Here is a 72,089-nt window from a genome sequence, read left to right as displayed (position 1 = left end):
ACATCATCCCGTGATCAACTCCTTGATCACATTGTGCACATTATGATGATGTCCTACCGAGTGGGCCCAGAGATACCTCTCCGTTTACACGGAGTGACAAATCCCAGTCTCGATTCGTGCCAACCCAACAGACACTTTCAGAGATACCCGTAGTGCACCTTTTAGCCACCTAGTTACGTTGTGACATTTGGCACACCCAAAGTATTCCTACGGTATCCGGGAGTTGCACAATCTCATGGTCTAAGGAAATGATACTTGACATTAGAAAAGCTTTAGCATGCGAACTACACGATCTTGTGCTATGCTTAGGATCGGGTCTTGTCCATCACATCATTCTTCTAATGATGTGATCCCGTTATCAATGACATCCAATGTCCATGGTCAGGAAACCGTAACCATCTATTGATCAATGAGCTAGTCAACTAGAGGCTTACTAGGGACATGGTGTTGTCTATGTATCCACACATGTATCTGAGTTTCCTATCAATACAATTCTAGCATGGATAATAAACGATTATCATGAATAAGGAAATATAATAATAACCAATTTATTATTGCCTCTAGGGCATATTTCCAACAGTCTCCCACTTGCACTAGAGTCAATAATCCAGTTCACATCGATATGTGATTAACACTCAAGGTCACATCCCCATGTGACTAACACCCAAAGAGTTATGGGTTTGATCATGTTATGCTTGAGAGAGAGGTTTCAGTCAACGGGTCTGCAACATTCAGATCCGTATGTACTTCGCAAATTTCTATGTCATCTTGTAGATGCAACTAACGCTACATTTGGAGCCATTTCAAATAACTGTTCTACTTGGAGCTATTCTAAATTGTTGCTCCATTATACGTATCCGATATCTCTACTCAGAGCTATCCGGATAGGTGTTAAGCTTGCATCGACGTAACTCTTTACGTCGAACTCTTTATCACCTCCATAACCGAGAAACATATCCTTATTCCTCTAAGGATAATTTAGACCGCTATCTGGTGATCTACTCCTAGATTACCTTTGTACCCTCTTGCCAGATATGTGGCAAGGCACACATCAGGTGCGGTACTCAGCATGGCATACCGTATAGAGCCTATGACAAAAGCATAGGGGACGACCTTCGTCCTTCCTCTTTCTTCTGCCGTGGTCATGCTTTAAGTCTTAACTTCATACCTTACAACTCATGCAAGAACTCCTTCTTTGACTGATCCATCTTGAACACCTTCAAGATCATGTCAAGGTATGTGCTCATTTGAAAGTACCATTAAGCGTTTTGATCTATCCTTATAGATCTTGATGCTCAATGTTCAAGTAGCTTAATCCAGGCTTTCCATTGAAAAACACTTTCCAAATAACCCTATATGCTTTCCAGAAATTCTACGTCATTTCTGATCAACAACATATACTCATCAGAAATTCTATAGTGCTCCCACTCACTTCTTTGGAAATACAAGTTTCTCATAAACTTTGTATACACCTAAAAACTTTGATCATCTCATCAAAGCATACATTCCAGCTCCGAGATGCTTACTCCAGTCCTCAGAAGGATTGTTGGAGCTTTGCATACTTGTTAGCATCTGTCAGGATTGACAAAACCTTCTGGTTGTATCACATACAACCTTTCCTCAAAAAAACGTGAGGAAACATTGTTTTTGACATCCTATCTGCAAGATTTCATAAATAATGCAGTGACTGCTAATATAATTCCAACGGACTCTTAGCATCGCTACGAGTGAGAAAGTCTCACCGCACTCAACTCCTTGAACTTGTCGGGAAACATCTTAACGACAAGTCGAGCTTTCTTAATGGTGACATTTACCATCATTGTCCGTCTTCCTTTTAAAATCCATCTGTACTCAACAGCCTTACGACCATCGAGACATTCTGCCAAAGTCTACACTTTGTTTTCATACATGGATCCTCTCTCGGATTTTATGGCCTCGAGCCATTTATCGGAATCCAGGCCCACCATCGCTTCTCCATAGCTCGTAGGTTCATTGTTGTCTAGCAACATGACTTCCAAGATAGGATTACGTACCAGTCTGAAGTAGTACACATCCTTGTCGTCCTACGAGGTTTGGTAGTGACTTGATCCGAAGTTTCATGATCACTATCATAAGTTTCCACTTCAATTGGTGTAGGTGCCACATGAACAACTCCCTGTGCCCTGCTATACACTGGTTGAGTGACGGTTCAATAACCTCGTCAAGTCTCCACCATCCTCCCACTCAATTATTTCGAGAGAAACTTTTCCTCGAGAAAGGACCCGATTCTAGAAACAATCCCTATTGCTTTCGGATCTAAGACAGGAGGTATACCCAACTGTTTTGGGTACTCTATGAAGATGCATTTATCCGCTTTGGGTTCGAGCTTATCAGCCTGAAACTTTTTCACATAAGCGTTGCAGCCCCAAACTTTTAAGAAATGACAGCTTAGGTTTCTCTAAACCATAGTTCATACGGTGTCATCTCATTGGAATTACGTAGTGCCCTATTTAAAGTAAATGTGGTTGTCTCTAATGCCTAACCCATAAACTATCGTGGTAATTCGATAAGAGACATCATGGTATGCATCATATCCAATAGGGTGCAGTTATGATGTTCGGACACACCATCACACTATGGTGTTCCAGGCTGTATTAGTTGTGAAACAATTTCCACAATGTCTTAATTCTGTGCCAAACTCGTAATTCAGATATTCATCTCTATGATCATATCATAGATATTTTATCCTCTTGTCACGATGATCTTCAACTTCACCCTGAAATTACTTGAACCTTTCAATAATTCAGACTCATGATTCATCAAGTAAATATACTTAGCATCTACTCAAATCATCTGTGAAGTAAGAATATAACGATATCCACTACATGCCTCAGCACTCATTGGACTGCACACATCAAGATGTATTACTTCCAACAAGTTGCTTTCTTGTTCCATCTTACTGAAAACGAGGCCTTTCAGTCATCTTGCTCATGTGGTATGATTTGCATGTCTCAAGTGATTCAAAATCAAGCGAGTCCAAAGGTCCATCAACATGGAGCTTCTTCATGCGTTTTATACCATTGTGACTAAAATTGTAGTGCCACAAGTATGTGGTACTATCATTACTATCTTATATCTTTTGGCATGAACATGTGTATCACTACGATCGGGATTCGATAAACCATTCATTTTAGGTGCAAGACCATTGAAGGTATTATTCAAATAAACAGAGTAACCATTATTCTCCTTAAATGAATAACCGTATTGCGATAAACATAATCCAATCATGTCTATGCTCAACGCAAACACCAAATAACAATTATTTAGGTTTAACACCAATCCCGATGGTAAACGGAGTGTGCGATGCTTGATCACATCAACCTTGGAAACACTTCCAACACATATCATCGTCTCACCTTTGACTAGTCTCCGTTTATTCCATAGCCTTTCATTTCGAGTTACCAACACTTAGTAACCAAACCGGTATCTAATACCCTGCTGCTACTAGGAGTACTAGTAAAGTACACATTTAGTATAATGTATGTCCAATACATACTTCTTTCAACCTTGCCAGCCTTCTCATCTACCAAGTATCTAGGGTGGTTCTGCTTTAGTGACCGTTCCCCTTATTACAGAAGCACTTAGTCTCGGGCTTGGATTCAACTTTGGGTTTCTTCACTAGAGCAGCAACTGATTTGTTGTTTCATGAAGTATCCCTTTCTTGCCCTTGCCCTTCTTGAAACTAGTGGTTTTACTAACCATCAACAATTGATGCTCCTATTTGATTTCTAATTTCGCGATGTCGCGAATAGCTCAAGGATTATCATATCTATACCTGATATGTTATAGTTCATCACGAAGCTCTAGTAGCTTGGTGGCAGTGACTTTGCAGAACCATCACTATCTCATCTGGAAGATCAACTCCCACTCGATTCAAGCGATTGTAGTACTCATATAATCTGAGCACCTGCTCAATGATTGAGCTTTTCTCCTTAGTGTGCAGGCTTAAGAAAGTTGTTAAAGGTCTCATACCTCTTGACGTGGGCACTAGCCTGAAATCCCAATTTCAGTCCTTGGAACATCTCATATGTTCTGTGATGTTTCAAAAATGTCTTTGCTGCCTCAATTCTAAACCATTTAGCATTACGCACTGAACTATCATGTAGTCATCAAAACGTGTATGTCAGATGTTCGCAACATCCACAACCGACGTTCGAGGGTCAGCTCACTGAGCGGTGCATTAAGGACATAATCCTTCTGCGCAGCAATGAGGACAATCCTCTGTTTACGGACCCAGTCCGCATAATTGCTACTATCAACTTTCAACTAAATTTTCTCTAGGAACATATCTAAAACAGTAGAACTAAAGCGTAAGCTACGACATAATTTGCAAAGTCCTTTTGACTATGTTCATGATAATTAAGTTCATCTGATTATTTAATGAACTCCCACTTAGATAGACATACCTCTAGTCATCTAAGTGATACATGATCCGAGTCAACTAGGCCGTGTCCGATCATCACGTGAGACGGACTAGTCATCATCGGTGAACATCTTCATGTTGATCGTATCTTCTATACGACTCATGTTCGACCTTTCGGTCTTCTGCATTCTGAGGCCATGTCTGTACATGCTAGGCTCGTCAAGTCAACCTAAGTGTATTGCGTGTGTAAATCTGGCTTACACCCGTTGTATTCGAACGTTAGAATCTATCACACCCGATCATCACGTGGTGCTTCGAAACAACGAACCTTCGCAACGGTGCACAATTAGGGGGAACACTTTTCTTGAAATTATTGCGAGGGATCATCTTATTTTAGCTACCGTCGTTCTAAGCAAATAAGATGTAAAACATGATAAACATCACATGCAATCAAATAGTGACATGATATGGCCAATATCATTTTGCTCCTTTTGATCTCCATCTTTGGGGCGCCATGATCATCATCGTCACCGACATGACACCATGATCTCCATCATCGTGTCTTCATGAAGTTGTCTCGTCATCTATTACTTCTACTACTATGGCTAACGGTTTAGCAATAAAGTAAAGTAAATACATGACGTTTATGTTGACACGCAGGTCATAAATAAATTAAGACAACTCCTATGGCTCCTGCCGGTTGTCATACTCATCGACATGCAAGTCGTGATTCCTATTACAAGAACATGATCAATCTCATACATCACATATATCATTCATCACATCCTTTTGGCCATATCACATCACACGGCATATGCTGCAAAAACAAGTTAGACGTCCTCTAATTGTTGTTGCAAATTTTTACGTGGCTGCTATAGGTTTCTTAGCAAGAACGTTTCTTACCTGCGCAAAAACCACAACGTGATATGCCAATTTATATTTACCCTTCATAAGGACCCTTTTCATCGAATCCGATCTGACTAAAGTGGGAGAGACAGACACCCGCTAGCCACCTTATGCAACTAGTGCATGTCAGTCGGTGGAACCTGTCTCACGTAAGTGTACGTGTAAGGTCGGTCCGGGACGCTTCATCCCACGATGCCGCCGAATCAAGATAAGACTAGTAACGGCAAGTAAATTGACAAAATCGACGCCCACAACTACTTTGTGTTCTACTCGTGCATAGAAACTACGCATAGACCTAGCTCATGATGCCACTATTGGGGAACGTAGCAGAATTTTAAAATTTTCTACGCATCACCAAGATCAATCTATGGAGTCATCTAGCAACGAGAGAGAGGAGAGTGCATCTACATACCCTTGTAGATCGCTAAGCGGAAGCGTTCAAGAGAACGGGGTTGAAGGAGTCGTACTCGTCGTGATCCAAATCACCGGAGATCCTAGTGCCGAACGGACGGCACCTCCGCGTTCAACACACGTACAGCCCGGTGACGTCTCCCATGCCTTGATCCAGCAAGGAGAGAGGGAGAGGTTGAGGAAGACTCCATCCAGCAGCAGCACAATGGCGTGGTGGTGGTGGAGGAGCGTGGTGATCTAGCAGGGCTTCGCCAAGCACCGCGAGATATGAGGAGAAAGAGAGGTAGGGCTGCGCCAGGGAGAGGTCAGAAACTCATCTGTTGGCAGCCCCAAAGACCTCAACTATATATAGGGGAGAGGGAGGGGGCTGCGCCCCCACCTAGGGTTCCACCCTAGGGGCGGCGGCCAGCCCAGATCCCATCTGGTGGGGCGGCCAAGGGGGGGAGAGGGGAAACTTGCCCCCAAGCTAGGTGGGGCGCCCCCTCCCCAAACCCTAGGCGCCTTAGGCCCTTGTGGGGGGGCGCACCAGCCCACCTAGGGCTGGTCCCCTCCCACACTTGGCCCATGCAGCCCTCCAGGGCCGGTGGCCCCACTCGGTGGACCCCCGGGACCGTCCTGGTGGTCCCGGTACGTTACCGATAAAACCCGAAACTTTTCCGGTGACCAAAACAGGACTTCCCATATATAAATCTTTACCTCCGGACCATTTCGGAACTCCTCGTGATGTCCGGGATATCATCCGGGACTCCGAACAACATTCGGTAACCACGTATATATATTCCTTATAACCCTAGCGTCATCGAACATTAAGTGTGTAGACCCTACGGGTTCGGGAACCATGCAGACATGACCGAGATGTTCTCCGGTCAATAACCAACAGCGGGATCTGGATACCCATGTTGGTTCCCACATGTTCCACGATGATCTCATCGGATGAACCACGATGTCGAGGATTCGATCAATCCCGTATAAAATTCCCTTTGTCTAGCGGTATTGTACTTGCCCGAGATTCGATCGTCGGTATCCCGATACCTTGTTCAATCTCGTTACCGGCAAGTCTCTTTACTCATTCCGTAACACATCATCCCGTGATCAACTCCTTGATCACATTGTGCACATTATGTTGATGTCCTACCGAGTGGGCCCAGAGATACCTCTCCGTTTACACGGAGTGACAAATCCCAGTCTCGATTCGTGCCAACCCAACAGACACTTTCGGAGATACCCGTAGTGCACCTTTATAGCCACCCAGTTACGTTGTGACGTTTGGCACACCCAAAGTATTCCTACGGTATCCGGGAGTTGCACAATCTCATGGTCTAAGGAAATGATACTTGACATTAGAAAAGCTTTAGCATACGAACTACACGATCTTGTGCTATGCTTAGGATTGGGTCTTGTCCATCACATCATTCTTCCTAATGATGTGATCCCGTTATCAATGACATCCAATGTCCATGGTCAGGAAACCGTAACCATCTATTGATCAACGAGCTAGTCAACTAGAGGCTTACTAGGGACATGGTGTTGTCTATGTATCCACACATGTATCTGAGTTTCCTATCAATACAATTCTAGCATGGATAATAAACTATTATCATGAACAAGGAAATATAATAATAACCAATTTATTATTGCCTCTAGGGCATATTTCCAACATTAATTATATTGATGTTGTAATATGAAAGGATATTGGTTTATGATCATTGGTTAGTAGAAATATCGGTATTAAAGCTTGTTATTAACTTCTCGTCTAAGTGTTGGTCATGCGAGTAATTGGATATTTGAGCATTTTTTTGATTGAAATCCCTGAGTGTTGTTATAATTGGATGCATGCGATGGTTAACTCCTACCAACAAATTCCCTAGGGGTATGCGAGTAATAATTTTCTTCGGGGGCTAATAAACTTTCACAATAAGTATATGAGTTCTTTATGACTAATGTGAGTCCATGGATTATACGCACTCCTACCTTTCCGCTATTTGCTATAGCCTCTTCGGTACCGTGCATTTCCCTTTCTCACCTTGAGAGTTGGTGCAAACTTCGCTAGTGCATCCAAATCCCGTGATATGATACGCTCTATCACACATAAGCCTCCTTATATCTTCCTCAAAACAGCCACCATACCTACCTACCACTGCATTTCCATAGCCATTTCGAGATATATTGCCATGCAACTTCCACTGTTCTGTCACATGACTTGTGTGTTCATCATCATATTGCTTTGCATGATCATATAGAGCTGACATTATATTTGTAGCACAACCACAATTCATCATTATTATACATGTTGCACTTGATCATTACACATCCCGGTACACTGCCAGAGGCATTCATATAGAGTCATATTATTTTAGTTTTATCGAGTTGTAATATTGAGTTGTAAGTAAATAAAAGTGTGATGATCATCGTTCTTAGAGCATTGTCCTAGTGAGGAAAGGATGGTGGAGACCATGATTCCCCCATAAGTCGGGATCAGACTTCGGACAATTTTTTTAAAAGAGAAAAAATAAAATAAAATAAATGAGGTAAAGAGAGAATGGGCAATGTTACTATTCTTTTACCACACTTGTGTTTCAAGGTAGCACCAAGTTCTTCATATGGAGAGTCGCCTGAGTTATCATTTTCATACACTAGTGGGAATTTTTTGTTATAGAACTTGACTTGTATATTCCGATGATGGGCTTGCTCAAATGCCTGAGGTCTTCATGAGCAAGCAAGTTGGATGCACACCCACTTAGTTTTCGTTGAGCTTTCCATACACGTATAGCTCTTAGTGCATACGTTGCATGGCAATCCCTACTCCTCGCATTGGTATCGATTAATGGGGCTCTCCATTGCTAGTTGATTAGCCTCGTTGATGTGAGACTTTCTTCCTTTTTGACTTCTCCTATTGATCTCTATCACCGCATTCTATTTCACCTATAGTGTTATATCCATGGCTCATACTCATGTATTGCATGGGGTTGAAAATGCTGAAGCGCGTTAGAAGTATGATCCAATTGCCTGGTTTGACACCGGGGTGCTCATGATTATATTTATGCGATGAAGGCGGAGTCATACCATGCTAACATGATAAAATGAGTAGGGATAACATTCATTAAGGATCGTATATTTTGAAAAAGTAATGATTATGTTTCTTATATTCATGGATATTATTATGTTGATATTATTACTTCATCGTTTCTCAATATTTATACCGTAAAGAGATTACATGATAAACATACTAGGTAGCATTCAACATGAAAAATTCTGTTTTTGTCATTTACCTACTCGAGTACGAGCATAAATTAAGCTTGGGGATGTTGATACGTCTCCAATGTATCTAGAATTTTTTATTATTTCATGCTATTAGATTATCAATATTGGATGTTTTATATGCCTTCATATGCTATATATTTTATATCATTTTTAAGACTAACCTATTAATCTAGTGCCCGGTGCCAGTTCATGTTTTTTGCTTGTTTTTGGCTTTTCAGAAAATCAGTACCAAACAAAGTTCAAACACGATGAAACTTTACGATGATTTTTTCAATACCAAAAGGGACCCTAGAAGGTTCGGGAGGAGGCCAAAAGCCTTATAGAAGACCAGCGAGCTCACCAGGCGCGTCGCAGGGGGCGCCCCCTAAGCTCGTGACTCCCACGCAACTCCGTTTGGCCTAATTCCACATCTATAATTCCCAAATATTCCCAAACCAATGGAGAGCCACACAAAACACTTTTTTTGCCACAGCAAGCTGCTGTTCTTCCATGATCCCATCAGGAGGCCTTTTTCGGTACTCTGTCAGAGGGGGAATCGATCACCGAGGGCTTCTACATCATCCTTACTGCCTTACGATGATGCGTGACTAGTTCACCACAGACCTACATATCCATCACTAGCAGCTAGATGGCTTCTTCTCTCTCTTTGATCTTTAATAGCACGTTCTCCTCGATATTCTTGGAGTTCTATCCGATATAACCTTCTTTGGCTGCCTTCTGATGATGCGTGAGTAGTTCACCACAGACCTACATATCCATCACTAGTAGCTAGATGTCTTCGTCTCTCTCTTTGATCTTTAATAGCATGTTCTCCTCGATATTCTTGGAGTTCTATCCGATGTAATCTTCTTTTTGCAGTGTGTTTGCTGGGATCCGATGAATTGTGGGTTTATGATCATATTATTCATTAAAAGTAATTGAGTCCGTTCTGAACTTTATTATGCATGATTGTTATACATTTGTATTTCTCTCCGATGTGTCCGTTTGATTTGGCCGACTAGATTTATTTATCTTCAATGGGGAGGTGCTTTGTGATGGATTCAATCTTGCGGTGTCCTCATCCAGTGACAGAAAGGGTAGCGAGGCACGCATTTGTATTGTTGCCATTAAGGGTAAAACGATAGGGTTTATTCATATTGCTTGAGTTTACTTTGTCTACATCATGTCATCATACTTCATGCATTACTCTGTTTGTTATGAACTTAATACCTAGAGAGGTAAGCATAGAAGCGCTCTCGAAATGGAGTAATAGTAGTAGATACAGAATTGTTTTAGTCTACTTGTCACAAACGTGATGCCTATATACATGAACATTGCCATGAATAACATCATAACTATGCGCTTTTCTATCAATTGCCCAACATTAATTTATTTACCCACCGTATGCTATTGTTTCGAGAGATAAGTCTCTAGTGAAAACTATGGCCCTTGGGTCTACTTAATTATATTATAAAAAACTAAATATATCTTGCTGCAATTTGTTTACTTTTCTTTTGTTTTGCATTTTATCTATCTACCACTACAACATTTAATCCTTGCAAGTAATGAGCTCAAGGGGATTGACAACCCTCTTTCCCGCGTTGGGTGCAAGTATTTGCTTTTGTGTGTGTATATGTTGTTCACTAGGGTTTGTGTGATTCTCCCATTGGTTCAATAAACCTTGGTTCTCACTGAGGGAAATACTTATCCCTACTATATTGCTTCACCCTCCTCTTTCGGGAAAAGACCAACGCAACTCACAAGTAGCAGTGGCTATTTATAGTTAGAGCAATCCCGAGGGGGAAATAACCATCCAGGACACAACGTCCAACCAATGGGCAACCAATACGTTTCCAACGATCAGATTTCAAACACACCCGACAACTTTACTTGAGGAATAAGTAAGGCTGATCCCTCTGCTGAAACACTTCTCTCGCAGTCTAGAAGATCAATGTTTGTGACTAACAAGTAAATGTTTTGAGGCAAGAAGATATTTCTCTTAGCTCTCATAGGTTTCGTTTAAGCATCATAGAAACATAAGTTTCCAAACACTATGATCCCTCTTAGTAGTATGGTTGTCCTATGACTCAAATAAGAGAAAAAGAACCATAGAGGAAAATACTACATTTTCTCTTCATCTTCTTACTTCTTGGCTGCCGTCAAAATCTTTGGACCACACACAAAAACAATTGATTCGCGTCAACAATTTTTAGGGGTCACATCGATCACGCAATATCTTCGACGACAATCTTCCTTGCTACGTAGATGATAATCTTCGAAGTGTATAACAAACTTCTCTGAACTCCAGGGACCTATAATCTCTGTGCGCATTAACAAACAAATTATAATCCCTTATCGTTTCTGTCAACTATGTCCAAAACATAAGGATGCAAATTATTGCACCTACAAAAGGTAAGGGGGCTTTCTACGATATAAAACTGGATCTTAAAAGGTTATCAAGCGAAATCACTGGGGAAGGATGGGAGGATCTCCCTCCCATAGTGCGCCTGCCATAGAGATCGACCGCTTCCACAAGTTAGCCACCCCTGTTTGCCTATATAAAGGAGAGGGGCGCACCCCCAAGGGACAAGTCCCAAGGCCACCCTCTCTCTCTCTCTTGGTTTGATTGACATCCTGAAAGGCTCCTCCTCCTCACCTAGTTCTCCGACAACCCTTTGTCCCGGAAGACAAAGTGATGCCAAATCAATCGGTACGCGTGGATTCCACAAAGGCATCATACTTCTGGTGCTAAATCGGCGGATCACCTTGGTTATATTCTCACGACTGAGAGGTATAACCTAGCTGCGAGATTCGTCAAGTCTTCACCAATACCCCTTCCATGATTACTACCACTGCGCGAGAAAAAAAATGTTGGTGGCAATATGATCGTTGTCCTTGCATCTTCATAATTTTCCTCTCAATGTTCGTAGATACATTATTTTCGATTTATTTTGTACCACATTCTCCAACATAATACGAGGTTTCATTTTTTATATAGTTCTTGCCTTTCAAAGAATTTCATAAGATGAGACCTTATATGGATGAGTCTAGAGTGTTACTTTTTATGTTAAGAGAAGAGACACATTCAATCAAGATGAAACACAATAAATATGACCCACCTATTGACTACTTGCCTAAAAAAAGTTGCTCTCAATCTATTTCGTCCTAGCCGTGGATTAAAATCCAATGGTTGTCTTCTTCTTCGTCCTCCCTTCCTATATGATGCATTGTTTATCTTCCTCCTATAACCACCGCGTGACGCTGACCCAACCGTCTGCTCCCCCACGGCCGGCGAGCGCCGCAGTGTAGCCTTGCAACGCTCTCCCGCCCCTCTTATCCGCGCACCCGAATAGTCGATCTCCGGTTCCTTTTCACCTGGGACGTTGTTCTAAAATCGCTTCCATCCAAGGTCTCGTCAACGTCCCCACGCCTCACTGTGCTCGCCCTTGCGCCGCCGTCTTCCGTTTCGATGATTTGTGGAAAATCGACTGACGCGAGTTCGTTTTTGGAGTGAGGAATATCAAAACCGTAATAGATAACTTTAGGGTGTGTAAAAGTCCACATAATATAATCATACTTCAATTGTCTTGAAGTACGTACTACGTATAAGAAAACGAGGAAATCATTTCAGACTTCAACAATTCAACTACTCAACCATCGTAGCTTGGAGTGCCATCCGAATCAGCCGATCAGCCTTCCTCTTCTTCCTTCCGCCTCCCGGTCACCGCCGCTCGTACACCCCTCCTTCCAGCCGGCAGGCCGCACCCCGGATCCCCCCCCCCCCCCCCCCCCCCCGGCGCGCGTTCCATCCTTTCCTCGCGATTGACCTCTAGCGCCGCGCCGCGCCGCGTTCTCCTCCTCTTTCCTCGCGCCGCGGCCACCGAACCCGCTCCGATTCGCCGTGGCGAGGTCGACGCGAGCCGACGCGGCGGCACTCCTGGACGCCAGGGAGCCTTTCCCCCCTGCGCCACCCGCACTCCTGGCGAATAACCTGGTGGGTACTCGTCGTGATCGGAGCTTCTCATGTTGGACCCAAGATCCGAAATCTACCCCACCATAGAGTATCGCCCCATCCAGCCCTCCGACCTCGAGGTTCTTGAGAAGATTCATCTCTCGCTGTTTCCTATAAGGTAACTGCACAAGTGGATGCTTCTACGATGTTCTTGCTTGCATTGTTATTACATCGCTTGCAAGGTATACTAATAGAATTTGTTGCGGCCTATCGATGATTTCCCCACTATTGGTCCATTTAAACAATTCGTTCTTTGCTCTAGGTACGAGAGGGAGTTCTTCTTGAACGTTGTCAATGGTAATGGTGTCATTTCGTGGGGTGCTGTGGACACTAGCAGATCGGATGAAGGCAGGGATGAGCTGATAGGCTTTGTGACCACGAGGATGATTGCAGCAAAAGATAGCGAGGTACAAACAATACATAGGATCTCCTGAAAAATCCTTGGTCTTACAAGTGAGCTCAGTGGAGCTAATTGTTTGAATTTGCAGATCGAGGATTTATTTAGATACAACAACTCGCACAAAGATCTAACACTTCTTTATATCCTGACGCTTGGTGTAGTGGATAGCTACAGAAACCTCGGCATAGGTTGTTTCCCTGTTTCCTCATCTTAGCTTCACAGTTTGTTAGTGCTGATTCAGTTGATCCTCACACGAATTCACACTTGCAGCTTCTTCGCTTGTTCGAGAGGTGATTAAACATGCTGCAAGTGTATCAAATTGCAGGGGTGTTTATTTACATGTCATCTCATATAACCAGCCTGCAATTAACTTTTACAAGAAGATGCTATTTAAGCTAGTCAGAAGACTTCCGATGTTCTACTACATAAGAGGGCAGCATTATGACTCATACTTGTTTGTGTATTATGTCAATGGGGGGCGTACGCCTTGTTCACCACTGTAAGTATCCATGTTTGCTTATTCTGGTAAATTGTTCTAGTCCATATTTACTACTTATCCACGGTCATGTTTTGATTTGATTTTCTATCTGCAAAGCTTAGTTTCTTGTTAGGATAATATGCGAACTTGACTGACTATCCCATGAAGTCTCTCTAGTTTGTTGTGACCAATTGTGTGAACTTTGTAGTGTGCTTTGTTTTGTTGACGGCTGTTCATCTATTGATTTCTGACCTGATACTGTCCATGGACACGTACAAACCTGAACTTATCCACATGAGAGAGCCTGTAGATGTCGTACCTCTTCCAAGGAATTGCCTTTGCAAAATCCAGTGTATCGAGTCCCTATAATTTGGTGTACAATTTTCATTGTTGCATGTTTCATTATAGCATGCACAGTTTTTTTAATGGGTTGCTGCAAGCCTGCAATACAAATTTGATGCTACTATTCTTGTATGTGTACACAACTAAGTTATTTGTACGCTTTGCATAGATCATGTTCAATCCAAAAGAAAACAGCAACACACAAACCTTGTATGTTTGTATCCTAATGTGTCAATGCCTTCTTATTGACGAATGAACTGAGGAGATAACCTTAATTCTTTTCAGCTTAAACTCGCATATTGGACTTTTGCCTCCTTCTGCAACTTTTGGTGTTGCCTCTCGTGAATACATTATTAGGTACATTCTGAAGTTCTGGGTTATTTGAAGGGAATGAACTCTTGGTAGCCTTCCATTATTGTCTTCGGGCATTTCAAATGGGTGGCATGAACATGACATAAGTCTTTGTCATATACTACCTAGTATATAACATGCAACATTACATGTTAAAAACTTAAAACTAGCTAACTATATAGCTTAGTTAAGCTCGCACCCAACTCCCAGCAATCTTTTATATAATGTGTCAGTTTTAAATTAGTACATGTCATGTCTTGACACCTTAATAGGTGATTGCAACCTTTATCAGTCAGGTGACGGTGACATCTGTCCTTGCTTTGCCCCATGTTTTTTTAGAGAAAAGGCGATAGTCCGACTTTATAGATAAAGCCAACCAAGCAGTTCACAACAGCATAAGTTACCACAGTCGCACCAGCAAATAAAGTACGGGTTGCACAGCAACCAAAACAAGCACATAATCGGCATGCACCAACAACCTACAGCCTATAGAAGCCAGATAGAAGATCACAGACGCTACGCCAACTACTTCACCGGAGCCTGCACTCTTGGGATAAGGAAATCGCAGTAGCTCGAACCCGAGAGATCAGCAGCTCTGTAGCGTCGATGTCACAACTTTTAACCACTGGCTTCCACTGCTCCATCAGATTCAGAGATTTGAAGATAATATCAGCAGGTTTAGAAGGAAAAACGTGCTCGATAGTAAATTTGTTCCTAGTTGTCAACAGAGCCCAGCTAACAGCAGCAAAACCAAACCAAAACAAATGCTTAACCTGACCAGACAGAATTGACTAGCGGCAAAAGCTGCTGAAAAGAAGTAGGAGCCCAACTGACACCCAGCCACGACTGGGTGCAACTCCAAATTAATGCCGCAAAGTCACAATTAAACAAAATATGGTCAGTGTTCTCAGGCCGAGAACAAAGAGAACAAACAAAGAGCCAAAGCCCTGCCATTCCGTTTACGAATCTGGTCGACAGCAGGCAACTTGCACCTAATTGCCTAACAAAGAAAGAGTTTGATCTTCAACGGAATACGAGGTTAAACCTGGAAGAAGAGGAACCAGAGACCAGACGGAGATATAACGGCTTAACTGAGAAATTGCTGGAGGAGGTATGAGGTCAAGTCACCGAATCCGAGGTCTCCGAGAGCGCGAGGAAGATGGCAGCAAGGCGGTGCCAATCTTCTAACTCTTCAGGAGGTAGGGAACGGCGAAAACCAAGATCCCAATTATTGTTAGCAAGGTCAAAAATAGAGAATAGAACTGGGAAGGGAGAGCATAAAGGACCGTCCCCAAACCACCAATCCAACCCAAAACGCATGGATTTGCCATCGCTGACCACAAATTTCACATGAGCTCGGAAGCCATCGCGCACCTTAATCAAGTCACGCCATAATTGGGAGCCATTCGAAGCAGAAGCAAATGGAGGATAGGTAGGAGAAAATATTTAGCCTTAAGAATGTCAAACCAAAGAGTACCAGGAGAAGCTTTCAGAATACACCACCACCATGGCTTTTAGGTCTATAAATGATCTTCCACTTAACCAATCTGTAACTTTTCTTGTTATCAACCGCGTTCCAATAGAAACCACTCCGATGCTTATCAAAACCAGCATGCGTACCCTCCGGTAACCGATAGAAATCTATGAGAAACATTGGCAAGGAAGAGATGCAAGAATTAGTAAGGATAACTTTCCCAGCATTAGTATTGTATCGACCACACCAAGGCATAACCCTATTGCCCACTTTGAGCACCATGGGCGCAAAATCTTGTATGAAAAGCTTCAGGGATGAGATGGGGATCCAAGATAATCAAAAGGGAAGGTGCCAAGCTTGCTGTTGAGGAGGTTAGAAACCCTCTTCGCCTCCTCCTCAGAACAACCAAGAACCAAAGCTTCACTTTTTGTGAGATTGATTTTAAGACCAGAAAGTGCTTCAAAACATAGAAGAAGGAATTTCAGGTTTGGTATACAAAGATCAGAGTTTTCGACAAGCACAATCGTATCGTCAGCGTACTGGAGATGAGAGACACCCGAGGGAATAAGATCATAGATAACAGGGGAAATGTGGCCAGCGGACGAAGCACGACGAATACAGGATACAACGTCAGCCACAAAATTGAATAGAAGGGAGGAAATAGGGTCCCCTTGTTGTAGGCCCTGACTATTGGCAAAAAAAGGACTAACTACGCCATTGACAAAAACGGCAGTGTGACCCTCAGAGACCAACTGCATGATACGATGAACATAGGCTTTGTCAAAACCTCTCGACAACAAGACATCCCTCAAAAAAGAACAAACGGACGTAGTCATAAGCCTTCTCAATGTCAATCTTTAGAATAAGAGCGTTCTTCTTCGAATGTAAGTCATGGACAACCTCATGTAAGCTGACAATACCATCCAAAATGGAACAACCCTTAATGAAGCAGATTGCGTCGGGGAGATCACCCGATGGGCTAGAGGAGAAAGGCGCGATTAAAAACCTTTAGAGGGGAATTTAGCCAAATTATTGATGAGAGCAATGGGTCTAAACTGGCAGATGGTGTCAGCACCCTTCACTTTGGGAATAAGAGAAAGAATAGCATAGTTGAGACGAGAAATGTCAACCGTGCCTAAGCAAAAGCCCTGAATAATGGCATAAACCAAATGTTTAAGAACATGCCAATTTTTTTTAAAGAGAATCAAAAAACCATCAGGAACCGAGGCAGAATTGGGGCTGGATGAGGCCACTACCCCATCGATTTTAGAATTAGACAAAGGAATAAGTAGGCTTTCATTTTCCTCCGGTGAAATCAAGGCAGAAGGAGGCCAAAAGTTAGCTGAGAGCCTGAGATAGAGAGAGGGGAGGGAGGTTGAGCAGCAAGTAAAGAAGAGAAGAAAAAAAAATGAGACATAATAAGATTAGCATCAGAAATCACCACGTCGTTGATAACAAGCCTGGCAATCGAGCACCGATGACGTCTTCCATGAGCAATAGCAAAAAAGTACTTATTAAGCGCATCACCCTTAAGAATCCAAGAAAGATGCCCACATTGCTGCCAATAAACTTCTTCAGCTTTATGAATAGCAGTTAAGGTTAATTCAATTCCACAGAATACCGATGAGACCACCTAGCACTATCCAAACCAACAGAATCAGCAATAGCATCCAAATCTTTAATCTGGGCCGGCTAGGAGTTCTTATTCCTATGAGCCTCGACATCTCTGTTAGCCCCAAGCCTTTCAGAAATTGACGAAGGTGTTGAGATAGGAACCACCAATCACCCAAAGTACCAAAGGAACAAAAGGTCGACACCAACAAAGAAGAAATTTTAGAAGAGATCAGGGGAGAAAACCCCTTCACCGAGAACCAGGAGGAGTCAGAATGGAATTTAGAGCTTGGACGAATAGAACAAAACTCGGAGTTCAACAAAAAAGGAGTATGATCCGAACCAATATGAGAATCAGCAAAGGGAAGATCAAGGGTAAAGCGAACCCCACCACTAGGAACATCACCAAACCCACTAGGAACAGCACACAAAGGAACACCCGATCCAGAATGCAACGAACTAGATCCAGCTAGTGATTGGACCAAGTATAACGGGCCGAACCCACCCAGTTCATGAGAACTAAATTATTGATTGAAGTCATTAAATGAATTAGCACGGGACCAGGAGAAATTGGCATTATTTTTACTAGCAGGAGAATGCATGAGATTGAAATCACCCCCCACTAGCACATGAAGAGAAGAAGAAATTTTCAAAGAGAGCTCATCCAAAAATACTTGAGAGAAACCATAAACACCAATAGTATCCCATAAACAGTTGAGATCACAGTGACAAAGAACCATACTAGCGAGCCGGAATCAAAGGCAACAAAATCAAATACATCTAGCTTAGCACCCTATGAGGATCCCACTAGAATGGTTAGAGTCCGGAAGCCACTTCCAAATGAAACTACCGGAGCCACCAATAGAAGAAAGATCAGAAGCAGAGAAAGATGATTTAATAGTCTCCTGCAAGCAAATAATATCAATGTTAGAATCACGCACATAGTCACGCAATTGGTTTCGGCACCCCCTAGCCCCAAAACCACGCATATTCAAGAGGATCTTCATTTAAAAGATAATTTTTTAATGCGAAGGCTCGACCTTGACGGGGCCAGCAAGGAACCATTTTTCTTCCTACGAGTTTTACCAGTAGCTACTGGGTGGCCGCAATCATCCAAGGAAGTAGACGAACCCAGAGCCACCCCGGCCTCGGAAACAGGAATGGAAGAAGGCGAGGGTGGTACGGCATTCATAATATCATCAGTCAAAGGTGAGGGAGTAGCCAAAATACACGCTTTGGCCAAAGAAGTTTGCACTAGCTCGTTAGCACGAATAATAGACAACACCGAAGTCGGATCAGCCGAAGAAGAGCCGAACAAAACACCCGAGTCTAATGCAACCTCAAGGAAATGGGAATCAGGATAATCAGGAAGCACTAAGAATTTTGGGGAAGAGATTGGGGTAGTACCTGTTGTGCCCAAGTTCTTCTCGGTAGCACGCCGCTCTGCACGCACCAGCATAGATTCCCCCAAATCACGAGCACATGAGCTCTTCTAGGCGGTGGAAACCGGAGTCTTGATAGTTACCGAACAAGAGGAGGGAGTAACAAGCAGCTCAGCGACACCCACTTTATCAACTAATCCCATGTCATTGTCATGGCTGCGAAACAGTCCAATACCAGATTGCTTTGATGTGCTCGACATCCTACAACACAGAGAGAGTATCTTTATAGTTTTCTACGGCCTAGATGTCGGCACAACCACCTTAGGGTCAAAGTTCTCATGATCAGGCGAATCTTCAATCCCAGATAGAGACGGTGAAGGAGTACGGGCCGGAAAGTTTGAGCACACGGCAAAAGCCAGAGGACTGCCCCAGCCCCAGGAGTAGAAGGTGCAAGCACCGCACAAGCAACCACAACAGCAGGCGCATCTTTGGCCGCAACATCTTGGTGCGCGATTTGGGTACATCAACTGCAACTTAGGCCCAAGAGCATCCCACTCTTGCTTGGAAAACGGCGGACCCAATTCATCTCCATCCATCAAACCTCCATTATTCTGATCTTCATGGGGTGGCGGAGAAGCAGCATGGGGAACCTGAGAAGCAGCCTGGCCCTCCACCCCGACATTGATACGATATACTTTGGAGGCAGGGAACACCTCAATAAAACCACACACATGATACGAGCCTGGCACCAGATTCGTGACCGAACAGGCCCCAACTGAGACAAGGATTCTTCATCAATAGAGATAGGCTTGCCAACAAGCTCACCACCAAAAGCCATCAGACATGATTTGTTACGCATCACATCAGGAACATCATCTAGGAGAACACATGCATCGACCAAAGACCCAAAAGAACGAGCAGCACCAACAACCTCCTTTACTGAAACCACAAGATGATTCAAAGGTAGAGTAAAGCTAGTACTTTTTGACATCTTCAGACTTCCTTGCGAAGGGAAGACCACACCAAACTCAGGCCGGGAAATTTGCTGTGGTTGCTAGTCCCAACCCTTAAGCCCCCACCCATGCAATTTATCAGCTATCATCTGAAGACACATTGGCAGACTGGACAGAAATGACAACAATGTTACAGATGGGAGGAGTGGCCACTATTGCCTTCAAACCACCATCCATCCCCAAAAAACTTCAACTAGGCAACCCAATACCATACCACTTGACCACTGGCGGCTTAAAACGATTCATGCAACCCACTGTAAGATGCCCTCCCAAACTGCTGATCAAACAAAAAGGAGGAAATTCACATTGGGACTGGAAGTGACCCGGCCTATGACACACAAAGCAAGTCAGGGTAGGAGGCGAAAAGTTTGAAGAACCACCAACAGGAGCAACTTGTCCAGAAAGAGGAGGGGGTGGGGGCACGAAGCCATCACCAGATCCCCCGAGGCTGTCGTGGGGATGTAATTTGCAAAATTTGTTCTGCTGGTTAGGATTGAAGTTGTTGTAGCCACGAGCACGAGGATTGGATCTGAACTGCCCCGCACCCGCGTCGGAACCTTAACCCCCACCAATGGGGTAGGCGCAGGGCGGGCACCAGTAGCAGCGCACGACCGGGCCCTGTCGGAGCGAGGAGCCTGCGCACCAGAAGCATCTGCTTCCCATGGATCCAGAGAGCCTGAGGAAGGAGCGTCGCTGGAAGGCTAGGAGGCACGCGCGCCGCATCCATCCTTTCATCCTCCTGCACCCGCTGCTTGCGGCTCCATTCTTCTTCGCGAAGCCAAGGCGGTTGCGTGCCCCACGCCTCCCCCTCCTTTGCCGCCTGCTCACGCTCAAGCTTCGCCCTCAACTCCGCCTCATAACCCATCACTAGATCCATCATGCCCATGCTTGTTGTTGGTATTGCTGTCGCCGGAGGAGTCGCGGGACTGGACCATGGCCACAACAACAACGAAAGATCGGAGAAGGGGTGGGGGAGAGAGGGAGGAAGACGGTCGATCGAGGGGGGGGGGATGGATCCGGCCTTGCGAATATTGACGCCTGAAGCTGGAAACCTTAAAGAGAGGTCTGACCTTGAGCAGCCATAAGTACCCACAAAATGGATGGACAGGCCGAACAGGGGCACCGGGCTCCACATGACCAGAGAAGGCTGCAACAGGGAGAGGGGGAAAGTCAGAAGAGAACAAAAGGCATCGGGCCCTTACCCGGCCCACAATGCTCCCCGCGGAGCCTAGAGCAGCACACACCTCGGATTCCCCTAGGGTAACCACGACAGCCTCACCCGCCACCGCGAGCGATGGCGCCGCCGCCCCCATTTCCGAAACTGACGGAGCTTCAGACGCCATAGAGGAGGAAGAAGAGGGAGATGGCGGAGATCGAGAGGAGCTGGGGCAAACACCGAGGAGGCTAGGAGAAGGAGCAAGGGAAAGCAGCTTACGCGCGACGAGAACGAGGTGCCACCTGTGCCCGCACTGCCAGCCCCCCTCCCCTCCCAAGCGAACTTGCGGATCTGCCCCCAGGCCACCCGGAGCATGCACCACCCCTGCAGCAGCCGGAGCCAGAGACAGATAAGGTCCATTAGCATCCGATCCGCCTCATCAGAACTTGTTGGAAATTGGACCAAGAGGGGAACACGAGGGCGACCAGAAGAGTCGAGATGGGGAAGGAAGAGAAATAGGAGGAGGGGAGAGGGGAGAGGAGCACAAGCCATGAGGAGTAGAGCATGGTGCCACGGCCACCAACGAGCAAGGAGGGGCCAAGGGTGAGAAGGTCACCGGAGGGAAGGAGGGAGGAGAGGAGAGGAGAGCCATCTCCGGTTCCCTTGCCCCATGGTCAAATAGACGGCCAATATTTGTTAGGAAGTATTAGTATAGGTCTAGGAGTCCTTATTAGTCTATTTACTTTCCTTGCACCTCAAGTCTTGTGTAATATATATATATATATATATATATATATATATTCAATAAAGATAAGTTGCTTTCCTAACATGGTATTAGAGCCTAGGTTTAGGTCCCCTCCGGCGCCGCAACTCGCCTGACCATGGAGATTTTTTTCCCGGTCTCCTCTGTCTTGATCGAGCGGTGCTCCTCTGTCATGATCGATCTGCCGCCTGCTGCCTGCTCTTGACGTCTTCGCTGCCCCGGCTGACCGGCGCCCCGTCTGGCTCCCTGCATGACGTCTCTGCCGCGGCCTGTGCAGGTTTCCTCCATTGCCGCCCCCTCCAGGAGCTCTCCACCAACTGCTTGGTCTGCTCGCTTTGGTGCGCCGCCACCCTGCAAGTCTTCAATTGCAATGTCTACCCCAGGCTCGATTCCGCCGATCTGGTCCGGCTCAAGTAGGTTGACCCAACAGTCCGCTCAGTCCGCTGCGTGCACCTCCCGATCCAATCTGATCCCGTTGGCTTCATGAGCGGCTGCAGCTGCACGCTTCCTAGCCCTGCAGGTCAACCCTTCTCCGGATCAGGCTGTGACCCGCGCAGCGCCAACCAGCGCAACACACTTTGGCCTCAAGCGCCCTGCACAGGCCGGCTTCTGATATGCTTGCTTTGGTTTGCTTGTCCTCCCTGAAGGTCAACGCCCCTGGTTGGCTGTGTCTTCGCCGGGCTTCGTTGCTTTGGTTGAGCTTCTGGATAAGATTGACCGCATCTGTTCGGCTGGTTTGATCCTTCGTCTGGGCTTCTTTGTTGTTTTGGCTGCTGGACTAGTTTGTGGCTACTTCATCTGATTTAAAAAAAAGTTCAATGTCTTCTGCATACACGAGATGGCTTTTGCATCTTTGTCTCGAGTATACTTCCTAGCTTTAATCTCTTCATATATTTTCCGCTGAGTCCACCAAATCCGTTGATATTGTGTTTCTCGTGCCATGCAAGTCCAACATACCTCTGTCCGTCAGCCTTTTTCTCGTCCTGATCCTTTCTATACAACTTTTGTGGCCTACTTGCCCTTGTTGTTTTCTATAGGATTTTATGGACTCCTTTTGCATTGTTGATCTACGCCCATTGTGCCTTAGCCGCCGCGCTTCTTTGGCCATCGGTTGTCATGGGCTATGATTTTCTGCGTGATGCTTTATTCTCTGATGTGCCATCTTCTTTGACAACTCATCTTCTCTTGATACTTCTTTTGTATCTTCAAGTGATGTGGTGTCTTCCTCTGATGTGTCATCTCTTCGTTATCCCCTTTGGCGACTCGACAGGTTTTGAACTCTTCATGCTACGACGACACTCTCAAGACGCGGATTTGGATTATCATTTTTTTCTAGTATTACACTTCTTCAAATGCAATGCTATTGCATATACGCTTTGCATTTGAGAGAGGGGGGGGGGGGGGGGGGGGGGGTTAGGAAGTATTAGCATATGTGGATTACTATTCAGGGATTTGCCTCCCCACTGTAGAATCTCCTCCAATCGTAGTACGATCACGATTCCTGATGTCCACAGTACTCCATATACATGAGTGCTCAACTTTCAGAAGGGCCTTGTATTGCATTGTCCAGATCATTCTTGATTTTCCTCCACCTTTTGTGAACTCATCCAAGGCTAAAACATGGCTTGTGCCCTTGCATAGTGAACTAACCTTGCTCAAGAATGCTTTGATTCCTATTGCTCCTGTTCCTGCAAGCATATGGTGATATTTCCTGAAGGACTTGTAGCACCAAGTACTTGACAAGACTACGGTCATTAGACTACCCGCTTTCCTAGTCAAATATGAAACTATATGAGTTTCTGTTAGACTAAATTTTGATTCTTCCTGTGTTTAATTTGCTTGTTTCTACTCCCTCTGCCCCTGAATATAGATAACTTTGGTCATTGACATGATCTTCAGAACAATTTGACCATTAATTTCTGTTTCAAAACTACATTGCTTCAGACAAAAACCAAAGTATCTCTGACAGTATATTTCATGAGGGATCTAGCTGTGTCAGTTCGATATTTTGCTGATGTTTGTAATTCTCTCATTGTTGACAGTCAAACCTAAATTTGTTTGGACTGGGACAGATTCTTGAACTGCTTATATTTGGATCAGAGCGTGTATGTTAAAATTTTCTGATATGGATGTTAGTCAATGTCTTGGTTTATTAGCAGTTTAGCATCAGTTAAATATAAATTGTTATAATAAAATGAAATCAACTCGTAGCCTAAACAACCCTTAGACATCAAATCCAGCGCGGAGGAATTTATTTATAGTTTGCAGACGTTTTCTGTTGTCAAACTTTCTCACTCTTTTAGTAGCATCATCGTGCCTGTGTGTAAAATGATGGAGTACTAATAGCGCATGGCAATCTTGTGCAGGGAGATTGTAACTTCATTTGTTGTTGACTTCAGGGCTTTCCTAAAGATGCTAGTTGGCAAGATCTGGAGGAAAGAGGAAAAGAGTATCCCGAGATGGTCCCGTTGTAAGGAATCGACCACTCTATTGACCTCACAGAATAATAATAGTAACAATAAAAGGATCATCGCTGGTGAAGATTCAAGATGTCATGTGTAATTTTAGGTGTGAGCGACGCGATGGTATTGTTTTCGTGGAAACATCAGTCTCTTGCAATGTTGTTGTACCCTTGCCAATACATTGACAAACCAGGTATATAATTTCTCAGATAGCCATAGCCATGTCTTGTAAAAAGAGAGGACAATAAAATGAAGAAAATAAATGTCACCTGCTTAGCTTGTTGGAACACTGGATGGTCATATGCATTTACATTTACAATCATGCGCTGTTGAGGCACATCGGCTCTGGCTTTCATATTTCCTCTGAAAGATGAATATCATACTTTCCTTTTTGAAAAAAGACGGCAGTATTAGTACTCGTATTTTGTGAACATAGAATTACTACCTCTGTACCAAAATATAATACGTTTTTGTAGGCTAGCCTGCCAAAACGTCTTATATTTTGATATAGAGGTAATATTAAGTTAATTTTTTCTTTTGTGGGGAAAAGGTCTTAGTAAGTTGATCTTGTTGGCATAGTAGTAAGTTGATGTTCTTGTCACCAAAGATGTACCACTGGATCTGTATTAGAAAATTGTTTCTAATGGTATGACTTTGAAGTCACATTATTTTGTATGTTATCGGTCTAATTCATGGTCAAAGTTAAATCTCATAAAGGGTGATCTTATAAACTGGAACAGCAGGAGGATTGAATGAGGCAGGGAAAGGAACTGAAAATGTAGACATCAAATGGGTAACTGATGGCAATGTTGTATCTCTGTCAATAATGCTCGCAATAAACATCTTCTGCCTTCTGCGGCAGAATTGACTCCACGATTTTTGCCATCTTCAGTGCGATTGCAATATGTTCAATACGAGCAGAGATTTTTCAAAGTTCAAGGACCCCCATAGCTGGGGTGGCATTTTGTAAAACTGCCATGGCAATTTGCTTAATTTGCAAGGAGGTTTTGAAGAAAACTGGCGGTGTTCGCCAGGATTAGGACCCTGGCGAACGTTCGCCAGATAACGTTTCCCAGGTTCAAACGTGTCCAGCAACCGAGGTTGCTTCGTGATCCAGGTGAGCGCTGCAGCCCAGAGTCCAAACCGACCCCAAAACTAGCGTCCAAAACCAAGGTGCGCCGCAGCGGAAACCTTTTTGTTTGTACGCGTGCCTGCCTTGCTGAAAACAAAAGGGAAATTTCTCCGCAGCCGCAAGGCCCTACCCTACCCAGGCCTCCACGTCCCGCGCCATCCCCGGATTGGATAAAGAGAAACCCCCACGCGCTGCGCACGGCCGCGACGCGGAAACCAAGCCAGAAACCCACGATTTTGGCGATTTGTTCGTCACGCCGGCCATTCATTCCTGCTCGCCGCCACGGCACGCCATGACTGCTAGCCGCCCTCGGAGAAGCCATTAAAGCCGCCGCGCCTCGGTTCCGACGCCGCCGCCTTCGATATTCGTTCCGAGAAAAACCCTCTTCCGATCGCCGGGGCCGCCATGCGCACCAAGCACTTGATACCCAACCACGCCGCGGGGCTCACCTACGCGAACGCCTAGGCCGCCGCCCGCGAGGGCAGCGGCGGCGGCGTCGACCCGTTCGAGGCGTTCCCCGACGCGGTGCTCGGGCTGATCGTCTCCAAGCTGCCCTTCAGGTCCGCCGTCGCCGCGTCCGCCATCTCGCGCCGGTGGCCGCCGCGCCGGCGCTCGACCTCGACTTCGCCGCGGCGTTCCCCGCCGCGCCCCGCCGCAGGGCGGCCTTCGCGGCCGCGGCCACCGCTGCGCTCGCGGGCTCGCGGCGCCACCCGCTCCGCCGCCTCTGCCTCGCGCTCGACGGCTTCTTCGACCAGGCCTTCGCCGCCTCCGCGGCCAGCCACGTCGCCTCCTGGCTCGCCGCCGCCGCGGCGCGAGGCGTCGAGCAGCTGGAGCTCCACCTCCCTCGCTCCCGCCTCGCCGTGCTCCCTCCCTCCCTCATCGCCTGCACCGACCTCACGTCGCTCACCCTTCGCCTCGACCACAACGCCCTTCCGCTCCCTTCCCTCTGCCCCCTCACCCGCCTCTCCCGCCTCTCCCGCCTTCACCTCTCCTCCGTCTCGCTCGTTGGCTGCGGTGACTTCTTCGAAGACCTCTGCTCTCATTGCACGCAGCTCAGCTGCCTGATCCTTGAACAGTGCCACATCGGTGCACTCCGACTAGCCGGCGCGCCGCAGCTTTGCTCGCTTGACATCGCCAGCTGTTCGTGGACGGAGCAGTCGTCTATTGCCATTGCTGAGATGCCGGCGTTGCGCACTCTCCGCTACTCGGGTGCGATGGCGAACAGACACATGATTAATGGCGCCGATTCCTTGGACGAAGCCGTTCTGGCCATTGAGAAGCCACAAGCTCTCCTGGAGCCTAATCTCAGAGAGCTGCTTGCGTTGGTTGGAAACGTACGGAGCCTAGTGCTTTCGCCCTGGTGTATTGAGGTATATTATACAGAACTTCTTCATCTTGTGAAGTAATAATTGATGTTTCAGAAATCTAACCACCTAGATGTGAATAATTTGAAGCAATTTGCGCATCCTGAGGAATGGTCCAAGGTGCGGCTGGACAAGGTGAGACGCTTGGCATGCATAATAGAGAGGAGGGAAGAAGGTGCTTTGTCCATTGCACCATTGCTTACGAGTTGCCCCAATGTGCAAGAACTTTCTGTGTCGGTCGTGGTGAGATATACATCCTTGAGTTCTTCTATCTACTGTTGTGGTAACTCTGCTGCAATGAAATGATGTTAATGCCGATGATGTGATTGCTTGTTGTTGCAGCCATCGCAGTCCAAGCGGAGACGGTGCAGCGACAGTGAAGTTCAGTATCGTGTTATTGGTGGTAGAGGGATGATCGTCAGGAATCTCAGGGAAATTAGGATGGAGTACATTGATGAGAGCAAGAGTGGATTGGATCTGGTTAAGCTTCTGCTCAAGAAGGCGCAGATGTTGGAGATGATGACAATTGTGCCTTCCATGGATGGCCTTGAGCAGGCCAAGTTCAGGCGCAGGGTGTTGAAGTTCAGAAAAGCTTCCAGGAATGTCAACATCCAGTTTTGTGCCACTGCATGATGGAATGATTGTGTGTTAATCACTGAAGTCTCATGTTCAGTCCGTGAAGGAAGAAGTGGCTTGCCTGTCATGAGAGCACTTCCAGTCCTGTTCCGGGCACTTCTAAGATCTAACTTGTCACAGAGCTGCTAACTGTCATTTTAATTCGTTGCCAAGCTTCATTTAGCTTGAGTTTTCTAATAAGTTTGAAAATTTCCTAATTCTTTGGTGAACCAAACTACCTTTTCAGAGAAAGTTTAGCTTTGTTGGATACATGCACCTAGTTTTATGAGAAGTTAATTTGAAGAAGCGTGTTCTACCATGTTATACAAACGCTATGGATCTGTTTGGCCTAGATGAACATTTTCTGATGGTATAATTTGTAAGGCACCTCCAACCAGCATTGTGTTCTTGGTGCCTTATTAACCCAGTTGTTTGAACTTGTTTATTTGCATTCATATGCCTTATGTTTGATGCACAGGAGGATTCATACTGTCACTATTTGCATTCATATTGTCAGTATTTTCATTCATATTCTCTTGGTGACTAGCCAAATCATATGCTAGATGCACATGAGGATGTAAAAAAGTTTGATGGCATCCAGCTGTTGACCTTTGAAGGCATTAGTTGTTGTCATATCAGCTCCAGAAATGTCGTTATACTCTAGAAATGTCTGGTTGTGATATCTGGCTTGGCTAACTTTTATCTGAAATTTATCCACGCAAAAAAAAAAACTTGATATCTGGAATTCATTTCTTCAATATTTTTTCCTTCACAAGTTATAGTACAAATGGTATGCTTTTTCATTGTTCGTCAACAGGCCACGTGAGAATCGGCCCGAACCGAGTACATCACTGATATGCAACAGGTTGAAAGGTTTACTTCAAGAAATGATTTCTTTGACTCAGAGTTCCGGGACGAATGACTACTGATATACCTGGCCATCCGTCGGGCTGGCTGGGCTTCAGGCAGGCCTAACAAAGCCCGAAGTAGAAAACCTAGGCCCAGGCCGGCCCGGCCTGGGTGTCAGGGCTAGAATTCAGGCCCAAGCCTGGCCCGTCACTAGAAAAGCCCGCTGAGTCTTGGGCCGGGCCTCTTCCCTAAATCACAAATATGGCAAGCCCTGGCCCGGCCTTCGGGCTCAAAACCTAGGACCAGGCCCGGACTGCGGGCGAGATTGGATCGGTCGGGCCAGGCTGGGTCGGGCTAGGTATAACTACTGATAATATGTTAGTGACTTACTATGTATGTTTCCATGCAATAAATAATCACAGACAAGGAAATAATGGGGTGTGTGTGCAGTAAAGTTGGATATGTACAAGGCTTACGACCATGCTAGCATTGTCCTTTTAGGAGGCATTTTTAATTGGTAACCATGCTGAATGGACTTTTTAGAGGTAATATCATCGGGAGTCATAAAATTTGCGCTCGATGTTTAGTTTGGTGCTAAAACTTTAAAAATACGGATTTGTGGCCATTCAACTTGCGTTCCTATGCAAATAAGGTCACTTCTCTCGTATACAGCCGTATGGCCTGTCCACTTGGTGCGCCTGGTGGAGGTCCACATGTCAATGGTTGGGAGTGCACAAAATGTTGGGTGACCATAGCACACCACTTTTTGTGCGCAAAAAAACATGTGCAATTAAATAAAAATTGTGAGTGTTTTCTGCAAAAAATCTGGCGTGCTATGGTCACCCAACACTTTGTGCACTCCCAACCATTGATATGTGGACCTCCGCTAGGCTGGCGCACCAAGTGGACATGCCATATGGCTGTATACGAGAGAAGTGGTCGTATTTGCATGGGAACGCAAGTTGGATAACCACAAATCCATATTCTTAAAGTTTTAGCACCAAACTGAACATCGAGCGCAAGTTCTTTGACTCCCGGTGATATTACCTCGCCTTTTTACAAGACATGATGGTGAAGCTGGGGTCCAATGATAACTTGGTGAATTTGATCATGTATTGTGTTATTAATGTCAACTACCATGTTAGGTTTAATACATATAAGAAAGAACTTTTTACCCCAACCCGGGTTGAAGGCAAGGGGTCTCCTATCCCCTATGTGTTCTTGATTTGTATTGACGGGTTGTCTAATCTTTAACACATGAGGAGCATATAAGTGGTATCCAAAGGATTAGGGTGTGTCGTAGTGCATGTTGGTGCAATAATTTGCCTCCTTATGTTTTGGAGATTGTTGACAGAATCAGTAAATGAATAATATGCTTGCTAGTGCGTAGAGAAATTAGGTCCCAAAAGTACTAAGGAGTTTGCTATAAACTCGAAAGGTAATCATCTACGTTGCAGAAGAAGATTGTTGTCAAAGATATTGCGTGAGGGAAGTGACCCCTAAAAATTCCCGACGTGAAGCAATTGTATTAGTACCCGGTCCATGCGTGTTACTACAGTCAATAAGAAAGAAGACGGGAGAGAATACGTAGAATTTTCTTTGGTACACCTTTTTCTCTTATTTGAGTCATAGGACTACCGTACTATCAAGAGGGGTAGAGCGTTTTGAAACTTATGTTTCTCTGATGCTTGACTGAAACCTATGAGAGTTGAGATAAATCTCTTCCAGCCTCAAAACATTACTTGCCAACAAGAGACGTTGATCTTCTGGGTTGCTAGTGAAAGTGCTAGTTATCGACTAGAGGGGGGGGGGGGGGGTGAATAGGCGATTTTTATGAAAGTCTTCAAAACACGAGGTATTTGAAGACAAACTATAGAAATGAACCTATTGATATACAACGGAAGGTAAACTACACTAGACAGGCCATAGTCAAGTAAGCAATAAAGTGAAAGCACGAAGACTATCAGCAGCTAGTGTTGGGGATATTACTACTAAGTATAAACCGGCCATGAGGGGCCGGGTTATGCCCACAATGAGTTAGTCATGTGTAAAGCCCATGAAGACAAGAAGTATGGCGCTTTACGGAGGAGATCTAATATGAAGACCCAGGGCCCAAGGGCGGATTAGGGCCCGTAGACATAAACCGCCATATGATATGTAACTTATGTTGTAAGACAAGGAAAGGTAGAAACCGAGCCGGATACGTCTATGAGCCGGCCTCGGGATTCTGTAAACCGCCGGGCGTCAACCTGTGTATATAAAGGAACGACCCGGCGGCGGTTTAGGGACAACAAACAATAACTCGAGAGCCAGGCAAAGAGGATTCGCTCCCTGATCATCGAAACCCTAGCAATTCCATCACAACTGGAGTAGGCTTTTACCTTCACCGTAAGGGGCCGAACCAGTATAATTCCTCACGTCTCTTGTTCCGCTTTAACCCCTTTAAGCTAACTCATCACGATGGCTCCACGACTAAGTCCTCTCAATAGGACATCTGCCGTGACAAAACCACGACAGTTGGCGCCCACCGTGGGGCTATCGCACGATGGTTTCCAGTTCTTGAAGGGCAGCTTCGAAGGACTCAAGGGATACACCATGGGCCGGATGACCAAGAGTCGTCGTGGCAAGCTCTACATCGACTTCGCAGGCTGGGGCCCCGAGGCTGGCTCGATCGAGTACGGGTACTGGGTCCCCTTTGGCGGAATACACGTCTTCATTGGCAAGATCGACGAACCGGGCCCTGAGTCGGACATCTGCACCGACATCGTCGAGACGGCTCAGCGTGCAAGACCTGCCCAAGTTCAGCCTACCGTAAAGCATGCCTTCGTGGGAGTCATCCATGGAGTGGAATCTGAGGATAGATCGTATCTGGTGGCGAAACCGTCGTTTACTCTGATGACGAGTCTTCAACCGGAGAAACTGAATCGTTGTATCAGCTGCATGATGGCCAGATTGGTGGCGGTTCCGATGGCGACAGTATTCCGGACCTCTCTGATCCGCCGAGCCGAGTTGCAATTTTCATGGCTGGTACGCAGTCGGTGCAACATTCTTCTACCGCAACGGCAATGATTTCCGGTTCAGTAGCTGCAACACCCACTGGGGCAGGAGGCCCCGCGCCAACGCCGGTTCAGGTTTTGTCTGATTTATTCAACACTTTGGCAACATTGCTGGCAACTGAGGTTAATCCGGCAGATCAGGATCAACATGACGCAGAAATTGCAAAGGTGAAGGATCAAATAGCTCAAGCTAAGGTAGATCTGGCAGCAGAGAACACCAGGATGGCCGCATAGCGGGCCGAGTTAGAGGCACAGGCTTATCGGCTTATGCTGGATCAGAACACCAGGATGAGAAGAAGGAATCGGTCTCACCTGCCACCGGTTTACGAGGGAAGGAATCTTTTTAATACGCCAGGGGCAGGAACCAGTAACCAGCCAGTGGTAAACCGGGTAGAGGCACCTGGAACGGGGGAGCCGGTTCAGCCACGTACGATGGATCCGCCTCATCAAAACAATGTCCTGTCACATCACGTCTCAACACCTCCGAGTCATTATTCTAACCCGTTGGATAACATCGTTGCCGCCGCCTCATGATTGGCAACTCTCCCGATTGAAGGCGAGTCTCCAATAGCGGTTGAAACACGACGGGCTAGAGAGCTCCTACAGACATCTTTGACCCAACAACAGGCTTATTCGTACAGTCGCGAGAGGATTCATTCCACCCCCCGCCCAAGTCGGAGCAACATCAGGCATATTGATGAACCGGCTATGTCAAGCAGTGTGTGAAACCGTAACCCGCCGCGAGGGCATAACCCGGCGGGCGGCGGTGCTAATGCCCGGGATGTGGTGGATCATGGTAGAGCACGTCGAGAAGCCGAGTTAGCAGCGCAATACGCGGCCCGTCAGCTTACTCTGGTTCGTCCAACCACTTCGGTGGATCCAGGTGTGGTTTTCAATTCTTTGGGGGTGCCGTGTCTCACCCCGGCCTTACGCAACGTGCGGCTGCCCAAGGATTTCAAGGGTCCTCGTAAGGTGCCCAATTACACTACCGATTTACCCCCCGAATCATGGGTCGAGAGCTATGAGATGGCAATGGAGATGCTGGATGTGGATGATGTGGCATGTGCTAAGTACTTCACCATGATGCTGGAAGGGACAACTCGTACCTGGCTGAAAAGTTTACCAGCTTACTCCGTTGGGTCATGGGCTGAGTTAAAAAGCCGGTTTATCCAGAATTTCAATGATACGTGCAAGTAGCTCATGTCAATCGTAGACTTAGCCGCCTGTGTTCAAGAGGAGGGGGAGTCTACAACCCATTGGGTAAAGCGAGTCTCAGCTATTCTGCATTCATCAGACCGCATCAATGCTGATACGGCAGTCTTAACATTGGAAGGCAATTGCCGGTTTACGCCTTTGAAACTGAAGTTGGAAAGACTCAAGCGTCACTTCAATGACAAGCTTATGGCAGCTCTGGTTAAGTATGCCGACTCGGATAGTACCAAGGACCCTGAGTCTGAGGATGAAAGGCCGGGGAAGGGAAAGAAGAATGGCAGTACCAAGGGGTAGCAGCATAACCCGGCGGGTCATGGAAGCAACGATAAGCGGAAGGCGGATAATAGCTTGGACTTTGTGGCTAACACCAACACCCAGGATAATGGTCAGCACCGTAAGGGAAAACCGCCCCAGCGGGGTGGAGGATCAGGTCCCAATCTTGAGCGCCTGTTAAACCAGCCTTGCCCAAAGCACGGGTCGAAAGAAAGGCCAGCTATGCACCTTTGGAAAGATTGCTTTATTATGCGGGAATTAAAAAATTCAATTTTTTCCAATACGACCATGGACCGCCCGGCGGTTCAGGAGGCGGTTCTCATGGGCCGGGTTATCGTGGTGGCAGCTCCGGTTCAGGATTTCAAGGCAACCAAACCTGACATGGAAATCAAGGCAGTCGGCGTAACCAGGGCGGCTATAATCATCAGGGGAGTCAGCAACAGCAACAATCGGGTTATCAGAGTAATCCGAAGCAGTTGAATAGTGGGCAGTACCATGTCTTCACCACTAGTTTGTGTAAGCGCGATCAGAAGCTTCATAAAAGGGCAGTAAACTCCGTTGAACCGGCAGTGCCCCGTTATCTGCGCTAGTCTGAACAACCCATTTTGTGGAGTCGAGAGGATCGTCCACCCCGAGTTGATAATCCGGGTCACCTAGCATTAGTGGTGGCACCTCAGGTTGGGGGGTACAAGTTCACCAAGGTACTCATGGATGGAGGGAGCAGTATCAATATCCTTTATTATGAAACCATCCGTCGCATGGGGTTGACAGATAAAAGTCTTAAACCGTCGAAAACCGTTTTTCATGGTGTGGTGCCTGGTAAATCGGCATACCCAGTTGGTAAGATAGCTCTAGAGGTTGCTTTTGGAGATGATCATGATTCAAGGTCAGAAACATTGACTTTTGAAGTGGTGAAAATCAAGAGCCCATATCATGCCCTGTTTGGACGGCCGGCTTATGCTAAGTTCATGGCAAGGCCCTGTTATGTTTATCTGCAGCTTAAGATGCCGGGTCATAAGGGGACCATCACAGTGCATGGGAGCCGAAAGATTGCTTTGGAATGTGAAGAAGGTGATGCGGCCTATGCTGAGTCGGTCTGTGCAACAGAGGAGTTGAAGTTCTACAAAGACAATGTTGATCCGGCGGATATGACTTCTCTGAAAAAGCCAACTACAGAGCATGATCCGGCTTTGAAGTTTAAATCGGCTGAGGAGACTAAGCTGGTTGACTTTGTTCCTGGCGATTCATCCAGGTAGTTCAGCATCAGTGCTAACCTGGATCCGGAATAGGAAAGCGCGTTCATCGAGTTCATTCGTGAGAACCGGGACATCTTTGCATGGAAACCTTCTGATATGCCAGGTGTACCGAGGGAACTCGCTGAGCACACTCTTAATATAGATCCTAAGTTTAAACCGGTCAGGCAGTTTCTCCACACCTTCAATGAAGAAAGGCGCAAGGCTATTGGTGAGGAGGTAGCCCGGCTTTTGGCAGTAGGGTTTATTGTGGAGGTCTTCCACCCTGAGTGGCTAGCTAATCCGGTGCTGGTACTTAAGAAGAACGGTACTTGGCATATGTGTGTGGACTACACAGATTTGAACAAGGCCTGTCCAGCTGATCCCTTTGCTCTCCCTCGTATTGATCAAATCATTGATGCTACGGCGGGTTGTGACCATTTGTGTTTTCTAGACACTTATTCTGATTATCATTAGATCAAAATGGCAGTCAAGGACCAGGAGAAGACAACTTTTATAACTCCCTTTGGAGCCTTCTGCTACGTATCTATGCCTTTTGGGCTCAAGAGTGCCCAGGCGACTTATCAGTGTTGTGTACAGAATTGTCTTCATAATCAGATTGGGCGCAATGTTCATGCTTATGTGGATGATATTGTGGTAAAGTTCAGAAAGGAGGAAACATTAATAGATGACTTGAAGGAGACTTTTGATAACCCCCGGGTTTATAAGATGATGCTTAATCCGGCCAAATGTGTCTTTGGTGTACCGGCAGGCAAGCTCTTGGGTTTTCTGGTGTCTAACAGGGGCATTGAAGCTAATCTGGAGAAGATCAAAGCTATTACGTCTCTGGCTAAACCGGCGTGTATTAACGATGTTCAGCGTCTGGCGGGTCGTATTGCATCATTGAGCCGGTTTATCAGCCATTTGGGAGAAAAGGCAATCCCTCATTATCAGATGATGAAGAAGATAGACCATTTCATTTGGAGTGATGCCTCCAATGAAACCTTTGAGAGTTTAAAGTGACAGCTAGCTGAGCCGCCTATCCTTGCTGCTCCTGTTGATAAAGAGCCCTTATTGTTATATGTGGCTGCTAATGCCCGGGCTGTTAGTGTGGCTATTGTTGTGGAGCGCAAGGAGGCCGGAAAGGAGTATCCCGTTCAACGGCCGGTTTATTATATCAGTGAGGTGCTTATTGAGTCCAAGCAGAGGTACCCACATTGGCAGAAACTGGTGTATGGAGTTTTCATGGCAAGCCAGAAGCTCAAGCAGTATTTTCAGGGTCATCCTATCACTATGGTCAGTTCTGCCCCCTTGGGGGATATCATCCAAAACAGGGAAGCAACTGGCCGGGTTGCCAAATGGACCATTGAGCTTGGACCTCACGGGTTAAAATATATGCCTCGCACAACAATCAAGTCCCAAGCACTTGTGGATTTCATCAACGACTGGACAGAGTTGCAGGCACCAGAGGAAAAGCTAGATAACACTTATTGGACCATTCATTTTGATGGGTCCAGACAATTGGAGGGCACGGGGGATGGAGTCGTATTAACTTCCCCACAAGGTGATAAGTTTTGTTATGTTCTCCATTTAATGTTCCCTTACACTAACAATGTAGCTGAATATGAGGCCTTGCTCCATGGTCTTCGGATGGCTAAGGAGATGATTTTAAGCCGGGTTAAGTGCTTTGGCGACTCGGACCTGGTAGCTCAACAAGTGTCTGGCACTTGGGATTCCAAGGATCCACTCATGGCAGCATATTGTCAGGAAGTAGATATTGTTGCAGGTCATTTCAAGGGCTATCAAGTCGACCATGTGGACCGGCGAAAGAATGAAGCGGCGGACGCTTTAAGCTGTTTGGGTTCCCAACGTAAACCGGTTCCACCCAATGTTTTTCTGGATGTTTTGCATAACCCGTCGGTCAAGTTACCTATGGAGGAGGATTTGGCTGTTCCTAACCCGGAGGCTCGGTTAAGTGCAACTCTTCATGTTATCCCGGATTGGACGGTCCCATACTTGGCGTATATGAACTGGGGCGAGTTACCGGAGGACGAAGCCTTAGCCAGGCAGATAATCCGGTGATCCAAGTCAATGACCATTATCAATGGGGAGTTACATAATTGTAGTGTAACAGGAGCGTTTCAGCGTTATGTGTCTCCTCAAGAAGGATGTGAGATTTTGCGTGAGATCCACGAAGGAGATTGTGGTCACCACGCCGGTTCAAAATCCTTTGTAGCTAAGGCTTTTCGTCACAACTTCTATTGGTTGACGGCTCATGCTGATGCTAAGGATTTGGTAAAGAGGTGTGATGGTTGCCAGAAGTTTGCACGCTGCGCTCATGTTCCGGCTCAAGAATTAAGGATGATTCCAATCACTTGGCCGTTTGCAACTTGGGGGCTGGATATGGTTGGGCCCTGTCGGTGTCAAAACCAGCGGATCTCGGGTAGGGGGTCCCAAACTGTGCGTCTAAGGTGGATGGTAACAGGAGGCAGGGGACACGATGTTTACCCAGGTTCGGGCCCTCTTGATGGAGGTAATACCCTACGTCCTGCTTGATTGTTCTTGATGATATGAGTATTACAAGAGTTGATCTACCACGAGATCGTAGAGGCTAAACCCTAGAAGCTATCCTATGGTATGATACCTACGAACTAAACCCTCCGGTTTATATAGACACCGAGGGGGCTAGGGTTACACAGAGTCGATTACAAGGGAGGAGATCTACATATCCATATTGCCTACCTTGCCTTCCACGCCAAGGAGAGTCCCATCCGGACACGGGACGAAGTCTTCAATCTTGTATCTTCATAGTCCAACAGTCCGGCCAAAGGATATAGTCCGGCTGTCCGGAGACCCCCTAATCCAGGACTCCATCAGTAGCCCCTGAACCAGGCTTCAATGACAATGAGTCCGGCGCATAGTATTGTCTTCGGCATTGCAAGGCGGGTTCCTCCTCCGAATACTCCATGGAAGATTTTGAACACAAGGATAGTGTCCGGCTCTGCAAAACAAGTTCCACATACCACCTTAGAGAGAATAATATTTCCACAAATCTAATCTGCTAACACGTTTTGACAGCACGACATCACGCCATGGCCCGGTCATTATTCGAATCGTTTTTCTCAACCAGCACCGCACATATCGCGAGGCGGTTTTCTTGACACGTTTTGTCAAAGGAGAGATCGTGTCCCCCTTATTACGGTATTCTCATCAATACATACGCGGGTAACCCAACCACACCTTTACTTACGGCGCATGGGGGAATAAGAGGTTTTTCCAGGCGAGGGGGAGGCGCATCGCCTCTTCCACCCTTATAAAGGGACAAGAATTCACCCTCTTTGCCCATACCTTCTTCCCAACTCATTCCATTCTGCTCAGGCTCCAACGCGCGAGCGTTCACCTCCTCTACCCACAAAAGGTCTTCCAAAGATGTCTGGATCCGGAGCAGGAGGCAAATGGATGACCTCTACCGTCCGAGAGAAGGATATCAAAAAGCTTCGGGAGGCCGGGTATCTGGCCAAGAAAACCGGCCACCGTCTCCCGACGGCGGGACAGATCGTCCCCACTCCGGAACCCCACGAGAGGGTTGTATTCCTCCCTCACTTTGTCCGCGTGCTAGGATTTCCCCTCGACCCATTCGTTCGCAGTATCATGTACTATTATGGGATCGATCTTCACGATCTGTCCCCTAATTCCTTCCTCAGCATCTCGACATTCATTGTGGTGTGCGAGGCTTTTCCCCGTGTTTCGCCACACTTCGGTTTATGGCTGAAGGTCTTTAATGTGAAGCCCAAGGTGGTGGGCGGCGAGCACGCCGAGTGCAGGGGCGCTATGGTGAGCAAGATGCCCAACGTCATATGGCCAACGGGAACCTTTAATGATTCTGTCAAGGAGTGGAAACAACAGTGGTTTTACATCACTGAGCCGAGCGGTAAGGAACGGGCCACTTCTCTCGAGTTTCGATCCAGCGCCCCTCTGCGGCTTACGTCCTGGGTCAAGAAAGGACTGGATTGGTCCTCGTCCGACGAACTATCAATGCTCCAGATGCGCATTAAAGATAGGGGAGATAAGAGCATTGAACTCATCGATGTAGTCCAGGTGATGTTAGTCCGCCGGATACTGCCTTGTCAACATCGGACTTGCAATCTATGGGAGTTTGATCCATCCAGGCACCAAACCTTGTGAAGGCTCTTCGGCTCTTCGCACGAGGACACTTGGAAGGTGCTTTTTAGGTCCATCAAATCATGGCCGGACTCCGCCAAAGACCGCGAGTACCAATAGTCCCGCCCTGCAAGTTCGGTGAGTTTATCAAACTTTTCTATCCGCATGACCCAAAGGAAGCGCTTAACGCGTGTTCATTCAACTTTTCGAGAGCTAGACAAAGAAGGCGGAGCGGATCCATTGTTTGGCCCCACTGCCTGAAGACCCGGCCATCCCACTTGTGACGAAGATGCTGGTCCCGACGCCTTACAAGGTGCCGAAGAAGACGGCCGAGAAGGAGGCTAAAAAGACCCGGGGCGGCCTTCGTCGTCGCGGCACTTCGGGCACAATACCCGAAGGTTCTGACGCCCATTCCACCTTCTAAGAGGATGAAAAGGAGGAGGAAGATGAATCCCCTGTGGAGGGAAGAAGGAAGAGGACGACCTCCACATCCTTGGAGTCCGAACTACCCAAAAGAGGAAAGATTCCCCGTCAAGAGGAGTCTCCTGCCGCCGCCGACAGCGGTCCGGCATGGGATCCCAGGGCCCAGCCCCTGGTGAACTCGTGAGTATATAAAATCCAAGTACGTTTAAGCGTCCGGACTCATCATGGCTTAGTATTTTAACCTTAGCCGTATATTTCTTGTAGTCCGGTGAGGTCCTGTACCGGACAATCCTCATCGGAGGACCTACTGAGCTCAAACGCTGTGGAGAGCGGGACGCCCCCGAAGGACCCTTCCTCCAAGAAGGTGCCAAACACCGAGGCCTCGTCCCAAAAGGACCCCGGCCAAGGAGGAAAGGAAAAAACCGTGAAGGCGGCGCCTGGAGGTCGAATCGCAGGGGCCGGACATGTGGGGAAAAAGATTCCCATGGGGTCTGACGATAGGGGCAATTCTGAGTTTGGCTCCCTACCGGATGCGATTCCAGAGACCTGTACGGCTTCAGAATCAAGAAGGCAACCTCCTTCAACCGGAGAGGGCATGCCTATTCCGCCGGCAACCTCTGTCCGTCCAAAAGTGTCGGATGCTTTGTTGGTGGCGCTACGAGATGCCTCCGTCGTTGATGAACACCGTGTCCTGATGGGCGCGGTGATTGAGAAAATTCAGTCGACCGAGAGTGGACTGAACGAAGCATGTATCAGTCTTATAAAAGGCTTTGAGGTATGTTTTATGAGTTATCGAAGAGTGTCATAGTATAGATAGTAGCCCCTGATACACTGTTCGGTGAAAGAAAGAACCGGGCAGGGGATCGAATTCATGATCTCAGGAAGACTCACTAAATGACATTGATTTCTCTCCTGTTTCAAGCAGATACCTGTGGCGGCTGCTGCCTCTCATACTACGGAGATTGCCGGACTGAATCAGATTCTGGAGCGGGCCAGAGAAGAAATTGGCCAATTGAAAATGCAGTTGAGGGATAAACAAGGTATGCACCAGCATGATGTGCATTTATTGTGAAATAAATGTTCGGTATGAAATAAGCCGCATATTTTGCGCTAGGAGTTATGACCGAAGTCGAGGCCCTCAAAAGGGCCGTTGCCGAGGCCGAGAAAAAGGTGGCCACGGAGCGGGCTCTTCGTGAGAAACACGAAGCCAGAGTTATTAAAGCTGAGAAGGAGCTGCAAGAGGCCGTAAATAAATGCGAGGCCTTGGAGCAGAGTTTAACGGAGAAAGAGTCCGAACTCACCAAGGCGCGCCAAGCCACAAGCGACGCCCAGGGGGAAACCCAAAGCGCGCTGCATGGGATCCAAGAGGTGAGGAAGATCGCGACGGGTAAGCTTTTCCCATGTAAATAAAATATTTGAAGGGAAAACTATGTTTCTGATTGTGAATCTGGACTTCCCAGGTGTATTTGCCGAGCTATCGCACAGCATATCAGATGCCGCTCACTTCTACCAAGCCGAAGGAAGGAACACCACCGATAAGCTTTTTTGGTCTCAGTATTTGGCACCGAATTATCTGGTGCCTTTTGTCGATCAACTGAAACAGCTGATCGAGCTGCATAAGGCGGCGGAACTAGCCATGAAAGATGTGGTTATCCGACTATGGCCTGCCGAACCGATTCCAAGCAGCTACTTCGGGCTCGTAAGGCGGCTTATAAGCGCTTGCCCTCGACTTGACGTTATCAAGCGGTCGGTCTGTATAGAAGGAGCGTGAATGGCCTTCGCCCTTGCAAAGGTGCACTAGGGGAAGATGGATGCCGCAAAGCTGGTGACCGAAGGACCGCCGGAGGGGAAGGAGCACCGCAAGCCGGAATCATATTATAAGAGTGTCCTGAAAGGATCCTACCTTGCGGCGGAGCTATGTACCAAGGACATTATATTTCCCTGAATGCAGATCATGTTGTCCGTTGTAATGTTTAAACAAGGTCGTTGATATGTCGCCTGTTATATAAAAGTTTACCCTCTCGTGCGGCCTTTTGTATATTAAGGCTGAGAGTTGGCCAGTCGTCGGCTTCTGCCCCCACGTAAGGAGTACAGGGATGTTCAGGATAAACCTGAGCACTCTTTATCCCAGTTTTGGGTCTTCCAAGGGAGGTGCTCAGCACAACGAACCAGGCAATCAGACTATAGGGCTTTATTACTCTCACTTAGCCAGAGGAGCTTTAGTATGGTCGGCGCAACCCCTTGTGTTCGGAAGACCGTACTAGGGGCTCTATAAGCGCCTGATCGAAGAAAAAAGCCGATCCATCACACGCTGCATTGGTTATGTCATTATGCGGGAGAAATCCTTAAAGATTTTGTGACCGCTCGAACAGCTGACCAGCTCTCGCCGTATCACGACAGTCAGTTTTCGGCTTTCTCTACTGAGGTGCTCATCCGGAAGAACCGGGACACAAACGCAGTAGTTCTCCCAGTGCTACCTTAGCCAATATAGCGGAACATAAGGTACCAAAACATAGGAGCCGGGCAAACCCAACTATTGACCCAAGACATGATTTAGAGCTGATGCATATAATGCTATAAGTTCGGGGTGCCGAACTTTCGTGAAGGTGTTCGAACTTTTATTGCCGTGTTACGGGGAAGACGAAGCCCCTGGCATATTTAGGGCCTACCGCTGTGTACAGATGCCATTTGAAGAAATGATTTTGATAAGAAATAATCAGCGGTAAAACGTCATATAAATCCACATGTTGTATTTGAATAATACATCTATGCGTATGGGTACAAGTAATCTGATAAAAAAAGGAGTTGTGATAGCATAACCTGCTGTGACCAGGGGGAAGAGGTTGAGTGCGGATCCGTATTGTAGCCGGACGTTCACTGCGGGAATGTCTAAGGATCCCCAGACGCGTTCGAGCTGCCTCTGTGGAGTCCGTTCTGGTCGGTGCCAAGGTGAACCTGCGAAGGAAATATAAGAAATGTTTGCGTGCCGGAGGGCGGTTGAGCCGCTGAGTTCGGCCTGTCGTGGCCTTCGCCGGAGTGTTTAATTGAGCCCTGGACGAGCCAGAGTATCCTTCCACAAAGTAGTTCGGAGCCCCTTGACGGTGCCCGGGAGCCTAGGTGTCGACTTGAGGTTCAGCTTTAAGGTGCTGCTCGGTGTTCCTGCTGCTAAGGCAGTGATGTATTTGTTGGTGCCGAAGGAAAATTCGGCGGCCTTGCCATGAACCATGATGACGCCGCATGGACCGGGCATTTTGAGCTCAGGGTAGGCATAATGTGGCACCATGTTGAATTGAGCGAGCGCGGTTCGCCCGAGTAGTGCTTGATAGTCACTGCGGAAAGGGGCGATTTCGAAGATTAACTCTTCGGTACGGTAATTTTCTGGTGATCCGAAGATTACCTCGAGGGAAATGGAGCCTGTACAGCTGACCTCTGTACCTGGTATGATGCCTCTAAAAGTGGCCTTAGTGGGTTTGATCACTGACTGATCGATGCCCATCTTGCGCACTGTATCCTGGTAAAGCAGATTTAAACTGCTACCTCCGTCCATAAGGACCCGAGTGAGGTGGAACCCGTCTACTATTGGGTCGAGGATTAGTGCGGCTGGATTGCCCCGATTGGCGTTAACCGGACGATCCGTGCGGTTGAAGGTGACCGGCCCTAACTTATATTGTGGGATGGAAAGTTCCGTTGAGCCGCCACCTTAAGGGTGTATATCTGGTCCAAGTGGGCCGTTTGGGTGGTATTTACCACATTCACCGATTGAGTATGGGGGGGGGGGGATTTATTTTGCCCTCCTGTGTTCGGAAATCTGGGCTCTTCATCGCTATCGTCGCTTTGAGACCCCTCTTCGTGTTTGGCGCCTGCCTTGCCGGCTTGTTTGAAGACCCATCATTCTCTGTTGGTATGGGTGGCTGGCGTTTCTGGGGTGCCATGAATTTGGCATTGACGAGCGAGTATGCGGTCCAGACTGGATGGACCTGGATTTGCATTTTTGGGCGGCCCTTTCCGCTGACCGGGCATTGAGACCCTGAACCCGGCATTAACTACCGTATTATTGGTTTTATCACCATATTTGTGGCGCTTGTGTTTGTTGCGTCGTGGTTTGCCGTTGGCATCTTTGTTATCCGGAGTGCCCAGATTCCTGGATGTGCTGTTGCTGCGAGCTAGCCAGCTATCCTCGCCCACGCAAAAGCGGGTCATGAGTGTCGTGAGGGCTACCATAGACTTTGGCTTCTCTTGGCCGAGGTGCCGGGCGATCCATTCATCGCGGATGTTACGCTTGAATGCCGCTAGGGCCTCTGCATCCGGACAGTCGACAATTTGGTTTTTCTTAGTTAGGAATCGTGTCCATAATCGCATGGCCGATTCCCCTGGGTGCTGAGTTATATGGCTCAAGTCATCAGCATCCGGTGGTCGCACATAAGTGCCCTGGAAGTTGTCAAGGAATGCGTCTTCCAAATCCTCCCAACTGCCGACGGGGTCTGCTAGCAAGCTATTCAGCCAATGCCGAGCTGGTCCTTTGAGTTTTAGTGGGAGGTACTTGATGGCATGTAGATCATCACCGCGAGCCATGTGGATGTGAAGGGGGAAATCCTCGATCCATACCGCGGGATCTGTTGTACCATCATACGATTCGATATTTACGGGTTTAGAACCCTCCGGTAATTCGTGATCCATAACTTCATCAGTGAAGCATAGGGGGTGTGCGGCGCCTCTGTGCCGGGCTATGTCACGACGGAGTTCATATGAGTCTCGTCTGCTGTATTCGGCCCGGCCGGATTTACCTTTAGTGTATCCGGCACGACGGTCATCGTCTTGTGTTGACGCACGCCCCCGTGACCCATATATTGATCTTGCAAGTTGTGCCTTACTGTCCAAGACGTCTCGCAGGTCCCGTGTGTTGCCCCGGGCCTTGGTATTTTTGGTTGAGTGATGGCGGGGTGCAAGCTGAACTTCGGGCTGAAACGCATCTCCAGCTCGGCCATGCCGTGGCCGGTCAACCGCATCGTACACTGGTGATGGAGGTTTCAATGCTTCCTCCTCTAGGTGAGGTAGCAACCTGCGTTTTGGGTAACTCTTGGAGGGGCGCTCGAGTTCGTATTCCTCGGCCGCAAGGACTTCGGTCCATCTGTCTGCTAGCAAGTCTTGATCAACTTGAAGCTGTTGTTGCTTTTTCTTCAGGCTATTTGCTGTGGCCATAAGCCGGTGCTTGAAGCGCTCCTGCTCGACGGGATCCTCAGGCACGATGAATTCTTCGTCGCCGAGGCTCACCTCGTCTTCAGAGAGAGGCATGTAATTATCCTCTTTTGGTTCTCCATCTGCCACCTGCCCTGGAGGGCTAGCTTGTTCATCCTCCCGCTCTACATCGTACCGAAGGGGGTTGTGGTTGTCTTCGGCACTATCTGGAGTTTTATTATCTCCTATGCCGATATCACTACTTTTGCTGTGGCGGGACTTAGAGGGGCGCCGCTGACGTCGGCGCTTGGGTTGCTTGTTGGAGGGGCCATCCGCCACTATCTCGTCGCCATTACCTTCTTTGGGGGTGTCCACCATGTATATATCATATGATGAGGTGGTGGTCCAGCGCCCTGTGGGCGGTGGTTCCTGTTCGTCTCCTGCATCGTCATCCATACCGTCGATGTCTTCGGAGTCAAAGTCGAGCATGTTGGTTAAATCATCGACAGTGGCTACTAAGTGGGTGGCGGGCGGGCAGCGAATTTCTTCGTCGTCCGCATCCCATTCTAGCCGGACATAGTTCGGCCAAGGCTCCCCCGACAAGGAGAGAGACCTTAATGAATTTAGCACATCGTCGGAAGGCGAGTGCTGAAAAATTTCCGCGGAGGTGAACTCCATGATCGGCGCCCAGTCGGATTCGATGGGCACGGATGCAGGCGGCTCGGAGTCCGTGGCCGAAGACGAATCCAGTGGTTCGGCGACACGGCTCTCATAAGGGGTGAAGTCAGTATCCGGCTCTATCGCCACTGAGAGTGCGGCCTCCATGGCGGGGTCTATCCCTCCGCTCTTGGATGGCGCAATTTGCTCCGAATTAATGGCCGGAGTAGTTGCCGATGCAATCTCCCGAATACTGTCCGACGGCAGAGTTACGTCATGCTCATCGTGACTGTGCGGCGCACCCGACATGGGCTTGAATCCGTTGAAGATCAAGTCTCCGTGGATGTAGGCAGTGTAGTTTAAGTTTCTAAACCTAACCTGATGGCTAGGGGCGTAGCTCTCGATCTGCTCCAGATGGCCAAGCGAATTGGCCCGCAGTGCGAAGCCGCCGAATATGAAGATCTGTCCTAGACCGCATCGTTACCGATGATCGAAGGAGCCATCAAGCCTTACAGTGACGTCACAGTGGAACTCTCAATGAAAGCACCAATGTCGGTGTCAAAACTGGCGGATCTCGGGTAGGGGGTCCTGAACTATGCGTCTAAGGTGGATGGTAACAGGAGGCAGGGGACATGATGTTTACCCAGGTTCGGGCCCTCTTGATGGAGGTAATAACCTATGTCCTGCTTGATTGTTCTTGATGATATGAGTATTACAAGAGTTGATCTACCACGAGATCGTAGAGGCTAAACCCTAGAAGCTATCCTATGGTATGATAGTCTGTTGTCCTACGGACTAAACCCTTCGGTTTATATAGACACTGGAGCGGGCTAGGGTTACACAGAGTCGGTTACAAGGGAGGAGATCTACATATCCGTATTGCCTAGCTTGCCTGCCATGCCAAGGAGAGTCCCATACGGACATGGGACAAAGTCTTCAATCTTGTATCTTCATAGTCCAATAGTCCGGCCAAAGGATATAGTCCGGCTGTCCAGAGACAAGAAGACTCACCTTCTGGTGGCGGTTGATAAGTTCACCAAGTGGGTGCAGGCAGAGCCAGTCAGTAAGTGTGATGCAGCTACAACGGTTCAATTCATCAAAAAGGTGATCTTCCGTTTTGGTTTTCCACATAGTATCATAACGGATAATGGTACTAATCTGTCCAAGGGTGCTATGGAAGAATTTTGTCAACGTGAGCACATCTGGCTTGACGTGTCATTAGTAGCTCACCCCCAATCTAATGGTCAAGCAGAGAGAGCCAATCAAGAGATTTTGAGAGGCGTCAAGCCCCGGCTTATGGTTCCTTTAAAGCGGACGCCGGGTTGTTGGGTGGAGGAGTTACCTTCTGCGTTATGGAGCATCAATACCACACCAAGCAGATCTACGGGTTACACACCTTTCTTCATGGTCTACGGAGCAGAGGCGGTTCTCCCTAGTGACATCCGCCATGACTCGTGCTACCTCTTGAGCACTTGCGTTGGTTTTCCCTTGAAGAGGAAAGGGTGATGCAGTAGAGTAACGTAAGTATTTCCCTTAGTTTTTGAGAACCAAGGTATCTATCCAGTAGGAGGCTACGCGCGAGTCCCTCGCACCTGCACAAAACAAATAAATCCTCAAAACCAACGCGATAAGGGGTTGTCAATCCCTACACGGTCACTTACGAGAGTGAGATCTGATAGATATGATAAGATAATATTTATGGTATTTTTATGATAAAGATGCAAAGTAAAATAAAAGGCAATGAAAATAACAAAGTATTGGAAGATTAATATGATGAAGATAGACCCGGGGGCCATAGGTTTCACTAGTGGCTTCTCTCGAGAGCATAAGTATTTTACGGTGGGTGAACGAATTACTGTTGAGCAATTGACAGAATTGAGCATAGTTATGAGAATATCTAGGTATGATCATGTATATAGGCATCACATCCGAGATAAGTAGACCGACTCCTGCCTGCATCTACTACTATTACTACACACATCGACCGCTATCCAGCATGCATCTAGAGTATTAAGTTCATAAGAACAGAGTAACGCCTTAAGCAAGATGACATGATGTAGTGGGTTAAACTCATGTAATATGATGAAAACCCCATCTTGTTATCCTCGATGGCAACAATACAATACGTGTCTTGCTGCCGCTACTGTCACTGGGAAAGGACACCGCAAGATTGAACCCAAATCTAAGCACTTCTCCCATTGCAAGAAAGATCAATCTAGTAGGCCAAACCAAACTGATAATTCGAAGAGACTTGCAAAGATAAGCAATCATACATAAAAGAATTCAGAGGAGATTCAAATATTGTTCATAGATAAACTTGATCATAAACCCACAATTCATCGGTCTCAACAAACACACCGCAAAAAGAAGATTACATCGAATAGATCTCCACAAGAGAGGGGGATAACTTTGTATTGAGATCCAAAAAGAGAGAAGAAGCCATCTAGCTAATAACTATGGACCCGTAGGTCTGAGGTAAACTACTCACACTTCATCGGAGAGGCTATGGTGATGATGTAGAAGCCCTCCGTGATCGATGCCCCCTCCGGCGGAGCTCCAGAACAGGTCCCAAGATGGGATCTCGTGGATACAGAAAGTTACGGTGGTGGAATTAGGGTTTTGGCTCCGTATCTGATCGTTTGGGGGTACGTAGGTATATATAGGAGGAAGAAGTACGTTGGTGGAGCAACAGGGGGCCCACGAGGGTGGAGGGCACGCCCTGGGGGGGGGGGGGAAGGCGCGCCCCCTACCTCGTGGCCTCCCTGTTGATTTCTTGACATAGGGTCCAAGTCTCCTGGGTCTTGTTTGTTCCAAAAATCATGTTCCCGAAGGTTTCATTCCGTTTGGACTCCGTTTGATATTCCTTTTCTTCAAAACCCTAAAATAGGCAAAAAACAGCAATTCTGGCCGGGCCTCCGGTTAGTAGGTTAGTCCCAAAAATAATATAAAAGTGTATAATAAAGCCCAATAATGTCCAAAACAGTAGATAATATAGCATGGAGCAATCAAAAATTATAGATACGTTGGAGACGTATCAAGCATCCCCAAGCTTAATTCCTGCTCGTCCTCGAGTAGGTAAATGAGAAAAACAAATTTTTTGATGTGGAATGCTACTTGGCATAATTTCAATGTAATTCTTCTTAATGGTGGTATGAATATTCAGATCCGAAAGATTCAAGACAAAAGTTTAATATTGACATAGAAATAATAATACTTCAAGCATACTAATTAAGCAATTATGTCTTCTCAAAATAACATGGCTAAAGAAAGTTATCCCTACAAAATCATATAGTCTGGCTATGCTCTATCTTCACCACACAAAATATTTAAATCATGCACAACCCCGATGACAAGCCAAACAATTGTTTCATACTTTTGACATTCTCAAACTTTTTCAATCTTCACACAATACATGAGCATGAGCCATGGACATAGCACTATAGGTGGAATAGAAGGGTGGTTGTGGAGAAGACAAAAAGGGAGAAGATAGTCTCACATCAGCTAGGCGTATCAACGGGCTATGGTGATGCCCATCAATAGATATCAATGTGAGTGAGTAGGGATTGCCATGCAACGGATGCACTAGAGCTATAAGTATATGAAAGCTCAAAAAGAAACTAAGTGGGTGTGCATCCAACTCGCTTGCTCACGAAGACCTAGGGCAATTTGAGGAAGCCCATCATTGGAATATGCAAGCCAAGTACTATAATGAAAATTTCCCACTAGTATATGAAAGTGGCAACATAGGAGACTCTCTATCATGAAGATCATGGTGCTACTTTGAAGCACAAGTGTGGTAAAAGGATAGTAGCATTGTCCCTTCTCTCTTTTTCTCTCATTTTTTTATTTGGGTCTTTTCTCTCCTTTTTATGGCCTATATATATATATATCGTCCGGAGTCTCATCCCGACTTATGGGGGAATCATAGTCTCCATCATCCTTTCCTCACTGGGACAATGCTCTAATAATGATGATCATCACACTTTTATTTTCTTACAACTCAATACTTAGAACAAAATATGACTCTATGTGAATGCCTCCGGCGGTGTACCTGGATATACAAAGACTCATGAGCGACATGTATGAAAGAATTATGAACGGTGGCTTTGCCACAAATACAATGTCAACTACATGATCACGCAAAGCAATATGACAATGATGGAGCGTGTCATAATAACGGAATGGTGGAAAGTTGCATGACAGTATATCTCGGAATGGCTATGGAAATGCCATAATAGGTTGGTACGGTGGATGTTTTGAGGAAGCTATATGGTGGGTGTATGATACCGGCGAAAGGTGCGCGGTATTAGAGAGGCTAGCAATGGTGGAAGGGTGAGAGTGCATATGATCCATGGACTCAACATTAGTCATAAAGAACTCATATACTTATTGCAAAAATCTACAAGTTATCAAAGCAAAGTATTACGCGCATGCTCCTAGGGGGATAGATTGGTTGGAAAAGACCATCGCTCGTCCCCGACTGCCACTCATAAGGAAGACAATAAATAAATAAATCATGCTCCGACTTCCTCACATAATGGTTCACCATACGTGCATGCTACTGGAATCATCTAGAGTATTAAGTTCATAAGAACAGAGTAATGCCTTAAGCAAGATGACATGATGTAGAGGGATAAAAAACTAATGCAATATGATGAAAACCCCATCTTGTTATCGTCGATGGAAACAATACAATACGTGCCTTGCTGCCCCTACTGTCACTGGGAAAGGACACCACAAGATTGAACCCAAAGCTAAGCACTTCTCCCATTGCATGAAAGATCAATCTAGTAGGCCAAACCAAACTGATAATTCGAAGAGACTTGCAAAGATAACCAATCATACATAAAATAATTCAGAGGAGATTCAAATATTTTTCATAGATAAACTTGATCATAAACCCACAATTCATTGATCTCAACAAACACACCGCAAAAAGAAGATTACATCGAATAGATCTCCACAAGAGAGGGGGATAACTTTGTATTGAGATCGAAAAAGAGATAAGAAGCCATCCAACTAATAACTATGGACCCGTAGGTCTGAGGTAAACTACTCACACTTCATCGGAGAGGCTATGGTGATGATGTAGAAGCCCTCCGTGATCGATGCCCCCTCCGCCGGAGCTCCAGAATAGGCCCCAAGATGGGATCTCGTGGATACAGAAAGTTACGGCTGTGGAATTAGGGTTTTGGCTCCGTATCTGATCGTTTGGGGGTACGTAGGTATATATAGGAGGAAGAAGTACGTCGGTGGAGCAACAGGGGGCCCACGAGGGTGGAGGGCGCGCCCTGGGGGGGGGGGTAGGCGTGCACCCTACCTCGTGGCCTCCCTGTTGATTGCTTGACGTAGGGTCCAAGTCTCCTGGGTCTTGTTTGTTCCAAAAATCACGTTCCCGAAGGTTTCATTCCGTTTGGACTCCGTTTGATATTCCTTTTCTTCGAAACCCTAAAATAGGAAAAAAACAACAATTCTAGGCTGGGCCTCCGGTTAGTAGGTTAGTCCCAAAAATAATATAAAAGTGTATAATAAATCCCAATAATGTCCAAAACAGTAGATAATATAGCATGGAGCAATCAAAAATTATAGATACGTTGGAGACGTATCAACTCGCCCCGTGTGGCGGCTTATGTGGAAGCTGATAATGAGAAAGCACGTCAGGATTCACTGGACCTGTTAGATGAGGAGCGTGATATTGCAGCGGCTCGTACGGCGATTTACCAGCAAGACCCGCATTGTTATCACAGCCGCCGGGTTAAAACCAGAACTTTTCAGGAAGGCGATCTGGTGCTCCGGCTCATCCAGGATCAAACTGATATGCACAAGTTGTCCCCACCTTGGGAAGGACCTTTTGTGGTCAGCAAAAATCTGCACAATGAATCATACTACCTTATCGATGTTCGAGAGCACAAAGACTCACGTAAATCGGAGGAGGAGACCCAACGACCGTGGAATATAGCTCATCTTCGGCCTTATTATACTTGAGCCACAAGCTCTTCTTATGTACATAGTTATGACAATGTATATATTGTGATCAATATAATAAACTAGAGCCTCAACTAAAGTGGGGTCTTTGTTGTTTTTATTACATCATGTGTGGTTACATGGGGGCTTCTGTTTATAAAGCGGAGTTCTATTTCCCATTGATCTGGCTTATAAAGCCATATATATATAAAGTCACTTGGGGGCTTGGTCGTATTCGAACCATAGCTACACCTCTTGATCGGCATAAGCCACCAGGGAAATCACTTGGGGGCTTGGTTGTATTTGAACCATAGCTACACCTCTTGATCGGCTTAAGGCCAAAAGGAAATCACGTGGGGCCAAAGAGAGTGTTGGAAAAGCACAACTCAAACATAGGCACCCACTGAGCACAGCTCAAAATATTGCTTGGGGGCTCTTTGCTTCTCAAAGAACAAAGAAGTCTACACCCTTGTAATAGGCTATCAAGCCAGGCTTGGAAGCCAGGTGTATTCACCTAAAACCCCAGGTTATCCTGCCTTTTTAAGTAAGCCACTCCGTCCAGGTAATCCTGGTATGACCCCCCGAATGTTTGACAAGTCAATCTCATAGACCCTGAACTTGTCAAAGTTAAAACGACGATTGGTTAATGTGAGGTCCATCTTAAAAGGCTCCGAAAAATGGTTTAACTCAATGGCCTGGCAGCCCATGAAAAGCCTCGATTTTGGGCCTGGCAGCCCATGAAAAGCCTTGCATATTCTTTTTATGTTTTTATTTGCCAAGTTTTTTCTCCTTTGGTGAGATTCATAATATCTTATGGTAAACCGGCGTTTATTGACCCAGGTTGGCTTTCAATGATAAGTTGCAAGTACATGATCAGTTATAATCTGGCGTTTATTGACCTGGTCTGGTTTCGACTACAAGTCACCAGCATTATATATGGATAAACCGGTGTTTGTTATAACCCGGTATGGTTTTATCATAAACCAGTAAAACATGGAAAGAGTTATCAATACTCAAGATTGAGGTTATCACTCTTACTATACAAAAAGTTGGTCAACCAACAATGTGATTCAATATCACATGTATCATCTCTTTCATCTTTGATTATTTTCAAAGTATAGCCTTGGTTATAAACCCCGACTATATATTTGGGCATCATGACCCGTCCCGCGGTAAACTGCCAGGACACTTTCAACTTCTTGTATGCAGGAACAGTTTGCATAACACCACTACAAATTGTGAACATAATATATCCAAAAGCATGACGGATTAAGAATATCGGGCAACATATATATGCACGATGGCATAGCAGACCAAGTATTTTGAACTAGCCTATTACAAGGCACTTTAATGCCCAAAAAGAATAATTGTTTTCAGCAAGTGTGGCAGTACGCAGAAGGCTAAACCGGCCTCCGGATCATGACTCGTCACCAGGCTGACTTGAAGGCTGTGGATCGTCTTGCGCTGGTGCATCCTCCTCCTCTCTACCCAGTGGCTGGAAGTCAATGGTTGCCAAATCGATTCCAGTTAAGGCTTGGAACACAGCTTCATCGCTTATAAGGTTGGAGGGGTCAACATCAGGGGCATAGGTGTGCTTACGGATTGGCGGAATAAGATCTTCTACATCATGTGTTGGCGCAGGAAGTCTTTTATGATCAGAATCATAAACCGGCTGATAGTGAGAGAGATCTGTTTCTTCAACCAATTTGCTCGCTAAGGGGCGCATTTCCTTTGTCAACCTTCGAAGATCATCATTGTTAAACTCCAAACTGTCCTCCTTTATGCCAGGATAGCCGCTGCCTATATCTGATGAGTCAAGATCTGGTATCCATGCCTTAGCCCGGATTAGCGTAGTCAGTGCACCTGACCTTGCAGCTGATCTTTTTAACTCGTCCAACCGGGCAGGCATCATTGACAACTTCTCAAGGGTTTCCTTTATCAAAGTTGGAGGCAGTTTGTTATGAGTAGCAGTGCAAATGACTTGTTGGGCTCCGGAATATAACTGCTCTATAAGAGTATAGGCAGCCTTCAGCTTCATCCGCATGTCAGAGCCCAGATGGGTAATGCGAGTTCCTGTGTCATTGCGAGCATCAGTAAACTGGTAACTGATGAGATAATGTATGTTGAAAACTTCAGGTGAGGATACTTACCAAACACAGTAGCGGTCATGGCATTTATCTGTCGCTTTAAACCGGTCAGCTCTTCAGCCACCGGTTTAAGGGCTGCTTCTGCATCCTCAGCTCTCTTTTGCAATGCGGTCTTCTCTATGCCCCAATCCGCCTGCTCCGTCTTAAACGTTTCTTTCAGCTTCTCCGTGGCTTCTAAGGCGCTGGTCAGTTCCTCTTTGGCTTTGGAGGTTTCTGCTTGCTGGGATTTAATATTTTCTTGGAGATGAGCGGTTTGGGCCTCCTTTTTGCTCAACTCAGCCTATACGAGACAGACATACCATGAGTTGGCAGTACATATTTGAAGTACCAAGCACATAACAAGTTATACACTTGGCACTTGGGGGCTAATGCCTATTTGCTTGATTATCAGGATTTTTTTACAAGTCCCAAGCGCAATACAAGTATTATTCTTGGCACTTGGGGGCTAATGTCCATTTGCTCAAAGTAACATTGGTCAAAGTCCCAGTTCAGCTTGGAAAAATAAACTGGCCCTTGGGGACTACACAGGCAGAAGTTAAAAGATTACAATTCTAAAGTACCGGTTCATCTTAAAAAGATCAACCGGCCCTTGGAGGCTAAGCATGCAAAGTTGAGATATTACAAAGTCCTGGTTTAGATTGGCATGATAAATCGACCCTTGGGGGCTACTGGAGTTGGTAATTGAAATTGGACATAAGAGAGAAATAGTTATGTAGTTACCTCATATCGCTCCTTCATCAGATTCACTAAACCGGCTTCGTAGTCGCGGCTTGTGTACAGACGGTTTAAAAAACCAGAATGAAGTTCTGGGGCGTTGAGGTGGGCATAGCTTGACAAGTCTGTGTTCCACTTGCCTTTGCCCATAGCAGAAAGCTCTTCCTTGGCACTATGTTTTGATAAAGCAACAGGATTGCCAGGAGTGGTGTGGCCAAAGCCGGTAATCATAATGTCATCTTCCTTGTCATCAGCAGCTTGCACTGGAGTTGACGATTTATCAGTAGCCTTAGCCGGACTTGACGGTTTATCATCAGTGCGGGCCGGGCTTGTCGGTTTATCAACATGGCCTGTTGCATCAACTTCTACTTGCTCAACAACAAAGTCATGATCTTGAGGTGGTGGGTCATCAAGCATGGCGTCAGCATTTGTTCCTTCCGGTTCTGGAGTTCTCTCTGGTTCAATAACCACATTATCATCAGATGGTTTATTTACCCGAGCTTTCTTACTGGGTCTGGCCTTGGCTCTGAAAGGGAAAAATATAAAGGTTAGTATAAAACGCAAGTATAAAGCGTCAAAAGGTTAAGTTTGAAGTGTTTACCCAGGAACAGTCTTAAGAGGAGGGATTTGTGTGGCCGTTGATTCACTAGATGATGAATGAGGCGTTCCCTGATAATTTGAATCGGATGAGTTAAGAGGTTGTCGGAAATAACCTGCCTTGGGATAAGAAGTATCAGAAGTGTGTGAAACCTCAGATTGACGTTTCCGAACCGGAGTGTTCGGTAAACCGGCTGAGGTGACTACTTGGCCGCTATCCCGGTTTGTGCGGCGAGCTTCGTGTTGCTGCTTCTTCAAAATAAAGTTTGGGTCCAAGTGAGCTAGAGGGTGAGAAAATCTTATTTTCCGGATTGTTTGACGGATTTTCTATGTTGGAAGAGTATCTGAACCGGAGGAAAGAGTAATTACCTCTGCGTCATCGGCTTGGCTGCCTTCAGCGTCATCCTAATAATAATCATTGTCAATGAGGTGTATGAAAAACGAACCAAGAGAGTCAAGTTCTACCTCTGAGTCTAGATTATCCGGGTCATCATCAACATTCGGTTCAGAGGGTTCAGTGCTTTTCTTCTTGGCAGGTCTTTTAGTAACCTTGGTCTTGGGGCGAGGTGTCTTGGCCGGTTTATCCTGTGGCTTCTTCTTCCAGAACGGATCATCACCCTGTCAAAGATGGAATTTTTTTGAGAGAATATTTAAAAAAGGATCAAGCTAAAACAAAAAGTTATATGATTCTTACAACTGGCGGTTTATTCAAGGTACAGAAAGGACTTAGCTCTGTCTTGCTGGAAACAGCCTCCGGTTCATTCAATACTTTCTTGACAGCCTCATTAACTTCAGCCTCTGTTAGCTGAATGTTAATGTGGCGTTGAGGATCTTTCAAGTCCCCTGTGTACTCACACATTAAACCGGGGCGCTGATACGTCTCCAACGTATCTATAATTTTTGATTGCTCCATGCTATATTATCTACTGTTTTAGACATTATTGGGCTTTATTTTCCACTTTTATATTATTTTTGGGACTAACCTATTAACTGGAGGCCCAACCTAGAATTGCTGTTTTTTGCCTGTTTTAGGGTTTTGAAGAAAAGGAATATCAAACGGAGTCCAAACGGAGTGAAACCTTTGGAAACGTGATTTTCTCATTAGATAAGATCCAGGAGACTTGGACCCTCCGTCAAGAAAGCCACGAGGTGGTCATGAGGGTGGAGGGCGCGCCCCCTAGGGCGCGCCCCCTGCCTCGTGGGCCCCTCGAAGCTCCACCGACGTACTTGTTCCTCCTATATATATCCACATACCCCCAAACGATCGGGGACGGAGCCAAAAAACCTAATTCCACCACCGCAACTTTCTGTATCCACGAGATCCCATCTTGGGGCCTATTCCGGAGCTCTGCCGGAGGGGGCATCGATCACGGAGGGCTTCTACATCATCATCCAAGCCACTCCGATGAAGTGTGAGTAGTTTACTTCAGACCTACGGGTCCATATCTAGTAGCTAGATGGCTTCTTCTCTGTTTTTGGATCTCAATACAATGTTCTCCCCGTCTCTCATGGAGATCTATTCGATGTAATCTTATTTTTTGCGGTGTGTTTGTTGAGACCGATGAATTGTGGGTTTATGATCCAGTCTATCTATGAATAATATTTGAATCTTCTCTGAATTCTTTTATGTATGATTGGTTATCTTTGCAAGTCTCTTCGAATTGTCAGTTTGGTTTGGCCTACTAGATTGGTTTTTCTTCCCATGGGAGAAGTGCTTAGCTTTGGGTTCAATCTTGCAGTGTCCTTTCCCAGTGACAGAAGGGGAAGCAAGGCACATATTGTATTGTTGCCAACGAGGATAACAAGATGGTTTTTTATTTATCATATTGCATGAAACTATCCCTCTACATCATGTCATCTTGCTTAAGGCTTTACTCTGTTTTTAAGTTAATACTCTAAATGCATGCTAGATAGCGGTCGATGAGTGGAGTAATAGTAGTAGATGCAGAATCGTTTCGGTCTACTTGTCTCGGAAGTGATGCCTATATACATGATCATACCTAGATATTCTCATAACTATGCTCAATTATGTCAATTGCTCAACGGTAATTTGTTCACCCACCGTAGAATACTTATGCTCTTGAGAGAAGCCACTAGTGAAACCTATGACCCCCGGGTCTCTTTCTCATCATATCAATCTCCATCACTTTATTATTGCTTTGCTTTTACTTTGCTTTTACCTTTTACTTTGCATCTCTGTACCAAAAAAATTATTTATCATATCTATCAGATCTCATTTTTGTAAGTGACCGTGAAGGGATTGACAACCCCTAAGCGCGTTGGTTGCGTTGAGCTATTGTTTTTGTGTAGGTACGAGGGACTCGAGCGTAGCCTCCTACTGGATTGATACCTTGGTTCTCAAAAACTGAGGGAAATACTTACGCTACTTTGCTGCATCATCCCTTCCTCTTCGAGGAAATCCAACGCAGTGCTCAAGAGGTAGCAAGAAGAATTTCTGGCGCCGTTGCCGGGGAGTCTGCGCAAAAGTCAACATACCAAGTACCCATCACAATCCCTATCTCCCGCATTACATTATTTGCCATTTGCCTCTCGTTTTCCTCTCCCCCACTTCACCCTTGCCGTTTTATTCGCCCTCTCTCTCTACCCCCCCCTCTCTCTATTTGCCTCTTTTGCCCGTTTGCTTTTTGTTTGCTCATGTGTTGGATTGCTTGTTTGTCATGATGGCTCAAGATAATACTAAATTGTGTGACTTCACCAATACCAACAACAGTGATTTCCTTAGCACTCCGATTGCTCCTCTTACCGATGCTGAATCTTGTGAAATTAATACTGCTTTGTTGAATCTTGTCATGAAAGATCCGTTCTCCGGCCTTCCTAGTGAAGATGCCGCTACCCATCTTAATAGCTTCGTTGATTTGTGTGACATGCAAAAGAAAAAATATGTCGATAATGATATTGTTAAATTGAAGCTATTTCCTTTTTCGCTTAGAGATCGTGCTAAAGTTTGGTTTTCATCTTTGCCTAAAAATAGTATTGATTCATGGAACAAGTGCAAAGATGCTTTTATCTCTAAGTATTTTCCTCCCACTAAGATCATCTCTCTTAGAAATGATATTATGAATTTTAAACAACTTGATCATGAACATGTTGCACAATCTTGGGAGAGAATGAAATTAATGATACGTAATTTCCCTACTCATGGTTTAAATTTGTGGATGATTATACACAATTTTTATGCCGGATTGAATTTTGCTTCTAGAAATCTTTTAGATTCAGCCGCGGGAGGCACTTTTATGGAAATCACTTTAGGAGAAGCTACTAAACTCCTAGATAATATTATGGTTAATTATTCTCAATGGCATACTGAAAGATCTACTACTAAAAAGGTGCATGCGATAGAAGAAATTAATGTTTTGAGTGGAAAGATGGATGAACTTATGAAATTATTTGCTAATAAGAGTGTTTCTTCTGATCCTAATGATGTTCCCTTGTCTACTTTGATTGAGAATAATAATGAATCTATGGATGTGAATTTTGTTGGTAGGAACAATTTTGGTAACAACGTGTATAGAGGAAATTTCAATCCTAGGACTTATCCTAGTAATCCCTCTAATAATTATGTAATTCCTACAATAATTCTTATGGAAATTATAATAAGATGCCCTATGATTTTGAATCTAATATGAAAGAATTTATTTCTTCGCAAAAGAATTTTAATGCTATGATTGAAGAAAAATTGCTTAAGATTGATGATTTGGCTAGGAACGTTGATAGAATTGCTCTTGATGTTGATTCTTTGAAACTTAGATCTATTCCACCTAAGCATGATATCAATGAGTCTATCAAAGCCATGATAATTGCCATTGACGAGTGCATAGAAAGAACCGCCAGGATGCGTGCTAAGAAAGATGCCTTTATAAAAGCGTGTTCTTCTAGTTCCTATGAAAATAATGGTGAAGATCTAAAAGTTATTGATGTGTCCCCTATTAAATCTTTGTTTTGCAATATGAATCTTGATAATGATGGGACTGAATATGATCCACCTTTACCTAGAAGGCGTTCTAAGAATTCGGAATTTGTTGATCTTGATGCTAAATTTGATAAAAGTGGGATTGAAGAAATTAAAACCCTAGATGTTGCTAAACCCACTATTATGGATTTAAAGGAATTTAACTATGAAAATTGCTCCTTGATTGATTGTATTTCCTTGTTGCAATCCGTGCTAAAGTCTCCTCACGCTTATAGTCAAAATAAAGCGTTCACTAAACATATCGTTGATGCCTTAATGCAATCTTATGAAGAAAAACTTGAATTGCAAGTTTCTATCCCTAGAAAACTTTATGATGAGTGGGAACCTACTATTAAAATCAAAATTAAAAATTATGAGTTTTATGCTTTCTGTGATTTGGGTGCTAGTGTCTCTACTATTCCCAAAACTTTGTGTGATTTGCTAGATTTCCGTGATTTTGATGATTGCTCTCTAAACTTGCATCTTGCGGATTCCACTATTAAGAAACCTATGGGAAGAATTAATGATGTTCTTATTGTTGCTAATAGGAATTATGTGCCCGTAGATTTTATCGTTCTTGATATAGATTGCAATCCTTCTTGCCCTATTATTCTTGGTAGACCTTTCCTTAGAACGGTTGGTGCAATTGTTGATATGAAGGAAGGGAATATTAGATTTCAATTTCCATTAAAAAAGGGCATGGAACACTTCCCTAGAAAGAAAATAAAATTACCATATGAATCTATCATGAGAGCCACTTATGGATTGCCTACCAAAGATGGCAATACCTAGATCTATTCTTGCTTGTTATGCCTAGCTAGGGCGTTAAACAATAGCGCTTGTTGGGAGGCAATCCAATTTTATTTTTATTCATTGATTTTTGCTCCTGTTTAGTAATAAATAAATTATTTAGCCTCTGTTTTGGTTGTGTTTTTTTGTTTAATTAGTGTTTGTGCCAAGTAGAACCGTTTGGGAAGACTTGGGGAAAGTCTTGTTGAACTTGTTGTAAAAAACAGAAACTTTAGCGCTCACGAGAACTGCTGTCATTTTTATTTGGAAAGTGATATTTAGTTAATTCTTTTTCAATATGATTAATAGATAAAGTCCTCACGTCCATCAATTTATTTTATAATTTTTGGGGTTCCATATCTTGCGCTAGCTACAGATTACTACAGACTGTTCTGTTTTTGACAGATTCTGTTTTTCGTGTGTTGTTTGCTTATTTTGATGAATCTATGGCTAGTAAAATAGTTTATAATCCATAGAGAAGTTGGAATACATTAGGTATAAAACCAATATAAATAAAGAATGAGTTCATTACAGTACCTTGAAGTGGTCTTTTGTTTTCTTTCGCTAACGGAGCTCACGGGATTTTCTGCTTTAAGTTTTATGTTGTGAAGTTTTCAAGTTTTGGGTAAAGATTTGATGGATTATGGATGTGGTAAGATCCTAAGCTTGGGGATTCCCATGGCACACCCAAGATAATCTAAGGACACCTAAAATCCAAAGCTTGGGGATGCCCCGGAAGGCATCCCCTCTTTCGTCTACTTCTATCGGTAACTTTACTTGGAGCTATATTTTTATTCACCACATGATATGTGTTTTGCTTGGAGCGTCTTTTATGATTCGAGTCTTTGCTTGTTAGTATACCACAATCATACTTTCTGTACACACCTTTTGAGAGAGCCATACATGATTTGGAATTTGATAGAATACTCTATGTGCTTCACTTATATCTTTTGAGCTTTATAGTTTTGCTCTAGTGCTTCACTTATATCTTTTAGAGCACGGTGGTGGATTTGTTTTATAGAAACTATTGATCTCTCATGCTTCACTTAGATTATTTTGAGAGTCTAAATAGCATGGTAATTTTCTTAAAATCCTAATATGCTTGGTATGTAAGATTAATAATAAAACTTTCGTATGGATGTGTTGAATACTAAGAAAAGTTTGATGGTTGATGATTGTTTTGAGATATGGAGGTAACAATATCAAAGTCATGCTAGTTGAGTAGTTGTGAAATTGAGAAGTACTTGTGTTGAAATTTGCAAGTCCCGTAGCATGCACGTATGGTAAACGTTATGCAACAAATTTGAAGCATGAGGCGTTATTTGATTGTCTTCCTTATGAGTGGCGGTCGGGGACGAGCGATGGTCTTTTCCTACCAATCTATCCCCCTAGGAGCATGCGCGTAGTGCCGAGGTTTTTGATGACTTGTAGATTTTTGCAATAAGTATGTGAGTTCTTTATGACTAATGTTGAGTCCATGGATTATACGCACTCTCACCCTTCCATCCTTGCTAGCCTCTTCGGTACCGTGCATTGCCCTTTCTCACATTGGGAGTTGGCGCAAACTTCGCCGGTGCATCCAAACCCCGTGATATGATACGCTCTTTCACACATAAACCTCCTTATATCTTCCTCAAAACAGCCACCATACCTACCTATTATGGCATTTCCATAGCCATTCCGAGATATATTGCCATGCAACTTTCCATCATTCCATTCATCATGACACATTCATCATTGTCATATTGCTTAGCATGATCATGTAGTTGACATAGTATTTGTGGCAAAGCCACCGTTCATAATTCTTTCATACATGTCACTCTTGGTTCATTGCATATCCCGGTACACCGCCGGAGGCATTCATATAGAGTCATCTTTGTTCTAGTATCGAGTTGTAATCATTGAGTTGTAAATAAATAGAAGTGTGATGATCATCATTATTAGAGCATTGTCCCAAGTGAGGTATAAAAAAATAAAGGCCATAAAAAAAAGAGAAGCCCCCCCCCCAAACAAAAGAAAGGCCATAAAAAAGAGAAGGCCCAAAAAAATGAGAGAAAAAGAGAGAAGGGATAATGTTACTATCCTTTTACCACACTTGTGCTTCAAAGTAGCACCATGATCTTCATAGTAGAGAGTCTCTCATATTATCACTTTCATATACTAGTGGGAATTTTTCATTATAGAACTTGGCTTGTATATTCCAACGATGGGCCTCCTCAAGTGCCCTAGGTCTTCGTGAGCAAGCAAGTTGGATGCACACCCACTAGTTTCTTTTGTTGAGCTTTCATACATTTATAGCTCTAGTGCATCCGTTGCATGGCAATCCCTACTCCTTGCATTAACATCAATCGGTGGGCATCTCCATAGCCCATCGATTAGCCTCGTTGATGTGATACTTTCTCCCTTTTTGTCTTCTCCACATAACCCCCCTCATTATATTCTATTCCACCCATAGTGCTATGTCCATGGCTCGCGCTCATATATTGTGTGAAAGTTTATAGGTTTGAGATTACTAAAGTATGAAACAATTGCTTGGCTTGTCATCGGGGTTGTGAATGATGAGAGCACTCTTGTGTGACGAAATGAAACATGACTAAACTATATGATTTTGTAGGGATGAACTTTCTTTGGCCATGTTATTTTGAGAAGACATAATTGCTTAGTTAGTATGCTTGAAGTATTATCATTTTTATGTCAATATGAACTTTTGTCTTGAATCTTTTGGATCTGAATATTCATACCACAATTAAGAAGAATTACATTAAAATTATGCCAAATAGCACTCCGCATCAAAAATTCTGTTTTTATCATTTACCTACTCGAGGACGAGCATGAATTAAGCTTGGGGATGCTTGATACGTCTCCAACGTATCTATAATTTTTTATTGCTCCATGCTATATTATCTACTGTTTTAGACATTATTTTCCACTTTTATATTATTTTTGGGACTAACCTATTAACCGGAGGCCCAGCCCAGAATTGCTGTTTTTTGCCTGTTTTAGGGTTTCGAAGAAAAGGAATATCAAACGGAGTCCAAACGGAATGAAACCTTCGGAAACGTGATTTTCTCATCAGATAAGATCCAGGAGACTTGGACCCTCCGTCAAGAAAGCCACGAGGTGGTCACGAGGGTGGAGGGCGCGCCCCCTGCCTCGTGGGCCCCTCGAAGCTCCACCGACGTACTTGTTCCTCCTATATATATCCACGTACCCCCAAACGATCAGGGATGGAGCCAAAAAAACCTAATTCCACCGCCGCAACTTTCTGTATCCACGAGATCCCATCTTGGGGCCTGTTCCGGAGCTCTGCTGGAGGGGCACCGATCATAGAGGGCTTCTACATCATTGTCGGTGTCAAAACCGGCGGATCTCAGGTAGGGGGTCCCGAACTGTGCGTCTAGGCCGGATGGTAACAGGAGGCAAGGAACACGATGTTTTACCCAGGTTCGGGCCCTCTTGATGGAGGTAAAACCCTACGTCCTGCTTGATTAATATTGATGATATGGGTAGTACAAGAGTAGATCTACCACGAGATCAAGGAGGCTAAACCCTAAAAGCTAGCCTATGGTATGATTGTCGTATGACGAAGTTGTCCTATGGACTAAAACCCTCCGGTTTATATAGACACCAGAGAGGGTTAGGGTTACACAAAGTCGGTTACAATGGTAGGAGATCTTGAATATCCGCATTGCCAAGCTTGCCTTCCACGCCAAGGAAAGTCCCATCCGGACACGGGACGAAGTCTTCAATCTTGTATCTTCATAGTCCTGGAGTCCGGCTGAAGGTATATTCTGGCTACCCGAACACCCCCTAATCCAGGACTCCCTCAGTAGCCCCTGAACCAGGCTTCAATGACGACGAGTCCGGCGCGTAGATTGTCTTCGGCATCGCAAGGCGGGTTCCTCCTCCAAATTCTTCATAAAAGTTTGTAAACACCAAGAGTAGTGTCCGGCTCTGCAAAATAAGTTTCCACATATTGCCACAGAGAGAATAATATTAACACAAATCTAATCTGCTGACGTCTTCCGCAGCGCGACATGACACTACGTCCAAGCCTTTGTTCGAATCGTTTTCACTTTTCCACCTCAGCGTGTTTTGCGAGGCGGTTTCCTTGGCACGTCTTGTCAAAGCAGAGATCGTGTCCCCCATTTACGGGATTCTCATCAATACGGACGTGGGTAACCCAACCGTGCCATTTATCACAGCGCTTGGGAGGCAAGCGAGTTTTACTAGGCTGGTGGGGACGCATAGTCGCATCCGCTCATATAAGGGGATAAGGATCCACCTTTTTACCTACGCCTTCTTCCTCCTTTGCCTATCCATCTTCTGCGCACCCGAGCTCCAGCGCCCAAGCACGCACTTCCTACCTCAACCTTCTCCAACAATGTCCGGAGCGGGAGGCAAGTGGATGGTCTCCTCTGTCACGGAGGGCCACGTCAAAAGGCTAAGGAAGGCCGGATACCTGTCCAAAGACATCGCGCACCGGCTTCCTGAGGAGGGGCAGCTTCTCCCCACCCCAAGGCCTCATGAGAGGGTAGTATTTCTTCCCCACTTCCTCCGCGGACTGGGTTTTCCTCTCCACCCATTTGTCCGCGGGCTCATGTTCTACTATGGCCTAGATTTCCATGATCTGGCCCCGAACTTCATCCTCAATATCTCGGCGTTTATCGTCGTGTGCGAGGCTTTCCTCTGCATCCGCCCCCATTTCGGCCTCTGGCTCAAGACTTTCAACATCAAGCCAAAGGTGGTGCGCGGCAACCAGGCGGAGTGCGGAGGTGCCATGGCGGGCAAAATAGCCAACGTCCTATGGCTCGAGGGCTCCTTTGTGGAGACCTTGAAGGGGTGGCAGTCAGGGTGGTTTTACATCACCGAGCCACATGATCCGAAGTGGATCGCAGCCCCTGAATTCTGATCCGGACCCCCTATGTGGCTCACGTCCTGGAAGGAGACGGGCTTGTCGTGGGGCGATGAATAAGAGGTGACCGGACTGCAAAAATGCATCCAGTCCCTGGTGAACAAGCAGCTCAAGCTTGTCAACATAGTCCAGGTCATGCTCGTCCGCCGGATCCTTTCGTGTCAAGAACGGGACTTCAATTTGTGGGAGTTCAACCCGGCGCAGCACCGAACTCTGAGAAGGCTCTTCGACACGACGTATGAAGATGTCTGGAAGGGGCTAACCAAAGGCGCCGAGGCTCCCACATCCGCCTCCGAAGACCGCGGATTCAGCTCGCAGCGTCCTGCTGGCGAGGTAAAATATTTTCATATTTTACAGGATGTTAAGTTTTCTTCATAGTTTGACTCTATGCGGGATCTAAACTCCCTCAACTTTGACAGGATTGGCAGGCGAAGTCCGGACTGATTAACTATCCGGCTCCCTTGCCCGAAGACCCAGCCCCTGCTCTCCTAGTGAAGCTGCTGGTTCCGGCACCTTATGTGGTGCCGGAGAAGAAGGCCAAGAAGAAGAAGGCCATGGGGACTCAAAAGAGTTCCCGGCATATGGTGGTGTCGGACTCCTCGTCCGATGAGTCCGAGATGCACTCCTCCTATGAAGACGAGGAGGAGGAAGAAGAGACCTCTCCCCCTCCAGCGGGGGGAGGAAAGAAGAGGAAGGCCGCCCTAGTAGGGGAGGCCAAAGGGTCCAAGAAGAGGAAAACCCCTCCGCCGGACTACGCCCCCGACGCCGACGAGGACGAAGAGGAGTGGCCGGACAGGGCCAAGCGTCCGGCGAAATTGTAAGTGTTCGGATACCAGAGTAACTCATGATATTCCTTTTGTTGCACAGCTTTCCCTAATGTCGAATATAATCATGCAGCCTGCCCAAGGGCGGGCTCGACGAGTCGTCGAGAGGCTCCCTGGATTCATCGGACGTGAATTCAGTTCCGCCCGCTGCCTCCCCCTGTGCTGCGGATGACGCCGAAGTGGCATCGCGACAAGCTCCGGGGCAAGAGGAGGTGGTCCAGGAGGAGCCGCAAGGCGACCTCTCGGACTCCAGGAGTAAAGGGGACAAGACCCCCCAGGGCTCCAAGTCCGGCTTTAAGCCAGACACCGCGCCGGAATCATCAACGGTTCCGGACCGCGGCAGGCGAACTCCTGCCAAGAGGAGCAAGCCTATTGAGCTGGCGTCCTCCGTCCAACCGGAGGCGCCGGACAATCTGCTGGAGGTGCTTAAGGGCGCCTCCATCGACGAGGAGCACCGTGCCATCATGAGTACGGTGGTCCAGAAGGTTCGGTCTTCCCAAAGCGGACTTACTGAAGCTTGTACTAGCCTTCTAACAGGCTTCGAGGTAAGTAGAAATATGTAAAAATATTACCGCATAGACAGTAGCCCCTGATGCTCTATTTGGCGTTCAGAAAGAAAAGCCGAATAGAGGATCTATTAAATATCGCAGGAGTCTAACTAAAAAGGAGTCAATATACGTATGCAGGCTTCGCTGCTGGCCACCGCTGCACTGACTGCGGAGGTGGGTGCCCTGAAGCAGAGCCTCGAGCGGACCGAGCAAGAGCTCGGCCTTGCCAAACGACAGCTCGAGGAGAAAGAAGGTAAGAGATACCTTATAGAAAAAAATGCCTATAAGAAGATGCAATTGCAAAAAATGACAGGAGTATACTGCTTATTGTAGGGGCCACAACTGAGGTGGCGACCCTCAAGCAGGCGCTGTCCGAGGCCAAGAAGAGAGCGGCCACGGAGCGCACCGAGCGGGAGAAATTTGAGGCGCAGGTCGGCAAGGTGCAGCAAGAGCTTCAGGCTCTCATGAAAAAAACATGAGAGTTCTTAGCTCGACTTGAAGACGCGAGCGTCCGAGCTTGCTGCGGCCCTTAAAACTGCCAAATCTGCCAAGGCCGAAGCCCAGAAGGCCCTCCAGGAATTGGATGCGGTGAAAAAGATAGCGGCGGGTAAGGCATTCTCTATGCAAAGCAGACATATAAAAGTAAACTACTTGTTACTTACCCGAATCCGGAGCTCTCTAGGGGCATTCACAGATCTTCCCTGCAGCGTATCCGATGCCGCCGCATTCTACCGAGCCGAGGAAGGCAGCTCGACGGAGAAGGTGTTCTGGTCTCAGTACGCTGAGGCCGGACACCCTGTGCCCTTGAGCGACCAGCTGAAGCAGCTGGTCGAGCTCCACAAGGCGGTCGAACAGGCCCTGAAGGGCTTCATAGTTTGGCTGTGGCCTAGAGAGGCCCTGCCTGGGAGCTACTTCGGATTGGTGCGGAGGCTGGTGGAGGCTTGTCCAAGGCTCGAGGTCATCAAGCGCTCCGTCTGCATCGAAGGTGCCCGTAGGGCCCTTGCCCGTGCAAAGGTGCACTGGGGTAAGCTGGACGGTGAGAAGCTTGTGAGGGACGGACCGCCGCCGGGGAAGGAGCATCGCAAGCCCGAGAACTATTACAAGGATGTTCTGGCCGGTGCCCGCCTTATGGCGGATGAATGCACCAAGGATGTAATTTTTGAATGAACTCGCTTGTGTTATCCTGTGCACTGAAAACTTGTTCATAGGCGCTAAGCAATGCTTGAATTTAAAATATTACTTTCTGTGCGGCCGTTTATCAAAAAATTGAGAGATGGCCAGTCGTCGGCTTCTGCCCCCATGCCACTAGTGCTGGGGTGTTCGGGATAAACCTGAGCGCTCTTTTTCCGATGATTGGGTCCGTCGAGGGAGGCTCTTAGCACAACGAACAAGGCAATCAGACTATAATGCTCGAACACTCTCACTTAGCCATAGAACTCTATAATTTTAAATTTCGGCGAAGCCCCTAGTATTCGGAAGACCGAGTTCGGGGCGCTATCCACGCCTTGGCCGGACAAAGCCGGTTCCTCGCTCGAAGCGGCATAAGTATTTAAGGACTCGAAAAACCTCTCGAACAGCGACCGGTCTCTCGCCTCATCATGACAGTCAGTTTTAGCTTTCTCTACTGAGGTGCTCAGCCCAGCTCAACTGGGGCACAATCGCAGTAGTTCTCCTAGTGCTACCTTAGCCGATATAGCGGAACGTAAGGCACCAAAACATAGGAGCCGGGCAAACCCAACTATTGACCTAAATCATGATTCGGAGCCGATGCATATAGTGCTATAAGTTCGGGGTGCCGCACTTGTGAAAGTGTACGGACTTCTCATGCCATATTGATGGGTACTGAAGCCCCTGGCGTATTTTTTCCGTACCACAGTGTACGGATGCAACATGTTATTGATAAACATATATATAAAAAGAGGATAATGCAAAAAATAGACAAAAGCTATGCATTGTTTATAGAAAGGCTGCTATGAAAGCGGAACGATACAAATAGTGCGATAAGCCAAAAGAAATTGGATTATTTAACATGTCCTGGCCAAGGGCAGGCCATGGAATTGTATTAAAAAACAGGTATACTGTTCGCAGAAGAGACCACCTGGGAGTTCCATAATGCGGCGTGGCTTGTCTGCTTTTCTGGATCTGGCATCGTTTGTGTGGCAGTTGAATTGCCGAACGGGTCATCTGAAGTATGGAGTCCTGAGAGTAAGAGAAAAAAAGAGAAAAAAAGGAATCCGGCAGCCCCTGGTGCGGTTTAAGCCGTATTCCGGGCATGCCGTGATAGTGCCCCTTCCCCTGTGCCCATGGTATTTCCAGAGTGTAGTTATGTACGCGAAGCACTGGTTTCGCTATATCACGAGGGCTAGGGTTGGGGATGCATTGCTATGCTAGCTCAGAACGTGCCAGGCGGTCTTGTTGTAGGGTACTCCGGGCACGCTTGACAGTGTTCGGCTTTTTGAAGGCCGATCTGGAGAACTTCCTGGAGAGGCTGCTTTGTACTTCTGCTGCGAGCGCTGCAGTGTGCTCCTCCGTTCGGAGGGAGCGTTCAGTTTCCCATTGACCGTGATTACTCCTCTAGGGCCTGGCATCTTGAGCTTGAGGTATGCATAGTGCGGTACCGCGTTGAATTTTGCGAATGTGGTTCGCCCGAGCAGTGCGTGATAGCCACTACGGAACGGGACTATGTCGAAGATTAACTCCTCGTTTCGGAAGTTATCCGAAGATCCGAAGACCACTTCCAGTGTGACTGAGCCTGTACAGTTGGCTTCTACACCTGGTATGACGCCTTTAAAGGTCGTTTTGGTGGGCTTGATCCTCGAGGGATCTATGCCCATTTTTCGCACTGTATCCTGGTAAAGCAGGTTCAGGCTGCTGCCGCCGTCCATGAGGACTCTTGTGAGATGAAATCCGTCAATGATTGGGTCTAGAACCAATGCGGCAAAGCCGCCGTGACGGATGCTAGTGGGGTGGTCCCTTCGATCAAAGGTGATCGGGCAGGAGGACCATGTGTTGAACTTTGGGGCGACTGGCTCCATCGCATATACGTCCCATAACGCACGCTTCCGCTCCCTCTTGGGGATGTGGGTTGCGTATATCATGTTCACCTTCCGCACTTGCGGGGGAAATCCCTTCTGTCCACCGTTGTTTGGTGGCCTGGGCTCCTCCTCGTTGTCGCTATACAGCCCCTTGTCTTTGTTTTCGGCTCTTAACTTGCCTGCCTGCTTGAACACCCAACAATCCCTGTTGGTGTGATTGGCTGGCTTTTCGGGGGTGCCATGTATCTGGCACAAGCGGTCGAGTATTCGGTCCAAACTGGACGGGCCCTGAGTATTTCTTTTGAATGGCTTTTTCCATTGACCAGATTTGTAGCCTCGGAATCCGGCATTAACTGTCGTATCCTCGTTGCTGTCGCTGTTAACGCGGCGCTTTTGTTTGTTCTAACGCGACCTATCGCTTTTGTCCTTGGTATTCGAATTACCAGGGTTCTTGGTTAAATTGTTGCTGTGAGCTAGCCAGCTGTCTTCTCCCGCGCAAAAGCGGGTCATGAGTGTCATGAGGGCTGCCATAGATTTCGGCCTTTCCTGTCCCAGGTGCCGGGCAAGCCACTCATCACGGATATTATGCTTGAAGGCCGCTAAGGCCTCTGCGTCCGGATAGTCAACTATCTGGTTTTTCTTTTTTAGGAACCGTGTCCAGAATTGCCTGGCCGATTCCTCTGGCTGCTGAATTATGTGGCTTAGGTCATCGGCGTCCGGTGGTCGCACATAAGTGCCCTGGAAGTTGTCAAGGAATGCGGCTTCTAGGTCCTCCCAAGAACCGATTGAGTCTGCTGGCAAGCTGTTAAGCCAATGCCGTGCCGGTCCCTTAAGTTTGAGTGGGAGGTATTTGATGGCGTGTAGATCATCACCGCGGGCCATGTGGATATGAAGGAGATAATCCTCGATCCATACCGCAGGATCTGTTGTGCCATCGTACGATTCGATGTTTACGGGTTTGAAGCCCTCAGGGATTTTATGATCCATTACTTCATCTGTGAAGCAAAGTGGGTGTGCGGCGTCTCTGTATTGGGCTATATTGCAATGCAGCTCGAAGGAGCTTTGTCTGTTGAGTTCGGCCCGGCCGGATTTATTGCATCTGGAGTGACGATCACCGTCACGTGCCGTGGGGCGCCTGCGCAATCCGTAGATCGATCTTGTTTGCCCTGCCTTGTCCTCCAGTATGTTGCGCAGGTCGGGCGCATTTTCCCATGCCTTAGTATGCTTGGCGCGGCGTCGGGGCATGGCTTGAGTGGAGGGCCAAGAGGCCTCTGTGTCGCGGCCACGAGGTGGCCGGTCGGCCATGTCATGCGCTAGTGATGTAGGTGCTTCCTCCTCTAGTCGGGGTAGCAGCCTGCGCTTTGGGTAACTCTTGGAGGGGCGTTCGAGTTCGTACTCTTTGGCCGCAAGGACTTCAGTCCATCTGTCAGCTAGCAAATCTTGATCAGCTCTAAGCTGTTGCTGCTTTTTCTTGAGGCTGCTTGCCGTGGCCATAAGCCTGCGTTTAAAACGCTCTTGTTCGGAGAGATCCTCTGGCACGACGAACTCGTCGTCGTCGAGGCTTGCCTCGTCTTCAGAGGGAGGCGTATAATTATCGTCCTCAACCTCTTGGTCCGCCGCCCTCTCGTGAGGGCTGGCTTCTCTGTCCTCCTGTGCTGAATCTTGCTGGAGGGGGTGTTCTTCGGCGCTATCCGGAGTAGTATTATCTCCCGTGCCGGAATCACCGTTTTTGCTTTGGCGGGATTTAGAGCGGCACCGCTGATGCCGGCGCTTGGGCTGTTTCTTAGAGGTATCGTCCCCCGCTATTCCATCGCCATCTCCATCCTTTGGAGTGTCCACCATATATACGTCATATGACGAGGTGGCCTTCCAGCACCCTACAGGTGCTGGTTCTTGTTCGTCTCCTGCATCGTCGTCCATGCCGTCGATGTCTTCGGAGTCGAAGTCAAGCATGTCGGTTAAGTCGTCGACAGTGGCTACGAAGTGGGTGGTGGGTGGGTTTTGAATTTCTTCATCGTCCGTATCCCAACCTTGCTGACCGTGGTCCGGCCAGGGCTCTCCTGATAAAGAGAGAGATTTTAGAGAATTGAGGATGTCGCCGAAGGGCGAGTGCTGAAAGATATCTGCGGCGGTGAACTCCATTATCGGCGCCCAATCGGATTCGATCGGCAGGGCGCGGGGGGCTCGGAGTTCGGAGAGGAATCCGGCTCCTCAGAGTCATGGGCCATGTGGAGTGCGGGACTGGAGTTCGGCTCGATCGCCTCTGAGATCGCAGCCCCTAAGGCAGCGTCCAACCGCTGATCCTCGATCGGCGCAGTAGGCTCCAAATCAATGGTCGGAACCGATGCGTGTGCGGCCTCCAAGGCGCCGTTCGGCGGCAGAGCTATATCATGCCCATCGAGACAGTGCGCCGCGCTTGGCTGTGGCTCGAATCTGTCGAAGATCAGGTCCCCGTGGATGTCAGCCGTGTAGTTTAGGCTTCCAAACCTGACCTGATGGCCATGGGCGTAGCTTTCGATCTGCTCAAGGTGGCCAAGCGAATTGGCCCGCAGTGCGAAGCCACCAAAGACGAAGATCTGTCCGAGGAGAAAAGTCTCACCCTGGCCTGCATCGTTGTTGATGATCGAAGGAGCCATCGGGCCTAAAAGCGATGACACAGAGGAACTCTCAATGAAAGCACCAATGTCGGTGTCAAAACCGGCGGATCTCGAGTAGGGGGTCCCGAACTATGCGTCTAGGCCGGATGGTAACAGGAGGCAAGGAACACGATGTTTTACCCAGGTTCGGGCCCTCTTGATGGAGGTAAAACCCTACGTCCTGCTTGATTAATATTGATGATATGGGTAGTACAAGAGTAGATCTACCACGAGATCAAGGAGGCTAAACCCTAAAAGCTAGCCTATGGTATGATTGTCGTATGACGAAGTTGTCCTACGGACTAAAACCCTCCGGTTTATATAGACACCGGAGAGGGTTAGGGTTACACAAAGTCGGTTACAATGGTAGGAGATCTTGAATATCCGCATCACCAAGCTTGCCTTCCACGCCAAGGAAAGTCCCATCCGGACACGGGACAAAGTCTTCAATCTTGTATCTTCATAGTCCTGGAGTCCGGCTGGAGGTATAGTCCGGCTACCCGAACACCCCCTAATCCAGGACTCCCTCAATCATCATCCAAGCCCCTCCGATGAAGTGTGAGTAGTTTACTTCAGACCTACGGGTCCATAGCTAGTAGATAGATGGCTTCTTCTCTCTTTTTGGATCTCAATACAATGTTCCCCCCTCTCTCGTGGAGATCTATTCGATGTAATCTTCTTTTTAAGGTGTGTTTGTTGAGACCGATGAATTGTGGGTTTATGATCCAGTCTATCTATGAATAATATTTGAATCTTCTCTGAATTCTTTTATGTATGATTGGTTATCTTTGCAAGTCTCTTTGAATTATTAGTTTGGTTTGGCCTACTAGATTGATTTTTCTTGCCATGGGAGAAGTGCTTAGCTTTGGGTTCAATCTTGCGATGTCCTTTCCCAGTGACAGAAGGGGTAGCAAGGCACGTATTGTATTGTTGCCATCGAGGATAACAAGATGGGTTTTTTTAATCATATTGCATGAAACTATCCCTCTACATCATGTCATGTTGCTTAAGGCGTTACTCTATTTTTAAGTTAATACTCTAGATGCATGCTGGATAGCGGTCGATGAGTGGAGTAATAGTAGTAGATGTAGAATCGTTTTGGTCTACTTGTCTCAGACGTGATGCCTATATACATGATCATACCTAGATATTCTCATAACTATGCTCAATTCTGTCAATTGCTCAACAATAATTTGTTCACCCACCTTAGAATACTTATGCTCTTGAGAGAAGCCACTAATGAAACCTATGGCCCCGGGTCTCTTTCTCATCATATCAATCTCCATCACTTTATTATTGCTTTGCCTTTACTTTTTACTTTGCATCTCTATACCAAAAATACCAAAAATATTTTTTATCATCTCTATCAGATCTCACTTTCGTAAGTGACCGTGAAGG

At 46.3% G+C, this 72,089-nt stretch overlaps 1 protein-coding gene and 1 pseudogene across 4 annotated transcripts; both read left to right on the top strand.

Annotated features, from left to right (window-relative positions):
• The first annotated feature begins 12,738 nt into the window (after nucleotides 1–12,738).
• On the top strand, nucleotides 12,739–24,692 carry LOC123128056 (histone acetyltransferase MCC1). Of its 4 annotated transcripts, none has more exons than XM_044547961.1 (6): nucleotides 12,739–13,089; nucleotides 13,234–13,378; nucleotides 13,460–13,559; nucleotides 13,642–13,870; nucleotides 14,477–14,548; nucleotides 24,341–24,692. In XM_044547961.1, the coding sequence occupies exons 1-6, from the start codon at nucleotides 12,983–12,985 to the stop codon at nucleotides 24,501–24,503; spliced, it is 816 nt and encodes a 271-aa protein (XP_044403896.1). In that variant the 5' UTR covers nucleotides 12,739–12,982; the 3' UTR covers nucleotides 24,504–24,692. The 4 variants fall into 4 exon arrangements, with proteins under 4 accessions (XP_044403896.1, XP_044403895.1, XP_044403898.1 ...); XM_044547960.1 differs by having other exon boundaries at nucleotides 24,308–24,692; XM_044547963.1 differs by lacking the exon at nucleotides 14,477–14,548 and having other exon boundaries at nucleotides 12,744–13,089.
• A 246-nt stretch (nucleotides 24,693–24,938) lies between these two features.
• Nucleotides 24,939–27,866, top strand: LOC123128055 (F-box/LRR-repeat protein At1g06630-like; annotated as a pseudogene).
• Nucleotides 27,867–72,089: the final 44,223 nt, after the last annotated feature.

This window comes from Triticum aestivum, chromosome 6A, assembly GCF_018294505.1.
Source record: "Triticum aestivum cultivar Chinese Spring chromosome 6A, IWGSC CS RefSeq v2.1, whole genome shotgun sequence".
NCBI lineage: Eukaryota > Viridiplantae > Streptophyta > Magnoliopsida > Poales > Poaceae > Triticum > Triticum aestivum.
This window is presented reverse-complemented; position numbering and strand designations above follow the sequence as displayed.

What these genes read in the sequence shown, in the direction of transcription:
- LOC123128056 (XM_044547960.1), top strand. Translation starts at nt 12,983, where the DNA reads ATGTTGGACCCAAGATCCGAAATCTACCCCACCATAGAGTATCGCCCC. An exon ending in CTACAGAAACCTCGGCATAG is followed by an intron (nt 13,560 to 13,641) that starts GTTGTTTCCCTG and finishes TCACACTTGCAG; the next exon opens with CTTCTTCGCTTGTTCGAGAG. An exon ending in CGTACGCCTTGTTCACCACT is followed by an intron (nt 13,871 to 14,476) that starts GTAAGTATCCAT and finishes AATTCTTTTCAG; the next exon opens with CTTAAACTCGCATATTGGAC.